Source organism: Cimex lectularius, unplaced genomic scaffold (assembly GCF_000648675.2).
Source record: "Cimex lectularius strain Harlan isolate CLEC.00 unplaced genomic scaffold, Clec_2.1 scaffold151, whole genome shotgun sequence".
Classification (NCBI taxonomy): domain Eukaryota; kingdom Metazoa; phylum Arthropoda; class Insecta; order Hemiptera; family Cimicidae; genus Cimex; species Cimex lectularius.
In genome coordinates, this window is record NW_019392786.1 from 140,475 (window position 1) to 212,563 (window position 72,089).

The 72,089-nt window shown below is 34.5% G+C and overlaps 3 protein-coding genes and 1 pseudogene across 3 annotated transcripts in view; 3 read left to right on the forward strand and 1 right to left on the reverse strand.

Moving 5' to 3' along the window:
* The first annotated feature begins 975 nt into the window (after window positions 1-975).
* LOC106662651 lies at window positions 976-2,572 on the forward strand (annotated as a pseudogene).
* An 11,283-nt stretch (window positions 2,573-13,855) lies between these two features.
* LOC106662550 (protein RRP5 homolog) lies at window positions 13,856-36,926 on the forward strand. Its single transcript, XM_014386727.2, has 24 exons — window positions 13,856-14,072; window positions 14,137-14,277; window positions 15,210-15,350; window positions 15,417-15,551; window positions 15,619-15,769; window positions 16,433-16,599; window positions 20,429-20,662; window positions 20,718-20,920; window positions 20,990-21,188; window positions 21,293-21,526; window positions 21,599-21,764; window positions 26,356-26,519; window positions 26,794-26,949; window positions 27,024-27,155; window positions 27,223-27,499; window positions 27,562-27,742; window positions 27,809-28,379; window positions 28,445-28,657; window positions 28,716-28,844; window positions 28,908-29,009; window positions 35,519-35,672; window positions 35,746-35,911; window positions 35,978-36,133; window positions 36,597-36,926. The coding sequence occupies exons 1-24, from the start codon at window positions 13,977-13,979 to the stop codon at window positions 36,745-36,747; spliced, it is 4,419 nt and encodes a 1,472-aa protein (XP_014242213.1). The 5' UTR covers window positions 13,856-13,976; the 3' UTR covers window positions 36,748-36,926.
* LOC112127235 lies at window positions 33,486-35,492 on the reverse strand. The gene has a single exon (XM_024227848.1). It carries the CDS (start codon window positions 34,530-34,532, stop codon window positions 33,993-33,995), a length of 540 nt encoding a protein of 179 aa, XP_024083616.1. The 5' UTR covers window positions 34,533-35,492; the 3' UTR covers window positions 33,486-33,992.
* Window positions 36,927-64,077: 27,151 nt separating the features above from the next.
* LOC106662604 (dopamine receptor 1-like) overlaps window positions 64,078-72,089 on the forward strand; it is a 408,947-nt gene continuing 400,935 nt past the window's right edge. Inside the window, exon 1 of the mRNA XM_014386805.2 lies at window positions 64,078-64,204. Within this exon, the coding sequence (XP_014242291.1) occupies window positions 64,181-64,204 (24 nt within the window). The 5' untranslated portion in view covers window positions 64,078-64,180. The remainder of the gene's footprint in view (window positions 64,205-72,089) is intronic.

Below are 72,089 nucleotides of genomic sequence, written 5' to 3' on the forward strand. Positions count from 1 at the left end.
TTTGTCGTTATATTAATTACAACATGTTATTTTAATGTAAACCAAATTAAACGAGATCAAAAATGCATAAGTTTTTATAAACATTGTTTAATTATGATGGTTAGGAGTAACTTTATTTAAAACAATTAAGTTTAACAAACAATTTATTAGATGGTTGTGCTCATAGAATTTAACTAACAATTTATTACAAGGTTTTGCTCAAAATTGTGCATTAAGAACAAAAGATGCGTTGCGATTGTGATAGTGATTATTGTGATCAACGCTGTGGACTGTACGCGACGTGTGCTTGCGTCGGATAGATGTGCACACCCCACCAAAACGTGGTGTGTGTTCCCGGCTTTATAGTTTGGAAAGTTAGGGCGTGAAATGACCTTAGCCGTTAAAACGCCCTTAAAAAATTAATAATAATAATAATAGATATGATAATAATAGGTCCGCCGTCCGCGTGGATAACTCTAACCTCTTATTGAACGTTTGAGATAATGAGATAGTCATCGGGACAAAAAAAACGATAAATCAGATGTAATGAATAGAATAAAAACTCCAACGAGGAAATATAAATTAATTATTGTATTAATAATAAACTTTAGGCAATATAAAATATGAACGTGTGTCTCGAAAACAATTTGAACTTTTAGCCATTCCTCCATTTTCTAGAGACGATACAGCTGTTTTAATGTTTTTAATAATTCACAATGTATATAATATTTTCTGGTGTATTTTAAAAGAAAAATATAAATAGTCCTTATTAATATTTTTTTATATTTATATGGTAAGTAAGTTTCTAATAAAACAACTTTTGTTTAAAATTGTTTACTTTGCCAATTTCAGCCTGAGAAATAACCCCGTAAATTACAGTTTATAATTGAATGGCTACATTTTCTATATAATCCGAAATTGAATTTGAACAATTATTCTTTAGTCGAAATAGTGTGTCTAGTGATGACAGATGACACGTGGAGGCATATTACTCATTTGTTATTTCAACGGTTGGAAAATCCAATTGGCTGTGCACTAACTCACGATTCCATGATTGTTTCTCTGTGTGCTTACATGATTTTAGCTCTTGACTTTTTATGTTGAGTTATTTTATTTTATAAAAATGGATCCTAAATATAAAAGTATTTAGGATAAGTTTCTGGGCAGGAAACTCGTTTGTTATTGAGACAGAGAGGGAATTGTTGGTCTTGTTATTCGCCGTTTTTCGGTCTGCCGGCCGGGTCATCAAGAAAAAATCGAGAATCGAATAAAACAGGAAAGAGCGTTTTCCACGGGATTTAGGCTACCGCCCTTAGGTAAGCTTCGTGTTTTTTGTTCGAGGGTTCCTGCGGCTTTATGTTCCGTAAGCAGTTTATGTGTTTCAATGAAAGTGTATTTTATTATTTCCATAAGAACTTTCGGCCCGGAGTGCTTATCACGTAGACAACTAGGTTGAAAAGCTTCAGGGTTAATTAAAAACGAGGTGCGTTAATTTTCTTTGGAACTTTGTTTTTTGAGAAATTTTTGTGTCTTTAACCTTAAAAAATGGGCAGAGAAGACAAAGAAGTTTGGAAAAGTAATTTTTTCACGAAATTAATTCAATTGTTAGAGGAGTATCCGAAATTGTTTATAGTCGGAGCCGATAATGTTGGTTCTAACCAGATGCAGCAGATAAGATTGGCCCTGAGGGGGCAGGCGATCATCCTAATGGGAAAGAAGACGATGATGAGGAAAGCTATCAGGAGTCACATCGAGAGGAATCCCGCATTGGAAAATCTCCTTCCTCACGTAAAAGGCAACGTGGGCTTCGTTTTCACAAAGGAAGAACTTTCGGATGTCAGGTCGAAAATACTTGAGAACAAAGTAAGGGCGCCGGCAAAAGCGGGTGCGCTAGCACCATGCGATGTTACTATTCCAGCGCAGAACACGGGGATAGGGCCGGAGAAAACGTCCTTTTTCCAAGCACTTTCGATAGCGACCAAAGTGTCTAAAGGGACCATCGAGATCATAAACAACGTACATATTCTAAAGGAAGGAGATAAAGTCGGGGCTTCGGAGGCTACTTTGCTCAACATGCTCAACATATCGCCGTTTTCATACGGCCTTTCCGTTGTCATGGTATACGACTCCGGCACGTGCTTCCTCCCCGGAATCCTCGACATAACTAAAGAAGACATCCACAAGGTCTTCGTATCGGGTGCTCGAAACGTGGCGTCCGTCTGCTTGGAGATCGGCTACCCGACCGTCGCGTCCACGCCGCACAGCATCGCCAACGGTTTCAAGAGAATTCTGGCCATCGCGGCCGAGACCGACATCGTGTTCGAGGAGGCGAGGACCATCAAGGAATTCCTGAAGGATCCTGGCAAATTCGCAGCGGCTCCTGCACCCGTCAAGGAGGAAAAAGGGAAACAGGAAACTTGCGCCAGCTCTCCCAATCCACCACCCAAAGAGGAATCTGAATCTTCCGACGACGATCTCGGTTTCGGCCTTTTTGATTGAGTAATCTCAAATCAACAATTAAAGAGAAGATATTAATTCAAATTGAATTGCTCAATTTACATGTTTTTTCTTCAATAAATGAGTTAACTTGTAATGATTTTATATAATTTTAGATGTGTTTTATAGCCATTTTAAAATCTCAAATTTTGGCCATTTCTTTTAAATATGAATTTTATTTTTACAAGTTTGATCTCTTAAAAACATATTGTAGTGCAAATTTCTTAGATTTACTTTTAATTAAAGAACAGCATTTTCACAAATTACATTTCAAATTATTTTGTTCTGAGAAAATATTAGAAAATTAGATATGTAATCGACAAATGTTTGTATCCACATCTTATAAATTGATTTTTCAATAAAACTTGAAGAAAAATGTAGTTTTTTTTGTATTGAGGATAATTCTCCCTTAATTTACCTTAACTATTTTGCCGATTATGAATTAAATTGTTCAGTAAAGCACAAATAGACTTATCTTGTGGGACAGTCAAAATTAAACTTAAAATCGGTATTGTTGAAAAACAGGATGGGCAGAGTTGATTATATTCAAAAATTTAGTAATGTACAATGTTTTAAAAACTTAACAATTATTACTTAATAACCTTCATTTATACAATAAACAAATCCTCGTATATCATTAATTATAACATATAATCTGCTTAAGAAATCCTTTCAATAAAAATGTCTTGGTTATAATTACAAAATGAATAAAAGGATTGAAAATTTCTACAGTGATTCATTTTGTTTTTCAAGGATAAAAAAAGGCTTAATTATATAATATTTGTACCTTACTGCAACGTTCATTATTAGTTTCATGAAAAGAATTCTCTTCAATGTTTATACAAGTGCAAAAGACTAAAAAAGTTCAAATATTTCCTATTCGATAAAATTTACAATTGAAAACATGTTTATGCCTCAGTTTCAGTTTTAACAACACCTGTGTCATATTTTTAATACCGAATCTTTCCAGGATGTTTAAGACAATGATAATTATTATCCTCACCCTTGCCATTATTAATGTAAGTGAATAAGTACAAAAAAATTATAACGCTGATATCACATATGGAAATATCAACACGCACAGAAAAATTTCACATTTTGATTAGAATTTTTTTTCTATCTTGACAATAGGTAGAATATGAAAATGTGTGATAAATAGATTAAATAAAACTAATGGAACACTTTAATGTGAAAGAAGTATTAATTAGGCAAAAACTATATTTTAACTAATATAATCAATTTGTGAGATTTTTTCTTGAGGTTTGTGGAGTGATGAACCTGTAGTTTTCTAATTTATAAAATAAATTCTAAATAAATAATCTACTAAACGTTTATTTTTTTATTTAAGGTTAGCAAGACAATCGATAATAAACTGGTTAGTGACATCAGTAAAGTAGTTGCCAAATACACTACCATCCTTGATGCCACTTTGCATAATATGGAACGCAAAATTAAGAGGAAAATCGTGGAAGCAAAAGCGTCAAAAAACCGAACCGTCATTAAATGCACAACCACCATGACGAACAATATTAGAAACGATTTCAAATTGTTTATTTACAACACTAAACTTTTCAACTACAAAAGGGAATTAATAATCTCTGTTGTACAACTTATTATACCATCATTTAGTGAAAATTATGAAAGTGCAAAGTTCACATATGAGAACATTGTTGCCCTTGGTGAGTTTTTCGACGCTCAAGAGAATGTCACATATAACACTGTCCTAGATGAATATTTGTCTCAAACAAAAATTTGTAATAAGTAATTTGTATACAATTTATTTATTTATTTATTTTCTTACACAGATCACCTTTCATCAGAATTTTACTGAACTGCCTCTATTTTCTGTCATTGTTAAATTTAAAAAAAAATGTATGAAAAAATGAAATAAAGTTAGCTTGAAAAGAGTTTTTATTTTATTGTTTGTCCTACACATTACTTAAAACTTTTCCTATTTCACAAAATGAATCAATTTCAAAACATGGTGACCCATAGATATTATTTAAATAAAGAAAACTATATATTAGAAAGTTAGACGGGTGTTGAAAGCTCGATTCTGGACATGTACCTACTCGGATTTCGGCAGACTGAGGTCAGACCTTGGTTTTATCCGTCTGCCGAAGTTAGGCTCCAGTGGCCAACATCTAGGTCATTTCATCGTCAGTTTTTAAATCTAATCCCACTCACTCTTAAATATATTATTTCATATTTACATACCTTTCACTCAATTTGGGTGTTGGAGTTGTTGGTATTTTTCTATCACTCTTATAAATAATTGAGGATTGATTGTATGATGACTATAACCCTTCCACACTACACACTCAAACTAAAAAACACATCCACTTTCAATAAACACCAAAGGGAACAAAATAAGATATCTCTTAGCACTAAATACACTAAATGCCCTGTTTACTTAAAAAATCAGAACAGAGGACCCAAATACTCTATGCTGTGCTCAAGCAAAATTCTCATATTGGGTGGCATTCTTACACACTCTATATGGAGCCAAGGAATGACACATTTCAATTAAATCAGACACATTGAGCAACATACGGCCAAGAATCAACTTTGACTGGCCAATTCTTAATCAAGTAATGGTGATCCTTCGTCTAAGATTCACATACTCTACGGGCTACCATCGATTTCTTGATAAAATCATATTCAATCATCCAAGTAAAAGCTGGATCTTGCCAATGCCAAATTATCCATAAGTCATGAACCATCATCATTGCCCGTACAGATTCAATCAATACTAACTGCGATTCTCTGCCAATCCAATATACCGACGCAGAAAAAAAAAAGTTTAAGAGTTAATTGATACAAGTGTTTCAGAATGCAAAGTAAACATTCCAATATTAAATAAAATTAACATTTCAAATAACGTTTTATTTACGAACCCACCTGTTGTAATGGTAAACACAGCACTACAGTACAACACGAAAGAAACTTTATATTAAAGAAGTACTCGGACAAAATGTTTAAAATTTTTATATTTTTGACATTCACCTTTGCTGTTGCTTTTGTAAGTTTTTCCATTTATAGTTTAACTGTATAATTAACCATAAGTGCATGTGCGTGCATGTGAGTGTGTCTGTGTCTGTGCCAAAGGGCATTTGTGTGTACAGTAAAGTTGACAAATTGAAAGTAGATTTGCCTCATTAAATTTTGACTCAGAGCAAAAATGTCAACTTTTTGTTATATCATAAAAACTTAACTGTTCATGAAGATTATGATTATAAATTATTGCTGCTTGTATCACTAATTGCTATTTACATCAGTTAACTCATATCTACCACCTTAATTTGATGTATTTTTAAGGCAGAGAATGAAGATTATGATGATTTGCTGAAGGATATTAGTCAAACAATTAACGATATTGAGACGGTCACAAATAAAGTTCTGAATTTTATGGAAGGCAATATTAAAAAAAAACTCGTGGATGTAAGGGAGACACGTTCTCAAAAAATCGGAAGATGCATCGTCCAGGCGACAAACCATATCAGGAATCACTTCAAACTGTTTGTCTATCACTCTAATGTTTTCACCTTGGAAAGGTCGTTAATTTTATCTATGCTACAATTGATACTGACACCATCTGAAGAAACTGCTAAGAAAGCGAAATTCGACTATGAAAACCTTAGCGCCATACTCGAAATGTTGGATTCTCATGATGGGTTTAATATGTTAGCGACTGGTGTTAAATATAGTTCTCTAATAAATAATTGTTATAAAAAAGGTGAAAATAACTAAGTAGTATGAAATGTGATTAAATAAATATTAATTTGAATTGGATCATTTTTAATGATTCTACCTGTCGTCATATTATTCACATACAGAGCATTACAATTTTCTGTCAATTATTGTTACGATGAAAAACAAAAATTATTAATACTTCATTAAATAAAAATATATATTTCAAATTTACAAACAAATAATTGTTAGGAAATTAAAAGACTATTCAATTAACTATATTTATCTCTTACCAATTTCCCTCATCTGTGTTATAAAAAAAAATTAGATAATTTAAATACCTAAACATTTTTTTAAAATCTTATGTGGAATGAATGTACAATTGCTACTCCTGCCAATTAATTGAACAATATCCATACAAAAGCTATCAGATGGTTTACAAGTTATTTTTTACATAAATTTTTGGCAAGGTAGAAACTTGATCATCATCTGGCAATGAGCCTCAAAAATAAATGTTTTAAAAATGAAGAGTAGAGTATCTGATTATTACGGTCTGAACATTTTTTTGCCATGGTCAAACATAGAATTATCTTTAAATAATGTCAGGGGACTGCGGTAGTTGAGAGGTCAGCGTGATAGACTCTTGGCTCTAGACCCTGCAGATGTGGGTTCGATTCACACCCCCTGGCAATTTTTTTCACACAACCCTTCCCCCCCCCCTAAAAAAAAAGAATATGCTTGGCATATGAGATATAACATTCCTTGGCTAATATGCAAAGTTCATATATTTAAAATGTAAATACATAAATAGAAGTATATTTTTGTTTCCCTAGTTGAGATATTTGAAGAACTTTTGGATTGTTTTGCTCCTGGTGAATTCATCATTGGTATGTTCATTCTTTCTTCATCCATCTGTTCAGTTCCACTTTTAACATGGTGGAATGATTTAATCATACATTTGACATAATCATGTTAGGTTTTTTTTTATTTATTTAATTATAAAGGCATACAACCACGATGGGTCAAAACTGCGTTGATGATGAATTAATCGATGAGAAAAGAAAACAGAGAGCGATAGGCCAGGAGGGCAGGGACATCAAGAGCGGGCGCACCCCCATAACGAACCGGACACCACAAGACCACGCAAGAACCAGACACCCAAACTGGCTCCTCTACACACAAGACCTTTTGTGGTGAGACAGTGGCAGACTTCTCAGAGGGCTGCACATGGTGTGCCAGCATCCGCAGCCCTCCCAAGTTCCGGGGTTCAAATTCAACCCAGAGGCCAACCCCACCCACCCCCGGCACCGGCCCCCCAGGAGCCGCGCCCGCTCCCAAGTCCACCCCGCCTTCCTACACATTGTTTGTCACAATTTATCGGTCAACCCAGTTTCAGTTAGGAACTCAAAAAGCTTTCTAATGTTAGCTGGGGAATCTTTTAAAATTTCGATCACATTGTTTCCAAGCTTATGTTTGACCCGAAGGTCTTCGTAGTTTCTGCATGTTGACAGATTATTTCACCACAAGTTGTGCATCTTGGGGGAGGTTCTCTGGCCATTAGGTAACCATGTGTTAGTCTTGTGTGGCCTATCCTGAGCCTGGCCAGCACGGTTTCTTCTTTTCAAGATCTTTGCATTGCCGTGTCCCACTGTCTGACACTTTCCTTAATTTCTGTGAGTTTGTTATCCTTGATATTTCGCCATTCTGATTGCCAGAGGTTCCAAATTTTTCCTTAAAGAAACACAGCAAACTCTTACATCAATGGTAAATACCATTCGATGCAGCACATTCTGCTCGGCCAGCCTCCTCGTTACCTTTTATACCACAGTGACCTGGGACGCATAAAAAACTAACTGCTGTACTCATACTACTTTTTATAGCAAGTTTAAAGATGAAATATGATCTTTTCTAAGTTTTACAAGTGGGGTGACCTTAGCAAAATTTTCAGGTATCAGGAAAGTGTGACCACATAAGTATATGGTTAATAATGTCAAATAGATCATTGACGAATCAATCATTACCAATAATTAAAATACTATAAATATAATGAGCGAGAAGAAAGTGAAAATAATTAGGTCTAATGTCGGTTTATGCGCAAAATTAAAAAGATTTAGCCAATTTTCTTTGGACTTTTTTTAAAATCTATTAATTTACTTATTTGATTAAAGTTGGTGGAACAATGTTAATTTATTAAACGTAGGATTACCAAATTTTTCAACAAAGATTTTATTTGCTTAAAAGAAAAATTAAATTGTAAAATGAAAATGCTTCTTTTTATTGTCTAAAATATAGGAAGAAACCCGTGCATTGTTTGGTTTTTGTTTTTTTTTTGTTAGTACAGGTGGTGATGAAAAAATTATGTTTTTCATCAGAGTTGACATTAGCATTTACAAAATAATCATTTTTAAATGACACATCAGATAGTGGAACCAACGCAGTAAAACAGTACATTAGGACTTGGAAGCTTTTTGATTTTACTTTTAATTGATTCGTTATATTCCCACAATGAACAGGATCGTATATATTTTGGCTCTAACCATTGCATCAGCATTTGTAAGTACAGTTCATAAAATAAAAATATTAACATCCATAATTTTCATTAATTAAATTGCACTTTAATAGTTGAATAACCATTTGCTTGGATGAAGGAAATCCATATCAGTTCAGCAATAATCCATTTAAAATATTTGCAAAATATACTGTTTATTCGTACCAAAGGATACAAAGTTTAAAAATTTGGTATCTAGAATTTTTTGGTGGTTTTAAATGAAATTAAGTAACTTATATAGTCTAGTCGCATGGTCTAACATGTGTGCTTATATGTCATCAATGTTTCTCATGAACAAATACATATTCATGCCAGTGAACAAATTTTTATTGTTTTCTTTAATATCATATTGTCTATTTTGTATTAAAGGCAGAGACCGATGAAGAAAAATTTAATACAATGCGGAAAGAAGTTAGCAAGATGATTTTGAACATTGAGATCACAACTACAGGCTTAATTTGGATCCTTGAGAGCAAGTTTCAGGAAAAACTCAATGCAGTAAAAAACGAGTCGTATACTTTATCAAACTGTACAACCATAACTACAACAGAAGCACGGAGAAATATGGTGCTGAACATTTACAACTCTAAACTGTTCAAAGTGGAAAAACTGTTGCTAGCATTTCTTCATTCGTTGAATATGAATGTGAAGCGTAAAATTTTCAACTATCAGAAAAAAGTATTTGAAGAAAGAAAGAAACTTCTTCCAGAAGCAACTGATAATTACAAAGTAATTATGGCAGGAGTTGGCTTAAAATATTATTATAACTTGAATAAGTGTTACAATAAAAAATTAAAAACGACAGAATTAGAAAAAGAAAAATTAGAGAAATGATTATTTACACAAAATTGAAATAAGTGTTCACTAGTTTGAATTTGTGTTATAAATTATTTTGTAAATATTTGAAGGATTTAATGTTGTGGAATGTAGTCAAATAAAAAGGACAAAAAATGGTAGAAAAACTCTTTTTAATATTATTTACTTTTATACATTTTTTTTATTTTGTTTATTTCTTTTTAATTGGAAGAGTTCCTTTCTAAGCACTACAGCTATAGCTTACTGCACTCCTTCTTGGCTCCATTTTTGGGGGCTTGCAATGTGTAAATTGAGCCCTTGGCGTGCTGGTGTTCTTCCATTGAAGAACTCATTTCCAAAGAGTATCAGGATCAAATTCAGGGTTGCTGAGATCCAATCCCACCCAGACCTTCCACTGGTCCGCTTAGGCATCAGAAAAAACTCCAGAACAACAATGGGAATCGAACCCAGAACCACGGGATCAACTAGCCGAGTGTCTGACACCTTAACCATTTCACTACCGCAGTCCCCAAAAAAGAAAAAATATTGTTAACAGAGTTAAAAAATGATCATACAGGTATCAACATTCTGGTAAACAAAAACTGAAAACGGTATTGTTGTATAGTATTGTTCTAAAAATTGAAGAAAAAATAAAAGCTATTCTCAAAAATGAATATTTTCCAAAACAAACCAAACTGTAGTTGAATGCTACATTAAAGCAGGACCTTTTAAAATAAAAACTGTGAATTTTAAAATATTAATTTCTGTGAGTAGAGGTAAAATATTAAAATCTAAATGCTATATAAATTACCTTAACTGTAACCTGCAGTTATTTTTGTAGCCCTGATGATTTAATAAATCAAATCTAATTGACAAAAAAGGAAGCTTCATTTAAAATTTCCTTTCTAACAAATTGTAGAAAAACAAGCCAAAATAAAAAACGACTATTTTGTACATCTCGCATTCTCTGAATGAACTTGTATGTAAAAGTTCTAAATATTATCGATAAATAATGTCAAACTATCTCTCTTGTTAAATAAAATAAATGAAAACTTGTTGAACAGTTTGATTTTTCATACTACATAAAAGTCCAAGGGGAACATGAAATTATAGACTTGGCTAGTTCTACTCGAGTGAAGACTAGGCCAAAGGGTGACAAAATTTGTCTAAATTCTTTCTTCTGGACTGAGGAGTCAGACCAGACTATCTAAATTAAATAGGGCAGTGAAATAGTTGTTTTATACATACAATAATAAATTACCAGCATATCTCAAGAATCACTCCATCCCTGGTGCTGGTGATCCGTAGTCAGACTTTGGTCTTATTCGTCCAGCTGATGGTTGGGCTCCAGGGGCTATCAACAGCTAGATCTTTTCAGCCGCCAATACAATCAATTCCTAAATCCAAACTCACTCATTCTTAAATACATTCTAATTTTCACACCATTCACTCAATTAGGGTGGTGGAGTACTCCATATTCCTCCCTTTACACCTTTTCTATAATGTGTAACCTAATTGAGGGTTTATTTATTTATTTACGGATCGAAATCCACTATAAAAAAAGACATTTTACAATAACAAAAAATATAAATGATATATGTAAAAATACAAATAATATATATAAAAAGATAAGGACGTATATACATGGTAATAATATAAATGGTAAATATAAATGATAAATATAAAAATACAATTAAAGAGTAAAAAACTGAACAACAAAAATGAAAGACATAATTACTAACCAAATAAGGCAGAGGAAACAAAATAAAGCTGAAAGACAATTGAAACTTCAATAACTAGGTACATATTTAATGAAAATAACGCTCTTTGTAAATATATAATAAGACTAGAGTGCGAGAATTAGTTGAACCAGTAAATGAAATAAATTGTAATAATTTTGTACAGTATGAATATAAAAGCATTCAACTAAAGTTGTAGGATATGGTTTTTCACAGATTGCACAGAACTATTGAAGAAGTCAATGCTATTGCAGATGTTGTTACTCTTGATCATCATTCTGTGTAGAGGAGAAGAGAGCATGTAGTTAGAGCTTTGAAATTCAATATAAAATAATTTATAGGTTTTAAGAGAGTGCGAATGGACATGTAGCTGTAGTTGAGAGAGGAGAGAANTTTTTAAGTTTATTACAAATAATAGAATCAAATCTTTTGGAGAACATGGATTGAATAGATATTGGTCTGTAATTGAAAACATTAGATCTATCGACAGCTTTATGTAGAGGAATGACAAAAGTGCTTTTCCACGCATTGGGGAAAATACCTGTTTTTAACGACTGGTTCAGAATATAGTGTATAGTGTTGATGGGGTATTCAATATTTCACAGGAAGCAGGAAAGTATTCATGCTATTAAATACATTCACACATAACACATGTTAGGGACACAAAACTATCAGTAATATATATAATAAAACATACCTCTAAAAACCAAAACTGGAGGCCCAAATACTCACTGCTGTGCTCAAGCACAATTCTCATATCAGGTGGCATTCCTATGCATTCTCTATATGGAGCCAAGAAATTTTAACTTTTGGCAGTTCATAATCAAATTTATTCCAATCTAATGGAGACAATAATGAGGTAAGCCTAATGTGAACAAGATATTGGTAAACATGTTTTATATCTCTTTGTCTATATAATTTATATAATTCATTATTTAATATGGTTTTTGGGCATTTCAGTTGAACAGTTTTTTAAATTTAATATAGCAACAACAAATGGGGTTGTCAGTGGCCGCAACGGTTTAGATGTTGACACTGTAATGTAAAGGTCCTGGGTTCGAATCCAATGGCCGGCTTGCATCCAAACCCGGAATACCTACAATTTTCTTTTTTAAACACCGGCACACTGAGGGTTGATATGACCTTTGCTGTTGCAAACCGTTGAAAAAAAAAATTGGGGGGTTAAGTTTAATTTCAAGCATTGGAAATTGAACCAGATTGAATTGATCATTTTCGAGCATGAAAGTCTTAATTTAAAATGAAGATTTAAAAGTTCGCCTTTACTGGCTAATTTTAGATGAGTGGAGGTAGTGTTATTATTTTATTTATAAAAGTATATTTAGAAAAGAAAACAAAATATTACATTTTTTTTACAAAATAACAAAATAATACTTGTAATGGCATGATCTAGTCGTCTGCCAAGGTAGTGTTATTAATTGTGTTGTAATCCATTAAATGCTTTGAATTTGACTAGCAAATTAATAGAAATGATGAAGCCAGGGTAAGTATGGTATATCATCATATCAATATATCATAATAATCATCTAATCTATCATACTCACCCCACCTACATAATTTCTAACCTTTTGCTATTTTCTTTTTAATCCAATGTACTAACAAAAAATAAAACAAACGAAGGTTTGATGTTAATGTAGTTATAACTACACAAATTTTGTATTTTGAAACTTTTTGATTATAAAATGAAATAGATAGTTTGTTCTTAATCAAACCGAAGATGTATTACAATTTTGAAAGCACCATTATTTCCCTCTTGCTGAGAATACCAGTGGCAAAATAAAATCAAAACATTCATACCATTTCATAGCTTGCTATAAGGTACAGTCAAAGTTTTTTTTTTTTTCTTCCTTTGTCCTTCCAACTTGTCCTCGATGTATGCGAAGTGGAGAACATATCATTTTTTTATATAGAAATATATTTATTTGGTATGGTCTTAGTAAAAAAAATAATAGAAAAAGAAAAGGAAAAAAATTGCACAGTTCGAGGATTCAAAAAAGATTTACCATTTTTTTTACATATATTGTAATCTTTAATTTGTGAGTCGTATTGTATAAATCAATATTATAAGTTTTCATTGCAAAGCTGGATCAATGGATTTTTGAGAAAATAGTATAGATGCTTAGTACTCATACAGGATAATAGCTGAAGATTTTTGGAACATTAAAATTTATATTATATTAAGGAAAATGATATTGATTGTTCTTATGGAGTCAAGGAATGATAAATTTAAGTCTTTCAGTACTGACTCAGGATTGAAAAGAAATTAAAAATGAATTAGCTTAGCACATAACTTATGTTTTTTTAAATTTTAGCCTTAAGCTTTTTGAAATAATTAATAATAAACAGTGTTACAAAGAAAATACATGTAAAAAATATAAATAGTAAAATATTGAATGGGTCTATGGTCAACCATGGTCAATGGTGGACATAGGCATAAAAAAAAGCTCCAGTCTTTCTAATGTAATCTTAATTTAAGTGTATTATTAACAAAATTGAGTTTTAGTAAAAGTTAAAGTTATAATTTTTATGTAGAGGAGACATAAATTATTGGTGGCGACATGAGGAACTATGGTGCGAAGGCCCATGGCCAAGTGCAAATGTATGCAACCTTCCAGAACCACGTGCTGTTTGTTTATAAGTTGTTTCTTAGGGTGTATTATATTATATCGTGTTAAAGGTCGATATTTTATATTTTAATTAAATTTGATAAAATGGTATCAATTCAAGACGACGATGATGTTTATTTTCCACGTGGAGGAAACGATGAGGGGAAGGAAAGATCTTTGAAACGCAAAGGAACATTTATTGTAAGTCGATTTTAAGCTTAGATCTTTTTGGTTTTTTCACTTTTGTTAAATTATTTTGTTAAAGTTTGACAAACGAGTGCCGAAGAAGAAGTTAAAAGCACAGCCTGGGAAAAGGGAGAGAGAGCGCATGAAAAAATCAAAGGTGCAAAATTATGCATCGTTGCCTTCGATTGGTCATAAAAATGTGGAATTTCTCAAATATCCGGTAAGTTTTTTCTAGCTTGTTTATTCTAATATAAGTTTTTTCAGTTTTGATGACACAGGTTTGTCACTTGGGAAAACCGTATTCGCATCTGTTATAAATGTCATCACATATATTTTCAGTTACGTATTGAATAAACACTCAAGAAGATAAAATAAACTTGACAACGAATATACTATGAAGAAAGTCATATAGATTTAACTCCATCATATTAGCATTGTAATTTTTTTAAATAAAAGGATCGCAACATAAGGAATTATGGAACATTTGTTTAAGGAATAAAACGCATAAGTATGGCACAAACATTGCCAAAAATTAATACATAGAAATTAATGTAGGGTTCCAAATCTTCATAGAGGTCATTAGATGCATAAAGAATAAAGAACCTTTTTTTCACCTGTCTAATAACCTCTACTTAAATTGGAACCCTACATTAATTTCTATGTATTAATTTTTGGCAATGTGCCATACATATGCTTTTTATTAATTATTGAAAAAAAGGTATTTAAAAAAAACACCTTTCTTTCCTTTTTTTGTTAAAAAATATAAAAAAAATGAAAAAAGGTTCTTTTTTCACCTGTCCAATGACTTCTGTGAAGATTGGCACCCTAATAGATTATCTGCAGGTCGATCAACAAACATCATATCTGCATAGAAATTAACCTAATTAACAGGAATCGTATGCATAAACTTAATAATGTATTTGTTTATTGTGTTTGCCCAAAACTGAGAGTTGTCCTTTGGTCTGCAGGATTATAAACCTGAATTTGGTCAAAATTGTAAAGGTATCTTCTCAAACCAGTGAAGAAAACTTACATACTTGTTAATCCTAGCTTTTTATTAATTAATTTTATGATTTATATTCTTAAATTATTTGATAATAAAAACACAATTTTAGTTTTTTTTCTATATAATAATAACTTGTTTTTGTTTAGGTTCCAGAGGGCACATTGCTAATGTGCTGTGTAGTAGAGATTCATCCAAACTCACTATCTGTCAAACTTCCAAATAGGATTTCTGCTAAAATTCATGTGAAGGACATTTCTCAGCCACTTAACAATGTACTAAATGAAAAGGTATTTTGTTATAATACCACAATTGTAAAAACCAATAGCTAATTGTTACAATTTTTTTTTTTAAAGAAAAAAATTAATCTCCATAAAATGTTCACGGTCGGGAATTGTTACCCCTGTAAGAGAATTAGTAGTCCAGATTCTCGTGACATATGTGTAACAATGAATCCTGCAGCAATCAATTCAGAACTCAATTTTACACAGGTGTGTAATTCGGTTGATTTTACATGCACTTTCCTAGGTTAAATTTTGAACGGTCACTTTTTTTCAGGTATTTAAAGGAATGCTAATTATTGGAGCTGTATCGAGTGAAACTGACCATGGTTATACCATTTTCACTGGCATACCAGGTGTTATTGCATTTCTTAGCAATGAAAATGCTAGTGTTTTTATAGAGCAGATGAATAAGAAACGACCATTATGTAGGTTATTTTATTTTATTTTATTTATTTATTTTTTTTAAATTAAGTATAATATTATTTTAATAATTATTTGGAGATCGTGAGATGCGGTCTGGTGTGATGTAGATTTAGAAACACATTTTTTTTGTGCCAACATTTCAATCTTTATTAAGATCATCTTCAGGGTCTGGGATTTATAAGTGTTGTTTAAATTATGCAACTACATGTAGGACGATAAAGAAAATGTTTTTCTAAAACCTATGTCACACCAGACCGCTTCTCATGATCTGCAAATAATCATTAACTAATTAACAGTCACTAAACACCTCACATTTATTTTAATAGCTTGTTTTAGGTAAACAAAAATAAAATTTAAATATTAAATATTTTTTAAAGAAATAATATGGACATGGCAAGACTTTAGTGTAGAGTACTTTGTTTGCTTGAATAACAAAAATATACATTATTTTATAAACAATTTCAACATACCTCATACAGAAGTTTATATTTTAATTAATATTTAAAACAAGTGACATTTCCGTACAAACACATTGGCAGCCAGGGTGTTAAAAGTTGGCTTCACATGTACTGCTTTTGAAATAAGAAGTTGGAATTTAATAAAATAATTTTATTATGTTTATTCAGAAATATTTGAAAAATTAAACATTTTTTCATGTCATTTAGGCACTGGTCAGTTAGTATGGTGTAAGGTGGTTAAGTGTAAACTAAGTGAGCAGACAAATATAATTGAAGTTTCTGCACATCCTGATGCAGTTGGTGAAGAAGTGACATCAAGAGTTATTCCTGAAATGCTCATTCCTGGTGCAACATTTAATGCCACTGTTGACGAAGTAAGTGACTTGATTTATTTAGACTTTAAAAAAGTAAATTAATTAAGAAAAAATACCGGACATTGTATATTGTTGTTTATTTCAAACTATATCTATTTTTAATTACAACATACTTTAATGTACACCAAAATAATGAATATCAGAAATTCACGAGTTTTAGTAAATTTTTTAAAAATTACTTAATTATGATGGTCTGAAAGAAAATGCATCAAAACAATATAAAATCATTTAGTGATAGATTAAAATTAAAATAACAATTTACTATCTGGTGTTGCTCTTAATTACCCATTGTTTGGGCTGAATACTAAAACAAAAATTTAAAATTAAGGAAAGAAAAGAAAAAAATACAATTTGGATGGATTGTATTAAAAAAAAAAAATCACTCCCTGAAGGTCATTATGAGGTTGGGGCCCAATGCTGTAGATTGTCCTCTAGCTCAGGAAGTGAAAAATAGGATGGGAAATTTGGGAAAATGTTAAAGGAAAATTGAAGGGGAAAGTGAGAGATGCTCATATCGGGACACATATAAATCGGAACTGCTGGAAAATGACGAAGGGAGAGGTTGAGGACAGGACTCAAAGGGTCAAGGTGCAGACCCTATTTTGCTCTGGCCAAAATTGTAGACTCTTCGTAGACTTAAGACTTTTAATTTTAAAACTTTTGAAGAGACTTTTTTTTTAAACAATGGATACCAGGAACTGGAGGCTGTACAGCTTATTGTACTTTATCCCTGGCTCCATTTTTTGGGGGCTCGCAACACAAGAGTGAATTTGAGCCCCTGGTGTGGTGGTGTCTTCCATCGAAGAAACTCATTTTTGAAGGGGGTTGGGACCAAATTCAGGGTCACTGAGATCTGATCCCGCTCCTTCCATTGATGAGTGCCGTGTCAATTTCTTTCAATTGCGGCCACAGGTCCCCTTAGGTGTCAGAAAAAGTCCAGAGGCGACGGTGGGGATCGAACTCACGACCGCGGGATCTACTAGCTGAGAGTCTGACACCTTAACCACTTGGCTACCGTGGCCCCCCTTAAGACTCTTAGACATCGTACAAATAAGTGATCGGATTTTCTTTGGTGAAAGAGAATCCCATTCCTCAACAAGAGCGGTTTGAAACTTTTCAATGATTGTTGGACCTGTCACTGTCATGTCCCATAAGTGTTCTATAGGATCCATGTCAGTAGACCATGCTGGCCAATTCATTGTGGTATTCCCTGCATCTTCCAAGTAATCGGTGACAATCTGCCATTATACATTGACACGAAGTTGACCCTAATAAATGGAGCAAATGGGTTGACAACTTCAAGAAAAACTTCCTCAATGTACTTTATTGCAGTCAAAAATTCATTCTGTTCGATAATCAGTTTGGTTCGATCATGGATGTTGATTCCACCCCACACCAGACTGTCTTTAGTTATGTTTGGAACACCAGAGGTCGTTTAAAAAAAATTATTTGCTTTAAAACATACAGAGACGATTATAGCACAGAAAAGGCGAGAGATTCGTCAGAAGGATGTTGTGCGTCCGGAGAACGGGGAGAAATACGCGCTGTTGAAGATAAGCGCCAGGTTTATATGAAGTCGTAATGCAGAGTCAGCTGGGCAGTTCCTTCAACTCTTAACTTTTGACAAGGCTGTGATTGACGTAATGTAGATGAAGCAAAGTGTTCTTCATGTCCGGTCCTGGTCATTTGATTGCCATATACCAAAATGGTACTCATCTCTGGAGAGAGAGCAGTCTCCCATTGTTCAAGAGACGAAGCGAGATGTTGATTTGCGAAGTCACCTTTCTACTCTAGTAGTAGAGAACCTGATGTGGGACATTAAGGCTATACTCATGAAGCCTTCTGATGACTTTAAGGCTGCTCGTCCATTGGAACCGAACTACGACGGCCGTTCAACAGCCGAACTATTTGACCAAACGGACGACCGGCAATATAGCCAAACGCCGTCGTCCACTGTAGCCGATTTTCGTCAGTTCACGACACAGCCCAAATGGATGTAGAAGATTTGTTGCTTTTCGAAAATTCTTAGTTTACATACAAATGGAATGAAAGAAATAAACAAAAATATTGGAAGTTCCATTTCTAAAGCTATCCTTGACCACAGCTTACGCTAGACATCTCTCCGATGATACAGTGGATCACGTATGTCCCAAGAGCCTGCTCCTCAACCACACATCAGTTTTTCGCAATCCATCGAAATGAAGCAAAGAACGGCGTTAAACAATGGTGAGCGTTTGATGTCACGTGGTTGACAGTTGAAGTCGAAGTAACCATTCCAAGAATAGGACTGGAAAATCCAACTTTATTTGGATCGGAAAGTGCTTCGGCCGTACACGGCCCAACACGACCGAACGAATTGGTTCTAATGGACGCGTGCTCATTTGTTTCTTCATTTTTGGATCATCCGGCCCTATTCGGCCGAAAACGGCTCCAGTGGACGGCCTACCTTAGAGCTCACTCTTACATTACGGAACGTTTATAGTTGAGTACCTCTCTGGAGTTAAATGACGGTTCCATAGAGCGGTAAGAGGAGTACATTGATCAATTCTAGCCCTCGTACATCGCAGTCGACCGCTATCTTCTTGTCGATTGAAACTTCCGTTGGACGAGACCGCAGTTGACCATTGTGGATGGTGGACCATAGCACATGTATGACTTGGGCTATGAAACGGATGCGTTGTTGGCCAAAGCATCTGCTTGGATGAGACTTTTAACTTTTTAAGAAAAAACTTTTTTTGTTTTGTCGAAAAACACTTTAAAAAAACCAATTAACTCACTTGACAAGTTGGCTCTGGAAAGGATGAAATTGAACTGATTTTCTTTATTTTTAATCGTCAGAGTGTAAAATGATTAGTAACACTTTATAAAGGTAAACAACAAGTTATTAATGTTGTATTTATGTTTTAAGTCAACTATCAATATTTATTCCCTAATTTTGTGGTCCGCTTGACCAATTTGTGAGCGGGATTCGAACCCACGATCTTCGGCTAGATACGCCGCTGCTCTACCACTTGATCTATCGTGACCTCGAACCACTCGGACACTAACTTCCCAGCTCAACCCCACCTTTTGAATTTTCCCTCCTTTTTGCCATTTTGTCAAGCGAACCACGAAATTAGTGAATTTAATGATTTAAAATGAAGTATACTTTACTAAAGCTCTCCGTGGCCATTTCATTTGTCGTCGAGAATCCAACCCGATTACACGGCATTTGAAAAATGGCAAAAAGGAGGGAAAATTCAAAAAGGTGCGGTTGAGACGGGAAGTTGGTGTCCGAGTGGATCGAGTCACGATAGCTCAAGTGGTAGAGCAGTGGCGTATCTAGCCGAAGATCGTGGGTTCGAATCCCGCTTGTGCCATTGACTTTTTTATCTCAACTGAAAACCTTAATTAATTGTAATTAATATTTATATTTTGCTGAAGTCATGAGCTGTCAAGAATGAGGTAGTTTAGAAAAACAACTTTTTCACCTTTTTCATTTTTTGCCTATATTTCAACTGTTATTAGGGTCATCTTCAGTTTTTTGTTGAGTTTTTGTATAAAACCCAATATGATACCACCAAGAATAGAACCACACTTTATGCCCTGAATATGACCCGAATAAAGGTTGAAATGTCGGCAAAAAATGAAAAAGGTGTTTTTCTTAACTACCTCATTCTTGACTGCTCATCACTACTACAAAAGTATGAAACTACAGGCCATTAAGAAACACTTAATCTTTATATTTAGTTATTATGAAAAATAAGGCAATAAATACAAGTGTCCGGTTTCTTTTGTCTTTGTGTGTATGTATATATATATATTTTTTTATGTTAAAATTATTTATTAGGTTAAAAAAAATGCTGTGTATATCACGTTGAACAATTCTTGTCTTGGTGGATTCATATTGCATAGTCATTTGCTTTCCCCAAAACTAAGCGATTATAAGGCTGGGACTGATGTGTCAGTGGGAGTGCTTTACAAATATCCTTTTAGCGAGTTAACAGCTTTCAGTATGACTATCAAACCTCATTCGGTATTGAAGAAGGAAATCAAGGATGGTACTTTATTGGAAAGAGCTAAGGTCAGTACAGTGTGACAGTTTTATAATTTTTTATTATTACCAAATTGTGTTTTAGATTTTAGAAGTAAATGCACGAGGAGTGATGTTACAACTGAACCACAATGAGAAAATTTACAGAGGAATGATAACACATCGTAGATTGTCAAATATGACAAGTTTTGAAGAAAAAGTCGATCGTTTTCCAGTCGGAAACCACATTTCAGTCAGGGTCTTAGGATATGATTATATAGAGCCGATGTATTCTTGTTCAAATGAAGAGTAAGTTTTTTTCCCAAGTTGACATACTTTTTTTTTTCATTTTTTTTTCAACTTACTTTCTGAATTTAGTGATATACTCCATGAAAAGATAATAACGACTGGGAATATTAAAGTTGGACAGATCGTTAATGTTGTTATAGTTGAAAAGCAACATAACGGCTATGTGGGTACGATTGGGAAGCTCAGAGCTTTTATTCCTTCCGAACATGTATCTGATGATCCTGGAAGCGCTCATTTCCTTAAAATTGGCTCAAAGAAAGAAGGAAGGGTAAGGAAATTTACTATTAGAGTTCTAATAAAATAAATGTGAACTTTAATATATTCTACTGGTTAATAAAATTTCTCATGCTAAAACAATTACTTTTTTCTTAGGTGTTGAAAATTCAAGATAATTACAATACTGCGATAATAACGCTTAATCCGTTGCTACTGTCAGGTCCTGCGTTAAAATCCTTGAAAAAAGTTTCACAAGGGGAAGCTTATTACGGTACAATAACGGGTAAAGAAGAAGAAGATATCAAAGTAACATTTTTCAAAGGAATCACTGTGAATATAAATAGTACAAATTTAATCAAAGACATTAAACAATATACACTCGGCGAAACTGTAAGTTTTTAAAAGTGTTTACATTTTATTTCAACTGTTTGTGTCTTAAATGTCGTATTTTATCTTTATCAGGTTAAGTGTTATGTGTTTGGTTTTAAAAAAGGTTATCCTGAATTTTCCTTATTGAAATCAGTGGATCAGTCCAATCTTTCAATTGGAAAACAGTACACTTTGATTATAACGGAAATTAAAAAAGAAGGGATTATTTGTCTTGGCAAAGAAAAGAATGAAATATTCAGTAAGTAGTTATATATTTATTTTTATTAATGATTTAACTTTTTAAGTTTATTTATTTATTATAAGTAATACGCCTTTGGTGTTCTTTCAAATGTAATTAAGAATTACAATTAATTAAGGGTTTTAGTTGAGATAAAAAAGTCAATGGCACGAGCGGGATTCGAACCCACGATCAAAAGGCAAAAAGGAGGGAAAATTCAAAAGGTGTGGTTGAGATGGGAAGTTGGGGTCCGAGTGGATCGAGGTCACGATAGCTCAAGTGGTAGAGCAGCGGCCTATTAAGCCGAAGATCGTGGGTTGACTTTTTTATCTCAACTAAAAACCTTAATTAATTGTAATATATTAATTGGTCAAGCAGACCACGAAATTATTGAAATTAGTAATTAAAAATGAATAAATGAAAAAGTACTTTTTTTGTCAATGAATGTAAGAATAATATTTTACAATATAATTATAATATAAAAAAGTACACTATGGCTATGGTTTACAACTGTCTGCCAGAGAGCAGGCAATATGTACTAAAATAAAACAAATAAAATTAACCTCATTGTAAGTACGCCAGGTTCAAACCGAGCCTTTTGTCAATGACTAAATTATTGAGGACGCCATGACATTTATAGGTTGTAATTAAGGGGGAAGCATTTTATTTAAAAATAAAGTAAAAAAATTCAATGAGCAAATGGATCGGAAGGATCAGAGGAAATTTTAGTATTTTCAGACATATTAAAGAAGTTTTGATAAAAACGAGATCTTTATGCAGTAAGAATCGACGAAATCGAGAAAAATGCCATTAGGATAACTGTAAAATTGTAAGGTTTCAAAATTAATTAATGCATACATTTTGCTTGTTTGGTATACAAACAACCCTGGTGGGGACCTTCTTCCCCGAGGAGTGGTAAGAAAAGTGGGGAGAAAGGCATTAAGTGGCTGGAGACACTGGAGTCAACACTAGTGAGCCTATTCCTTTATTTTCATTAATTCCTGGATCCTTGTTCCTTTCTTGAGTCGTCCTCGTCCAATTAAGTGTATTTGCGATAGTATTTGTATTGAAGTGATTTATGTATTAGTGTTTTTCTGTAAAGAATTTTTTGATAGTTCTAAAGTTTTTGGCAGGCTTCTGTGATCTCATTCCTTTCCTGATCAATAAGCTGATCTTGGATCAGATTCGGACTTTCCCTTTGGCTTACATGTGGAAACGGCCATATTTGCCACAGGAATACTGAGTTTTTCAGCTATTTTTTAAATCCTCAGCTGGCAAACTTCAAAAACCAAGCTCTGCTACCAATAATTTTGTTAGTCTTCCCAATGAACCCTTCGGTCCTTGACCAAACAACTCTGAGATTTTCCAAACAGAAACAATAAATATAACAAGAAATATAAAACAACACACATACATAAAAGTCTTAGAAAAAAAATCCTCTTTACAGAAAAAAATCAAAATTTCAACTTAGTTAAATCATTCAATACAAATACTATTGCAAATACACTTAATTGAACGAGGAGTGGGCACACTCCCAAAAGGAGAACAAGGATCCAGGAATTAACAAAAATAAAGGAATAGGAATTTTTCAAATGTCGTGTAATTGGATTGGATTCTCGACGACAAATAACATGGCAAAAAGGAGGGTAAATTCAAAAAGGTGCGGTTGAGATGGGAGATTGGTGTCCAAGTGGATCGAGGTCACGATAGCTCAAGTGGTAGAACAGCGGCATATCAAGCCGAAGATCGTGGGTTCAAATCCCGTTCATGCCATTGACTTTTTTATCTCAACTAAAAACCTTAATTAATTGTAATATATTAATTGGTCAAGCAGACCATGAAATTAGTGAATTTAATGATTTAAAAGTATACTTCACTAAAGCTCTCCGTGGCCATTTTATTTGTCATCGAGAATCCAATCCGATTACACGACATTTGAAAAATGGCAAAAAGGAGGGAAAATTCAAAAGGTGCGGTTGAGCGGCGTATCAAGCCGAAGATCGTGGGTTTGAATCCCGCTCGTACCATTGACTTTTTTATCTCAACTAAAAACCTTAATTAATTGTAATATATTCATAAACTTTTTCTTATCCCCTGAGTCCATATGTTGTAACTTCTCGTCCTTTCCTTTCGTTTTCTGCACTTTTGTGGTATGTAGACTCTGTCCTTCCTCTTTTATAACATGGACGTTCCTGGTGTTCGCAACTTCAATGAACCCCGATCTAATTCAATTCTGTAGCCCCTGCGACTCGAAACCCAAGTTAATTACTTGAACCCAGTTTCTCCCTTGTTCATTTATCATATCGACGTACTAGTCGGGCCGTCGTTCCTTCTAGGTCCAGTCAAAAAATACTTTGGTGCTTTCTGGTATCGCGACCGTTGCTACTACCAACCCCTCTTACTACGGGAGTAGGGTGACTTCTGTTACGAGGTATGCCCATAAAATTATTTTCTTTCTCATCATATCTGTTCTCCACACCTGCCATCATATGGTCTCTTCCTTTCTCTGTGTCTTCCTTCCTACCTTCGTATTTCCCTTTGGCTCTAAACGTCCTTGTGATTTCCTTTTCTGGCTATGTTACTTGCAGTATGTGAAGTATGCCTGCCTTGGCGGATATTACTACATCCATAGCGCTCAGGGCGTCCATGTCTTAAATCCTATCGTGGACGATCATCTCGGCTACATGAAAGTTCACCTCATTGTAGAAAATGACTCTCAACTTCTCTCTTCTTTGGCCCATCAGTGCGCCTTTATTTACCCCTTGACTTTTTTCTGACTTGGTGAGAGGAACGCCTCAAATGGGCCTTCTAAGGAGTGAAACCTCCACCATTGTCTATTAGATGTTTACATTTTCCTGAGTTACATCAACTGCTAATGGTTCCCTTTGTTTAACTGTATCCCCGGAATGATTGTAATTGGATCATCACTGGGGTTTCGTTCCCTGTTTTGAATTCCACCCTTCCTTGAGCTAAATCCACCTGTGATCTGTCATGTGGAGGCTGTCTTTTGGTACTTATATTGCCTTAACATCCGAAATCTCTCTCCCTGAGCGGTCATGAGCAAATGACCCTGTTTATAGCAAGCATAACACCTAGTTATAGATGCGAGCCTGTGACTCCCATATGCCTCTCCACGATTATCATCGAGGCTCAGGCCAAACATCAGATTTACACCCCTCTACTCATTGCGGGAGCATTAAAAAAAAAATCTGACCTTTGTAAAAAAACATAATTCACTAATTTTCGTGGTCCACTTGACCAGTTAATATCTTTCAATTAATTAAGGTTTTTTAGTTGAGATAAAAAAGTCAGTGTCACGATAGCTCAAGTGGTAGAGCAACGGCGTATCTAGCCGAAGGTCGTGGGTTCGAATCCCGCTCGTGACACTGACTTGTTTATCTCAACTAAAAAACCTTAATTAATTGAAAGAGAAAACATAATTTTGTTATTACCAATTTTTGAATGCGTTTTTTGGTTTTCCAAGTGTCTTTAGCTTATTTTACCTGTTTTTTTTTTTCGCTCTTTAGATATTTTTTGACCAGGGGCTTGTGCTTCGATTTTATGAACTAATGTTTTATTTCTACCACCTTCCTCAGAGGTTGTGTCATATGAATAAATTTACATTTTTTTTTTTTTTTTTTTTTTTTTTTTTTTTTTAAGTCAGAGGTTGTCCTTATCCACATTGAACTCATTGGTCAGATTGATTGAAGTTTCCCCTTGTCAGGCGAAGATAAAACTAACATTTGTCACTTAGAGAGAGAATTTTATTTCCTTTTTGCAGTAATTTTTTATGAAGTATGTACGATCTTAACACATGGGGACGCGGTGGTCGAGTGTTTAGGGCGTCAGATTCATATTTGACCCACTAGCGGTTCTAGTTTTGAATCTCGGTAGAGCTCATGGTTTTTTAATTGACTATAGTGTGAAGAATGCATTGATCACCCCCTCTACAACACCAAACAGGTTGTTGGATGCCATTCACATTCCTCTATGACAGCAATTTGACTTATTTAAAATTTTATTTATACTTAACACGAGGAAAATGTATTGATCATTGTACTAGTGGAGAAGGGAAAATAAGTATAATCTCAGCTAGGTTTTTTTTTGCTGTTCCAATTACTGGATTGTTTGGAGTACTGAGGGAGCACAATAAAGTACATAAATGGAACACCGAGGAAAATAAAATTGTCCAGTCATGAGGGATGACGGTTATTAGAAATGTACGTTTAGGGATGTAAGACAGCAATAGGATGATCCAACAACCCTCGCATACACCCTATTTTTGTTTTCGCTTTAGTTACCAAATACCTTACAGACTTGAAAAAACTTACAAAAATAATATTATTAACACATCTGCTATTAAATTATACAATTGTTTTATATTTAAAAAAAAAAATTTACTTACTCAATTATGTCAAATTGTTCAAAAAGAAAATTAACAAACTGTATTTTAAATTAAGTGTGTTAATAACATAAAAATTAAATAAGTGAGGCTAAGAATAGTGCTTGAAAATCATTTTCCACAGAAATAAAAAAAGAAGAAAACTAAAAACAAAAACTTAAAAAATATGACAAAAAAAGTTTAATATAATTTTTTCTTTGTGCACTTTAGAAGCTGATCTTCCTCTTCATCATCTTAGCGATCATCCAGAACTTTGGAATCTTCTTTTAAGCAAATATAAGTTGGGTGATACAGTAAGCGATGCTTTCTTGTTCAATTATCGTAACGGAAGAGCCGTCTTTAGCCTGAGAGAGTCAGTCTGCTATTTCTTTAAGGTAGTGTTTTACCTTTGTGTATACCAACATTTTTTCAGTTTTTATTACAATAATTAGCCGGTGTCTCGAGGGCAGAAGACACGATGGCTCGAGTGGTCGGGGTATTGACCTGGATGTCGTGGGTTCGAGTTATGCTTGTGACATTAATTTTTCAACACAGCCATTCTTTGAATTAAAAAATAATAAATACATTAAAATAAATACCTTGGTTAATAGGACCAACTGAAATAGATTAGCATTAATTTTGTTACAATTTCGAATTTTAAATTTTCAGAAAAAGAAAAACATTGTATCCAAAGGGGTGAAGGCACTTGAGACAGACATGATTTTGCCTTGTACCATTAGTATCAACAATTCAGTCATGAAGGTTTCTGTGCCTGTGCCAATGTTCAATAAAGAAATATATTTTAATTTAGAAGATCATACGAATGTAAGTTTGTTTATTTTGTATAATAAATTTTTAATTATTTTGGGTTTAAGCAATAAACTCAATCATCGTTTCAGGATTTGAATTCGCAATACACAACTGTGTATTATTATAACAATCAGCCTGCTTCGCTACAAGTAAAACAGTATAATAAGAATAATGGTAACATAGAACTTTATCGAAACAAGAGCACTTATCCAGATGAAAAAGTATACCTTTTTGTCATTAATTTTTGAGGAAAAAGACAAGGCTAACATGATACTTTTCATGTTTCAGTGGGCAGTTAACAATCTAAAGAGTTTTTTGGGGTCGATTTCACAATTTCAACAATTCCAGCTTGGCGACACTTTAAATGTCATTGTTCAAAGTGTTGACAAGAGTTCGAAAGCGACTGTAGGAATTACGGAATCTGGGAAGAAAGTCTGTATCTATTCAGACAAAAATCTACAGCCCAAATCCAAATTAAATGTTGTCGTTTTATTCGATGATGTACTGAACAATGTAATTCATACAGTTCCTTCTTCTCAAATAGAAAAAGACGAGGAAAACATAGGTTTGTCATTCACCTTCACAATCACTGAACAATTTAATAATATATGTTTATTTAATATTTAGAAACAAGCCAGGATAAACATCCAAAAATCCAGGAAGTACGGATTATATTTGGTAATTCATTATTAATGATTGGGTGGATTAAAACAATAAACAAATTTGCTTATATACCAAGCAAAGGGGTACTCAACAGTTTGAAAGTAAATTTCTTTGCCAAGGGCTTTCAGGAAATTAAAATCCTATGGTAAAAATTCGATTTAATTGAAATATTTAATTTTTCAATTTAATTTTTGTTTAAATTTGTTTGCAGCCATTGGAAATCATATTGTATTGGATACCCATGTAAAAAAGAAAAATTTACCTCTTTTGTTCCAAAACACATTACTACTGAAAATGCAAAGTTGTTACCATTTAAAAATACTCCATTTCTAAAACTTCTTGCCAGCAAAGCTGAAAGTACGTCTAATGATGTTGAAGATTCTACATTACAGTGTGATGTTAAAGGAAGTTTGCCCAAACAAGAAAAGGCCAATTTGTCAAAACGCAAGAAAGCCAGTGTAGATTGTGGTTTTCTTCAACAAGAAGAAATGGAAGTAGATAGTGGAGAAGAAAATTCTAAAAAGAGACAACAAAAGAGGAAAAGGAAAGAAAAAAATGTTGACGAGTTTTCAGAATACTTAAGTCAAGATGAACAAGAAATCAATTTATTACAAATGAAAAGGTATTTGACTGAACCCGATTTAGCCCAACAAATCAAACAACAAAAATGGAAGGTATTAGATGAACTATCTCTAATGGATGTCGGCGGCTTTGATTTCAATGCGACACCATCAGATCTAACAAAAGTTGTTGCTGGGGATTTAGAAGAATCTGCTGATGAGGTAGGCTTTTATAGAAAATTTAAAATTTCGGTCTTATCTTTTACTTACAAAAAATAAATAAATAGGAATCTGAAGAAGAAAAGTTGCCAAAAAAGAAATTAACACCGGCTGAAAGGAAAGCAGCAATGCTTGAAGCAGAAAAGCTTATGAGGGAAAAAGAAGAAGAACTGCTCAGAGCAGATTCAAATCCACAATCAGCAGATCATTTTGATAGGATCTTACTTGGTGAACCTAACAATTCTAAAAGGTGGATTCAGTACATGGCATTCCATTTACAGGTAACCAACACTTCAATTACTTATAAATCAACAAAATTATTAAATTTATAAATTTTAGACTGCAGATTTTGACAAGGCTCGCTCTGTTGCTAAAAGAGCACTGAAAACTATTAATATGAGGGAAGAACAAGAGAAACAAAATGTCTGGATTGCATTGCTCAATTTAGATCACACGTACAGTCCACCTGTATGCAATTCATATTTGATAAACCGCCAATATAAAGAAAAAAATAAATAATGCTTTTTTTAGGAAGTCTTCCAAGAGACGCTGACTGAAGCATTGAAATTTAATGATGACTATGCCATTAATTCTAGGGTTTTGGATATGTATGCTGAATCTGGCAAAACTGTTGTAAGTTTTAAACATAATTTTTTTTTTTCATTTTACAAGGAAGCTACATAGATGGTAAACTAACTTGATAAAACTGCTATTTTGCTGAGTACTTTCATCGCACATCCTGAGAACTTGACCTGTCCAACTCTTGTTTCAAACATCTTCCTGCTAGAAAAGTGGCTCGATTCGACCGTAATAATTTAATTCACAAATTGCTTCCCAAAAATGCTCTACTCATTTACGATTTCACAATTTTTGAAAAATGATGTGCCAAGAAGTGCAATGTAGTAATTTATATAGATCACTATTCCTGCATGTTGGATTTGGTTTTGAATTTATAAAGGCTCATATCCGCACATGTAGGTACACTGACAATTCCAGCTTTTGCTATTTACAGTAATTTGCCAACAGACTCAAGAATGACCCACCGCTATTGTTGGCAGTCCGGTGGCAGACCTCAATCTTATCGGTCCAGCCACTGGAGGTTGGGCTCCAGTAAGGGGTGGTGCTGTCTGCACAACAGCTAGGTCAAGTCAACACTCAATGCATGCAGTTCCAAACCCATTTATACTCATGTTCATTTTTAAATATTCACTTCTATTTACATACTATTCATTAGGGTGGTGGAGTACTTGATATTCTCCTTCACCCTTTACACATGTTATACAACAAAACCTGAATGAGTTGTATAACTTGATATTCTAACATCAGTCTTCTCACAAGCATGTTCACACTTTTTTCTTTGCAAAAGGTAGAATGGGGATGAGGCCATGAAGTCAGAAACAACATTTATTTTTTTGTCGAGCTTTCGGCAGAATATATCGCCTTCATCAGGACACTGTATTAACAAATTAACATAAGTAAATTAACAAATATACAATTTTTAAATTTTCCTTAATTACTAACTCGAAAAAAATCATTATATTATATGAACAGGTACATATGAGGATAACGGATAGCCGGTAGAGCCCACCTTTGGTAAACAAAGGTAATAAATATTCCTAACGCGACAATATTGCCAACTGGCTCAATCTTCAATCTATAAAAAATAAAAAAAATAAAATAAAAAAATTCCCTAACATTTTGGTATCAAATATCACAAATTATACAATTAAAAGAAGCTATAAATTAATTTGAAACAATTCTAAAAAAATTAATTATCACTTATAAACATTCAGGTACATATTATACTGTTAAAGCTATTGGTTAAGGATATAACTATAAATTACACTTAGGTTTGATATATCTGTTCTAAGGTTACACAAATTACCATCTTTATGAATGTATAGCATCTCTTTAATCAATCTTCTACCTAAAAATTTTTCTTTATCCATAACAGAAACATTGTTAAAATCAAACGTGTGGTTATATTTTTGACTGTGTTGGGAAAGCGCAGTCCCTTGCTTATTTACATCTCTAACGTTGTAGGCGTGTTGTCTACATCTATTTTTCAATAATTGTTTAGTTTGACCATAATACACAGAACTACATTCGTTACAATACAATTTATACACAACATTGCTACACAGTTGTGTTGGCACTTTTGATTTCAATTTTGAAAAAATTATATTTCCCAAATTGTTCTTATATTTTAAGGCTATCACAGTCGGTATATCACAGTTTGCAGTTCTATTTCTGACCATGGCAGAGAGCTTGTTATTAATGCCCTTCACATATGTGATACCTCTGTATAATTTAATGGTATTGTTAACAGGTACTACAATTTCTTTACTCATATTCTTATATGTTAAAATTCTATCATTAATTTATTTATTTACAAGAGAGGTAGGATATTGATGTTTAACTAAAATATCTTTAACTAATGCTTTACATTCATAGTACAATTGAGGGGATCTAAGTTTAAAAATTCTATCTGTTAGGCTGTATATTACTTTTATTTTCAATTTAAAAGAGTGGAGGGAGTTATAATTTAGGATCCTGTCTGATGATTGTTTTTTATACCATTTTGTAAGTATAGTGTTATTATCCCTGAGTAACAAAACATCAAGGTATGGTAATTTTCCATCACATTCCTTTTCACACGTGAAGTCCAAATTTGGATGGTAAGCATTAAACTTGTCCACAACGAGCCCCAAGAAAGTCCTCGGTATAATTAAAATTAAGTCATCCACGTATTTTTTAATATATTTAATTTTAAAAGGTAGATGGCTAAAAAAAAAACACTCAACTAGTAAGTACATTGATGTTAATAAGTACATTCACGCTAATAAATACATTCACTTTCAGCTAGGAATACACTACTATTATTACTAAATAGTTTCCTCCAAGAATTGAATAAAACAGGGGACCCAAATACTAGTTGCCATGCTCAAGCATGACTCTCAAATCGGATGGCATTCCTGCATGCTTTCTGTACAGAGCAAAAGAATTATACACTTCAACTAGGTGGTTCACATAGAACAGCATGGTGGGTTTTGGCTCAAAAGTTAGTGTCCGTGTGTCAACCTTGCATGGCCTATTCTTAATCAGGTGAGGATGACCCTTCTTCTAAGGGTCACATCCGCCAAGGGGCAACCCATCAACAGTGCTTTTGATACGTGAGAGCTTCTCTGCTGACTTGGCCCATTGACACTGCTATCTTCTTTTAATAACATTTTTTATTGCATTCTTAGTGCCAGAGGGCTGGATCGCAGTGGTTAAGTTCGGAGTCTGCCTTGCCTGCATTTTGATTACTCTCCAGACCTATGTATGTGTAGGTACCCACACACCTAGGTACCCAGACAACCATTTTGCCGAGATGCTTCAGTTCTAGGTATCTCTCTAACAAAAGCACTATGAAAGGGCTGATGGAAAACCTGTCACAGTAACCGTACTGAGGGAGCTGGTACAGAGGAGGAAGGCAGAGCCACTATTTTTTTTAATCATCCCAAGTGCATGCCAAATTGCATACAGTTTTGCTATATAAATGCTACAGTGTGGAACCATGAAGTGGACCCACCCTCACGATACATGTCACATGTCACACCATCATCACTCTTAGACCCGTCTGTAAAGACGAGTCAAAACCAATGTTCCTTGATCTAAGCTACAAGAACTTAGCTCGGTAAAGGTATGGCATAGTAGATTATGGCATAGAGATTTAACACAGTGAGACTTTCCCAGACCAGTATGTCTACTGGCAAGGCCTGGGGCGGATTCAGCTGGTTGCCCAGCTACACGTGTCACCCCTAGTCTCCCAGTAGAAGAGTCTATCTACTATTTTTAGTCACTGTGTTTCTTTTTCTTCTGTGAGGATAAGGCAAATGCTAGAGTGGGCAGTGTATGCTCCACCGCAGTTAATGCAGGGTGCAGGTTGCTGCACACCAACTCTTTCGGGTTAGCTTCCCTCCATTTGCACCTGCAGTGCACAAAGATATGCCCAAGTCGTTGGCATTTGTAGCAACGTAGTGGGGCTGGTATGTGAGGGTGGCCTTTAACCCTCCATTGGGCGCACCTCTGAATGAAACAAAACCAGGCACACCCGGCCTGAGAGGCCACCTACCTGTTTTACCCTCCCCCTTCCCCTCTAATCAATTTAATCAAAACACCGTTAAGGTAGCCTTTGCTTGGATTTACGGAAATCAAATACACCAAATTGGATGGAAACAAACGAGTTTATTGAATATAATGAAGCTTAAACTAAAACAACCAAAATTATGAATTTTGTACAACAAGTTTTCAAAAATTAATCAAACCAAGTATCATATTATCACAAAATACTGGAAAAAAATGTAGTATATAGTCTGATGTGGTGCAACCATTCTTTGCCGCTGTAGTGGGCAGAAACCTATGCTGAATCTTCGAAATCTGCAGCTGAATAACAGGCTTGGCACAGTGGATTTACCTGGCTAAGGCAGATCGGTTGATGACAATTTTTACATTTGTAATTTGTCATCCTTCTAAATCCTGTTTCAGCCATGCACATGCCACATTTGCGTCTTTTTGGAGGTAAGGTGGACGTATTTTCAGGTTTTTCTTGTGGTTAAAACCTTTTCAAGCAGGATTGTAGGTGAGTCGGCATTCCACTTGTATTTAGACTTCGTCGGGCTAGTTGTCCAATCGTAAGTTGATGAGACAAAGTTTTGAGTAAGATTCTCTTTTTTAGCGGTTCAAGTTTATTTGCAATCGAAATCACTTGAGAATTTATGCTGGCTACGTTCAGACATGCAAAGAAGATGACCATCGGCCAGTGTCTTGTGTTCCGGCTCACACTGAACGTTGCACACATTTGATCAGCAGTGTCAACTCCACCTTTGGTGGTATTGTAAAACGTAATCACTTCTGGCTTTGCTGCTCTCCGGTATTTTGATCAATGGCATTATTTTTGTGGAGTGATGAAACGAGAATCACATTTTTCCCTTTCTTTGGAACGTATGAAACCAAAGTGTTACCGTTGTTGAAGCCGAACAAGCTGCTGTGTTGAGTCCTCCCTCTGATATTGACAAAATAGTCTGGTATCTGTCTTTTATTTATTTTTTTTAATTGTGCCAACATAAGAAAACCTCTTTTTTTTTTTTTTCAAATCATTAACAAGATCTATGTCTGTGAACCAATTATCAGTGGTTATGTTGCGCCCTGTGTCAAAAAGGGGTTCGGCGATTCGTTTCACCTCTTTACTTTGCTTGTTGCTGACAAAAAATGGCCCTTCAGGCTGTTTTCTTGCGTATATCTCCATGTTGTAGGTGTATATCATTTTGGTATCAACAAGGGCAAATACCTTTATGCCATATTTGTTTGGGGAGGGAATGTATTGCCTGAATGCACACCTCCCACGGAACCCTGGCAGCATTTCATCAATTGTAACATTTTCTCCGGGGAGGTAGTTTTTTTGGCAGTTTTGAACAAAACAATCGAACATTTCACGAATTGGGCAAAGTCGATCATATTCTTTCCGTTCTTCCGGCTCGTACGATCATCAAAACGAATACAATGTATGAGGAACTTGAATCTTTTTATGCTCATCACCAGGCCAAATTTCTCAATCCTATCTCCTTCTGTACCCTATAGCTCCTCCAGACTATGACGATTTCCTCTGTATGCTCCAGCAAGGTATAATAAACCAATGAATGCCTTGATTTCAATGATGTCTGTTTCCTTGGCATCCCTCTCTCTGGCAAATTTGGATTTGACTGAATCTATGTATTGATTGGTATATTTTACAATCAATTCCAAAATTTCTGTAGTGGACAAACATTCCCAACATTGCAATACTGTTTTTGCATTTCTAGCATCTCCCTTTACCCCTGGAAGGTGTGTAATGATATTGTGACCTTGTACCTGACGAAAAGAAGCTGGAGATGCCTTCTTGGTCCACTTTGTCTGCTTATCTTTTCCAAGAAAAAAATCATCTTCCACCTTCTCAGATGTCCCTTCATCTTCTGGTTCCGTTTCTGAGTCCTCGTCACATTGCTCTACTTCGTCCAGAGAATCTATATCACTTTCTTTGCCAAAATCCTCAACCAGTGCTGGATCATCAGAAGCATCATCCTCGAGGAGTTTTCTAATTTCGGCAACATCATTAGGGTTGGAAAAATCATACATTTTTTTGTCAATTTCAGCAGGAAATCTAGAATAAAAGTCAGGAAAACTGAATTGAAAAGTAAAACGAACGATTACAACAAAAATATCGTGAAACAACTTATCTTTTAATTTATGATGCAGTCAGGCGCAGTTGGCTCGACAATCCAGGATGGGTCTAGGCTAGCAGAATGAAGGTTGACGACAGAATGAATTAGGGATTCCTATGCACCACCCCTAAATAGGAAATTACTAGGAGGGGCGTCCCGTTAGGCCGCCAGGTAAAAGAATGGCAGGGAAAAAGGTGTTTAGCTGGCCTCTTAGGCCAGCTGCGCCCGGCGGAGGGTTAATCTACAGGAGGCCGCCCTTATTTTGACCAGGCATTTAGGGGTGTAAAAAGTGAGGACCAAACTTGCTGAAGGAACAAGTTGCCCATTCCTTTGGGTGTTCATCCTCCTCACTTTCATCACCCCTGGCCTACAAGACTTCCTTATTGGTCTTGACGCTGCTGTTCAGGAGGTCACGGCATTTCATGACATTATGAGAGGTAGTTATTGAAAATGGAGTAGATTTGATCCCGTCTCGAGGAATATGGAGTACTCAGGGGGAGTGAACGTGACCAGAGTTCCACATTTGTTTCCTGTCATCCTGATCTGCCTATCCTCGGTGATTTTTGTTAATTTAGATGCATTTCGTCATCTTTAGTGTTTGAGTGATTGTGACCAAACTTCTGTTTGTGGTGATGTATTGTATGCTTTATATCTGTTCTATAGTTGACAGCCTAAGGTACAAATGGGAGGCTAGCATTTTAGTATATCGACTTAGTTTTCATAAAAGCAGAGAGTCATTGAGATTGCTCAAATGGTTGCAGACTGAAAAATATGCGGAAAAGACCTGAAAAGGAGTAAAAACACACAAAGGGCTGGGGCTTACTCAGCTGTTTGTTGGTCCCTAAACTTCCCACATTATTATTATTATTATTATATGTTTTTACAGTTGTAATTTTACAGGAAGTAGAACAGCTTGCCAATCAGCTAGTAAGGAAATACAGGGACAGGATGGATTGTTGGCTTCATTGCCAAGGCGCTCTCATGACAGTTGGACTTTTTGAAAAAGCCAGAGCATTTCTTCAAAGGTCCCTCTTGTCCCTTCAAAGAAAAGACCGTATGTTAAAACATAGCCAACACTAATTTGTAACAATTAAATAAGTAATAAAAAAAACAACATTGTTTTACAGATGTGACCCTCATTTCAAGGTTTGCACTTTTGGAGAATAAGCACGGTTTTCCAGAGCAGGCCCATTCCCTTTTTGAAAACCTTTTGACGTCGTACCCACAACGGGTCGACTTATGGAATGTATATGTCGATATGCTTGTTAAGTCCAATAGAATTGACTTAGCAAGGTAATTTTAAGAAAAAGAAAGTAACTTGTTTTATAAATATAAATTATTTTGTTTATTTATCCCTAGAAATGTACTTGAACGGATTAAGAGTCATAAATTGCCAGTTAGAAAAATGAAATCACTCTACAATAAATGGGTGAGCTTTGAGGAAACCTATGGCACGCCGAAATTGGTGCTGGCGGTAAAAGCAGCTGCTGAACAATATGTCAATAACGTTACATCGTAAGTATGACTAAAATTGTTTATCTTAGCCGAATTTTATCCTATTATTAGACACTGCAGATTGCAAAGACATTTATATAGAATCTGAGTGGCAGAAACAAGCCAAGAAAACGAAACAGTGGAACATGTCTTATGTCCTCTGTTGTTGCGAAGGCCTATGTAGGCTGAGATTTCTAATCCTGGCAGAGGAAAAGCCAGGGCCTGTAGGATGCACATAGGAGCCCTTGAAAAAGCTTTGGGGTCTCGTGGAAAGCCTTAAGCTTAATGAGGAGCTCTAGATAAAAAAGAGTGATGCTTTATAGACCTGGTCGAGGAGCACAGGTTGTAAAGGCCGGCTCCTACATAATCTAATCTTATTAGTATTTGTTATGGTTTTAAATAAAAATATATTAGTACAATTATTTGAAATGCAAGCACATTTTCTGCTGAATATAGTTTAACCAATGGGCTGATATTATTACAGATCTGGCCCTCAAGACATAAAAGAAGAGAGCAACCAAGATGGTGTAAAAGAAGAGGATGATGAAGAAGAGGCTGATGTAGATGATGGAAAAGAAGAAGGCAATGATGACGATTTTATTGATGATGATTTATCCTCGGATGGTGAAGATTAGCCTTGATCCCCTATAAGCATATAAACGTTGTATATAAACGATTATTTTATTGTATACAAAACATCTATTGTATATTTTTTTAAAAAGAATTTTATTGTGATAATAAAATTTTTTTGTTTAATTGGTCCCATGTTATTCTCAGACCAGTATTCAATTTTAAGTAAAAATTATTGATTATTTATTGTTGTTAAATATCATTATTGTTTGCCACCCCAAAGCCCAACACTGTTTTTTGTTCCCATTGTTTCACATGGTTTTTAGTACCATTTTTGAAGTGGACCATTGTGTGTTCATGCCTTCGTACACAAAACATTATTCGTTATGCTTCTGAATCGCTTCCACAACATAGAGTGCTCATTTTGTCTCTGATCAGACCATACAGTTCTTGTGTCTCTGACGTATTTCCTTCCAACATAAAATTTGTTTTGCTTTGAAATGTTCTTCCATGTCTTAACTACTAGTTTTCCTTGCTTCCATTTCTATTGTGTTATTTGCATCCTTTTACTTACGCGAATAACTCGCCAAACAATATTTGTGAGAAAGTTACATGAGTGCCGTGTCAAGATCGCCGTTCAACTCATATCATGCCAGGCTCAGACTAAACTCTCAAAGTAGGCAGGTCTGGTTAAATTTACATCTTTCCTTTGACCAAAGCATAGGGTGCATTTTAACCGGCCACAGCTCCTCATGCCAGTCGCTTGGGACGATCAAAGTGGGAGAGAGCGCAGCCTCTCAACTTGGAGAGTACTCTATTTTAAACTATTGCTTTTTTTTTAAAATTTCAATTAGCTTGTGCAACCGACCAGCGTGCATATACACTTATTGTTTTAATAAATTACCACCATAATTCTGAATTATTATGCTTTGCTTTAATTACTTTTTAAACTATATTTTGGGTGAACAAGGTATCAAATAATAATAAAAATAATAAAACAGGAAAATTGACAACAAATATTTAATAAACAATAGGCTGGGCTATGTAATGAAAATTATGATCTTTTCACAGACAAATAAATTTTATTGGATATCATACTCTCAATTGATATTCTAGAATACATTTCAATTTGTTACGACCACTTTCTTACATAGAAGTCCAAATTACAGATTCTTTACCTTACACGATTATAATTTTTCCTAGAAATGGAAACGCTGTATTTAATTTATACTATGACTTAATTAGTATATATATTTTTTTACATCAGGTGAAAATTTTACAACTTAATCCAATATTCGAAATATATGGAGGTGCATCTGAGGGTTAGGATCAGGTTAGAGTTAGGTTTAGGTTCAGTCGTATTGAGGTGAGGCAATAAAAACGTTTTTCACGTTTCAGTTTATTTTTCAAACAGTAGAGTTAGGATCGGGATAGGGTTAGGTTTACGTTCAGTCCTTTATATTGAGGTGTCAACAAAAATGAGTGTTTTTCACTTTTAAATTCTGAGGGTTATGTTTGGTTTAGGTTAGGCCAAGGTTTAAAGGTTGGTTAGCTTTAGGTACGGATTAGAGTTAAAGCTAGGTTTAGGTTCAATTCAATATAGTGAGTAACAGAATAAAAATAACCGTTTTTCACTTTCCGATTTATTCTTAAAAGCCTAGGGTTAGCGGTATGTTGCGGTATGCTATGTTGTGATGACCTTAGTGACGCCAAGGTCAGATTTAGGGTTAGGAGTTGGATTTGGCCAACACACTGAACTATTACAATTAATTAAGGTTTTTAGTTGAGATAAAAAAGTCAATGGCACAAGTGGGATTCGAACCCACGATCTTCGGCTAGATACGCCGCTGCTCTACCACTTGAGCTATCGTGACCTCGATCCACTCAGACACTAACTTCCCATCTCAACCTCACCTTTTGAATTTTACCTCCTTTTTGCCATTTTTCACACACACTTTCAATACACTGAACTATTTTAAATAGCTCTTATTGAGTCAATACGATAATAAAATTGGAAAGCATAAAATGCTTTTTTAATTAAAACCATTTTTATTGGCTCACTTATATACTACCTAAATACTGGACCATCTTTTCGGCCAAAAATTGTTAAAAAGCTGGATTTAAATTAAAAGTTGACATTTTTTCTTGCTTAAATTGCTATTTGAGTTTTACCGATGTGAAAAGTTATAAATCCATCTACAATAATCAACTAACCCAAAGCCCGCGCAGGTGCCCTTTATGCAGAGAAAGGTTGCTCGATGTGTCCCACATAATAGAGGCGTGTCATGCCTTGGCTCCATACAGAGAGCGTGTAGGCATGCCGCCGGATTTAAGAAGAGTCCTTGGGGGTGAGTGTGTGTTCGGGGTCGATGGCGGAATATTTATAAAAGTACCCCATCGACCCCAATCTAGTTTAGTTTAAGTGTAGGTCGGTGGAGGAATATCAAGTACTCCACCGACCAAACGGAATGAGTGTACTGTATGGATGTATTTAAGTGTATAAATGTATTTATTTGTATGAACGTGTATAGAATATAGACTTAGTGGGGGCTGAAATGACCTAGATGTCGGAAGCCCCGGAAAAAAAAAAATCAACTAAACGTTCAAACAATCAAGATTAAACATTATTTCCTTTGAAACTGTATATGGTTACGAAAAATTGAAAGTGTAACGAGAATACAGCTGAAAACTCATAGAGAAGAAAATCTGATGGACAAAAACACCGAGAATATGCAGACCAGGATGAAGGGACAATCAATTATTCATCATGTTTTCTGTTTATTTCGTTTATGTCACCACAATGGTTCAAAATTAAACACATGTGTGTTGTTTTGATTAAATGATTTAATAGATTAAAATTATTTTCGGACGGTTAACTTGCTAAAGAGGTTCCTTAGAAAATTCCGACAGGCTGAATCAAGGCTTTTGAAATTCAAATCGGTAAAGTGATTTTTCCCACCTGTTACACTAAATGTTGATAGATCAGAATCGAGGAGATACCAAGAAAAGCTTAAAGCCATTGATAGAATAGAACAATTTATAAAAATATACCGATTCATTAATTTTTTTTTACCGTTAGCTCATTATAACAAAAAAGGCATATTAGCTAAATCACAATGACCCTTTGAGCCGTTTTCATCCCAGCTAGAAGTTCCTCCACGGGCGGAGAACATAAATTATGCATGATCCTCCAGTTCCACTATCAATCCAATAGACTCTCCAATATCCGTTCGAGAATGCTGTGCATTAAGGAAATTTTATTTCACGATGACAAAAGCCTTTTCTTCTAGCTCGAATATTGAGGATTTGAAATATTCCAAACTCGTTTTACTTAAATTTCTAAATAGAAAGATTATGTTTAGTATTTATTTTTGTATATTATATGTAGAATCGATTTAATTTTATTATTGTACAACCTGCCTGTTCTGTACTATTGAATCTTAATTTTCCTTAGCTAACGATTTCAAAATCAACACGGGGTTTTCAAACTACGCGTTGTTTTGTTTGTCCGTTTCAACTCACGGCTACCTTAAAGACGGTAATTTGAAAGGGAGTTTGAGATTCGATTAGTTTCCTTCCCATCTCAACGAACTTCATCACCCGTTAACAAGTTGTTCATCCTCTAAGTTTAAATTTGTGGCTAGGCCGAGGAGAGCCATTTCGAACCCCTGGGTACTAAATGGCCACCAACTTTTCCAAAGTAGCCGGGCATGCTTTACGTATGAAATAGGCACAAGTTGGACAACCGAGGAAATATCAGAAAAATATTTTTACTTTTAAATTTTAAAATTCAAATATTGACGTTGAATTCTCGTAACTTGAATAATCGAGAAGTTTCAATTATTTTTATAAGAGGTAAATGAATTATTTTATTAAGAGTTTACAAACTTATAACTAAAGACCGGATTCTTGTGCAATGAACTTTGTTAACTTTGATTATTTAGAGATTGTGAGATGGTGTGACGTAGGTTTTAGAAAAACATTTTCTTTATCGTGCAACGTTTCGAAATTTATTGAGATCATCTTCAGGGCTCAGTTTTTGTTTTCCGTGTTGATGTGTCATTATTCTGTGTCGTGTTGAGAGTGTCCACTGGAATGCAGCCAAATTCTTGCAAAATGTAGTATCCAAAGAAACGACTTTGAGCCCTGAAGATGATCTCAATAAAGATCGAAACGTTGGCACGATAAAGAAAATGTTTTTCTAAAACCTACGTCACACCAGACCGCATCTCACGATCTCAAAATAATCATTTTGCAAGAAATAGCACTTTTTCACTTTTACTGCATAAAATTGCAATTTTTTAAAATTTTTCATGTATTTTTGTTTATGCATGAAAACAACATGTAAACACATAATTTTAACGAATTAACAGTGTTGACTACCGCACTGGAACAAAAAAATTGCTGCCCCAGTGCCCTTCCTAGATGTGAAGATCCCTTCAATCGAGTATGACACTAGGAGCTGCTCTGGAATTTAAGATACTCCTCCCGTTTACATACTACCTGATCGTAAAATCTACTTAACCGACAGATACTTTCATCAGCAGCCCCTTTATCATCTATCGCACAGATGCAGGGGTACCACAAGGAAGTATCTTAGGACCCATCCAATAGTATACTCCGCAGACATTCCTACCCTTCCCGAAACGATCCTCACCACTTATACGGATGATGCCTGTCATCTCAACCAGAAACCTGCAGACCCACGTCACATCCGTCGAGAAATGGTTCAAGCGGCGGAAGATGACAATAAACATACCAAAAGGTGAATATGTCACTTTCATCCTTCAGAGAATAAACACTACAATTGTATCCCTCTCCCACCAGCTAATGTAATCTGCTATCTTGGGCTATACGTTGACAAAGGACTTAATGGAACTCAGACGCGCAATTCAAAAGACAAGAATAAAGAGACGTTTCAGACTTCTTAAATTATTGCTGGTCAAAGGATCCAAACTGACTCTGCAAAACAAACGACTCATTTATACTACTATTTTGAGACCCATATGGACAAAGATACGTTGGGGTTCAATAAAACGTTCCAACCTCCAACTTATCCAATCCCTATAATCCAAAATTCTCGGAACCGTTGTCAATACTCCTTTTTATGTATACAATCTTACCATTCACAACGACTTTAATATCCAATATGTCCTTGAAGTATAAGCCGTCCTTACAGCCTAGACCATAGAACCCTTGTTGTTCCAATGTTTGTAGGAGTTGTTCTACCAGCGTACCAGTCGTCTTCATGGGGCTCCTGAGGCCATCATCTGGCTGCCCAGATGGCGGATGGTCGCTCCGCCCAACGTGGATGTAATTATCCTGTTCCTTAGGCCGCCTTCCATCCATTGGGAGATCCTTTCCGACACCCCCTTTTTTGAATGCTTTATATTGAGGCTGTGGTTAGGTTGGTAAAAGCTCTCTCTACATTCATGAAGTAGTGAACTGCTATCTCCTTGTCGTTTAGAGATTTGGTTATTCATTCACGCTAATAAATACATTCACACACTAAAGTTCATTTACAGTATTTACACTAACGCAGTACTCGATATTCCTTGGGGTAATTGGGATAAGCACTTATTCACGTTAGTAAATTACATTCACATATTCTACACTATCTCAGAGTACTATAGAGATTTTTTACTGCACGAAAGTTAGTCTTTGTTCATAACTTCACTAGTTTTCGCGGACCGCTTGAGCAATTAATATCTTTCAATTAATTAAGGTTTTTTGTTGAGATAAAAAAGTCAGTGTCACGAGCGGGATTCGAACCCACGATCTTCGGCTAGATACGCCGCTACTCTACCACTTGAGCTATCGTGACTTCGATCCACTCGGACACTAACTTCCCATCCCAACTTCCCATCGAGAATCAAATAGATTATACGACATTCGAAAAATGGCAAAAAGGAGGGAAAATTCGATAGGTGGGGTTGAGATGGGGAGTTGATGTCCGAGTGGATCGAGGTCACGATAGCTCAAGTGGTAGAGCAGCGGCGTATCTAGCCGAAGGTCGTGGGTTCGAATCCGCTCGAGACACTGGCTTTTTTATCTCAACTAAAAACCTTAATTTGTTCATAACAATGAGTTCATAAATACATTCACATACTACAGTTCATTTACACTATCTCAGGGGGTGTTTTTTTCAATGAGTTCTTCAATACTAGAAAGAGTTACAATTACACTGTATATAAAAATGCCGCACTTGGGCCAAAATCATGACGTGTACGTTAAATTTTACAATATTTATTTAAGCATTAAACTATTATTATTATTAACGATTATTAAAAATTGTTATTCAAAAAACTAAAACAACTATATATAATTGTTTGATTTACATGTTAAAATAATGTTGTTATCAAACAAAACACTTTAATACGAACTGATTATACATTCTGATCAACCCGATGTAAAATCAATAAGTGTAGTATTTTTAGAGCAACTAACCGATTGATTTTTACTATTCTTATTTAGTCTCTGGTTTAGAAATCGACAGTGGTTTTTCATCAGAAAAATATAACAGAAAAAGAGCAAAAAGTTCAAATAAATTCTTGTTTATTACGTGAAAAGCATTTTTAAGTTGAAGTTCATTCTCTCGACCACATTTTTCAAATCAACTTCAAAACATTACAACATATCCCTTCATTTTTGGCAGCTTTTCTTTGAATTGTTTTGAAGTAGTTACCGGTTACCTGTTTATCTAAACTTCTTTGCAAACGACAAAAAAAAACAGTTGAGGGATAATCCGGATCAAATATCAGCAAGGGTAATTTTCACCTAGTTAAAAATGTTGCGTGAGCAGGGGTGATTTAGAAATACATAAACGGGCGCTAGAAGCCCATTGATTTCACTAAGCGATAACCTTTTAGCAAATACTCAACTGGAAATTTATCAAAAATAAACAGTCCATTGAATACAATTTCTAGATATAGAGAAATGCTGGCGTTTCTTTTTCAAACATTTCAACTTTAAGCGTTAAGCTCAGACTGTTTAACGTGTTAATCTATTTATCCAGGATTTGTTTATTACTTTAACTAAAGGATTTTACAATGTTGTAAAAAACAACAATGTTGTTACAACATTTTATTATTAAATTTTAGTAATTTTTTGTCTTAATGTATTGAAATCTTATTAATGAATGAATTATGAATGGTAATTAAAAGTTTTAGTTATTCAAGAATAAATTTGGCGGACACGCAGTGTGAATCATTTCAACTAAAATTAGTTAAAAATAATAATTAAAACATGCACTTAGATTTAAGTATGTTCCAAACCGCGATGACAGTTCGTGAGACTCAACTCCCCAAGGAATATCAACCCTTCGGGGTTTTGTTTCAAGGATGGGGGTTATCTATGGTAGGTTGAGGGTGCGAAGGCAAATTCATTGTGACTTCCTTCATTTTGTGGGAGGATATATCGACCGGAAACGCTTGTTGCTCCCCATGGAGAATAACTGCGTGAAATACTATTCCAATAGGAATACGAGCCTCTTTGAATTGTGAATTATTCACTTCTTTCTTGCAATTCTATTATAACCGCTTGGGAATTATGCTTTTGAAAGGGATGAATGATTAAATAATCCCATGTGTCCGAGTTAATTAGGAATTCATAAAACTATTAAATTTTTTATATATTTTTTAAAAGTAAACACTAAATGATTGGTAGACAAAAACTGTTTTTGTTTAAAGTTATGTAAATTGGTTATAAATAATTAATATAACATATTTTATGTATTACATAGATGTTAGAAAAAATATCAAACGTGAATAATACGTGTACTTACTACTTTTTTCATAGAGGCTACCGACATCGAGTCATATCAGCCCCCAATGCCCTGTGGGCCCTATGGGGAACTCGATATTCCACCATCTTACTCAATCTCACAAACGCACAACCTCAATCATACAATATTTACGGAATAAATATGGCGGAACACCCACGTTAATGTTAAAAAACCGGGAGACCCAACAACCCAGTCTCATATCCAAAGACTGTTTTTATACCCGGTATCATGTGTAGTTGCTGCAATTTTAGTATATGTACCGCAAAGACAAAAGATGGGTAAAAGAAAACCGATCAAATTTCTCCAAAGTGGCCTAAGCATAGTGGCGGAGTACTGTCTCTTGGCTCTGGGGGCGGCGGTTGGCTCTATATTCTAGGGTCCCCGTCGCTCACCAAAGGGCAACCAACGAGGAGATTGAATTGATTAACTATCCTCAAAGTCACCGAACTCGTGTGGGAGAAGACTCTAACAAGCTCCGGAGTGGGTGTAGGAACAACCCTTGAGTAGTAACAGGCACGTGCGGGAGCCTGCGAGAGCTCGTCTGGGCTTCCGAACCCATGAAGGACTATTGCGAAGAAAGGGAGCCTATGACGGCGGGTAGTATCGGCGGGTGCCCCGCGCCCGGTTGGCTATCCGACCGCTCTGGGTCTCAAGAGAGGCAGCGGAAGGCGTAGCCCACGTTATCTGGGCTCGACTGTTCCCATTTCTGACGCTGGGGGAGCCTGACCACCTCCCCCTTGCCACCATGTGCGATTCAGAGGGTAGAATCGCTGAGGAAGAGTCTCTCAAGCCCAGGTGTGAGCGACATTCGGCCTTCGGGGAGTAGCAGGGAACCTGAACGGAAACTGCGAAAGCCTGAGGAACCGGTCGCCCACCGCGAGCGCACTGATTGCGAAGAGTGAGTGTTTGTGATTGAGGATCCCAATCCGACCTGCGGAATTTATTTTCTGCGGACTCGGATTCAACCCCCCGAGGCGACTGGCTGGGATACGGTCGACTAGTTCGGCTTTTGAACGGCCATATCGCCTCACACACCCTGGGAGTCATGGCCCACTCTATGTGGAACCACGGCGACAACGGGTGGTATAATGTGGTTGAGACTCGAGACCCCGAAACGGCTCACCTCGNACACCACTACACCAAAGCTGCGGCGGTAACACCATTCCGTCGTATGTGGAGGTGCGTCAGCTCTCATCTTGAGAATCAAAACGTCCGATAAGGCCGTATAGGCTAGGTGCGGACGTTAAAGATCCTCTTGTCTTGTTGACGATGAATAATCGGGAACCCAATGTAGTTGCTGCAAGCCATTCTCCAACGACCCACCCTAAGAATCCTCGACGCCGGCTAAAAGACAGTGGCCTCGTTACCTCTTAACCCCTAAACCAGCACCCCTAAATCAATCAACCAAAAATCCAAAATACTGAGAGTTCCTGCAATAAGCGGCTATGGGGTGGACCCATCCCCGTGGTGTGACAAGTTCCTGCCAGATATTTTATCGTCCACTCCATGATATTATTAAACGTATAAATTTTGTACAGAAAGCAATAAAAAATCTTGATTATTCGAGGTATATTACTTACTAATTACTTGTGAATTACTTATCAAAATTCAAATGGTAAAGTTATTAAAATAGGGTTACTTGTACATTAAGTAGGAAATTTTACATAAATGAAAGTTTATATACATGATTATTACATATTATACAAGTTGTTCGGCTATTCGTGTTACGAACTTCGCCAGTAGATTCTACATTCAAAATGGAACCAAAAAGTCCTAATTAACTATGGTCCGAATCTCAGCAGTTTCGGTGTTATTTCACTTTTACTGATTTTTTAAGATTTCACGGCATTGCTTCAAATAAACATTGATAACTCCAAAACAGAAAGGTTTTCGATAAATCCGTTGATACCATTGCAAACTCCATTAAATTTCCAATAAGATGTGATCAATATTAAAGTTGTAAACGTTGGTGAAATAAACATTTTAGTAGCCAGAACTTTGAAAAAATTTTTTTTTTCAAAGTTGAAAACCTTACTATGGTTATTCTAAACTACTGTTTCTAAATCTAGGGACCAGCGAATTTCAGAAAACATACTCCATTTAATATCGATTTTAGTGGCGTACTTTCTTTTTTAATTACTTTTTTCAAAGATGAAGAAATTGATGGTGGAAGGGAAAAACACCGTGGTTGACAGATTGGTAAGGTGGAAAATTAAAAAAAACAAGGACATTTTGAATGAATTTGTTAAACTTTTTTAAATTTGGGTTCGAAACCGAAATAGTGCAAGTGTTTACTTACTTACCAACACGACTGCAACTTTGATTAAAAAATTATTGTATTATTATTCTCCAGAATTAAAGAGTTTTAAGATTCCAAACGTTTTTATTTATCTATGTGATATCTTGTTAACGCTATGGCTACTTTTTCTAATGAAGAATACGCTGATATACGTTTTATGTACGGGTTTTGCAGGTTTAATGAGACGGCAGCACGTCGAAAATACTTTGCGGTGGGTGTAGAGCATTTCGAATCAAAATTTAAAAAAATTTCATTAATTCATTCAAATTTGTTTATTTTTTATTATTATTAATCTTTTCACCTCACCAGTCTTTCAACCACGGTGTTTTTCTTTCCCTTCATGAATTTCTTTATTTTTGAGGAAAGTAATTAAAAAAGCAATTGCTCCACTAAAAGAGATATTAAATGGACTACCTTTTTCTGAAATTTGCTGGCCTCTAGGTTTGGATATAGTGGATTAGAATCACCATAGTAAGTTTTTCAACTTTGAAAAAAAAAAATGTTCAAAGTTCTAGGTTCTAAAACGCTTATTTCACGAATGTTTATAAGTTTAGTACTGATCAAATCTCATTGGAAATTTAACTTAATTTTCAATAGTATCAAAAAATTTGTCCAAAACCTTTTTGTTTTGGAGTTATAATCGTTTATTTTAAGCAAGGTCGTGAAATCTTAAAAAACATAAAAAGTGAAATAACTTCGAAACTGTTGAGATTCAAACCACAGTTAATTAGTACATTTGGGTTCCATTTTGAATGTAGAATCTACTGAAAAAAGTTTGTAACACGAGTAGCCGAACACCCTGTATAGTAAAGTTAGATAAAGTTATTTTTCATTTTTTGATTAAAAAAATTAAATATTCGGTTGTAATTGCTCTTGTCTGGATTTGCAAAACTCTTTGAAAATTTATTTAGCAATAGTCTTGATTCCTCTCAATAACCTAACTCTTGTTGTGTTTGTTTTAGTATTTAACTCATAAACAGACCAATCGGGTCGTGAAATCCTTTGACTTCTCATTAGTCTGTTATACAAGATGCTGATGGGTTTGGATGGGCCATTGTGGCCAGAAGGGCCATCCATAATACATGAATCTTCTGTGCGTAGCAGTCTAATGGTTAATGTCTAGAACGGCTTAGTCCGAACATGCAATTTCGATTAATCAGTCTGGATCCCCTCATGAAGGTCGTTTATGCTGAAATACGATTACGATAGTTTTTCTTTTCCTCACAGAAAGAATAATTCTAAAATACTGAGAAGAAACACTAAAAGAACAAACATAAAACGAAACAGTTTACTAAAAGAGTAGTTCACATTTGATTAAAATTATTTAATTAATTAAGGTTTTTAGTTGAGATAAAAAAGTCAGTGTCACGACCGGGATTCGAACCCACGACCTTCGGCTCAATACGCTGCTGCTCTCACCACTTGAGCAGCGGCGTATTCAGCCGAAGGTCGTGGGTTCAAGTCCCGCTCGTGACACTGATTTTTTTATCTCAACTAAAAACGTTAATTAATTGAAAGATATTAATTGGGCAAGCGGACCACGAAAACTAATGGATTTAATTATTTAATTAGGTGAATCATCTTATTTGGTATAAATTAAAAAATCGTGTTAATTTAGACTGTACAGTTAGACTTTTTTTTTCCAAACTATGAATATTTTTTCCAAGCATGGTTCTTAGAACTAACGAAGTAATGTAACATTACAAACAAGTACATTATCGTGGTCCGATTGACCAAATAAGTTCTTTCAATTATTTAATCTTTATGCAAGGTATTTATATATACAGGGTGAATTGCTACTCGTGCTACAAACTTCTCCAGTAGATTCTTCACCCTAAAATGAACAAAAAAGTTCATATTGTCCATGGTCCGATTCTCAACCATTTCAGAGTAATTTCGCTTTTTATCGATTTTGAAAGATATCACGTCCTGGCGTCGGAAAATCGTGATATCTTTTAATCTAAACATTTCTCTTAAAATCTATAAGCACCGTTGAAATCCCCGTTAATTTTTAGAGAGAATCAAAATCATAATTCCATTGAAATTTTTTAATTTAATTTAATGCCCATTTAGTATGTAATGCTTAAGAAGTTTACAAACAGCTAGAAGGTCAAGGAAGAAAGACCCAAACGTTTTGCCACCTTCATCTTCTTATTGAAAAATTAACGGGGATTTCAACGGTGCTTATAGATTTTAAGAGAAATGTTTAGATTAAAAGATATCACGATTTTCCGACGCCAGGACGTGATATCTTTCAAAATCGATAAAAAGCGAAATTACTCTGAAATGGTTGAGAATCGGACCATGGTCAATATGAACTTTTTTGTTCATTTTAGGGTCAAGAATCTACTGGTGAAGTTTGTAGCACGAGTAGCAAGTCACTCTCAAACATTAGCAATCCTTGAACCACCATTTTTTCTCTTTTTGTCATCAACATCTTGGTCTCACAACCACTAAATAAGAAAATGACGAGTGCGTTGGAAGCGTTATTAAATCAGGTAGTTTTCCTCAAATTTGCTGCCTTCTGAGACTAAAATTAGAAACTCTGGATTACTTTATACACTTTCCGATTTACACAATTTTCCACTCTTTTTGTAGTTCTGGCTGAAATAAAACACAAAAAATTAGCCCAAACATTTTGCCACCGTCATCTTCTTATTGAAAAATTAACGGGAATTTCAACGGTGCTATTAGATTTTCAGAGAAATGTTTAGATTAAAAGATATCACGATTTTCCGACGCCAGGACGTGATATCTTTCAAAATCGATAAAAAGCGAAATTACTCTGAAATGGTTGAGAATCGGACCATGGACAATATGAACTTTTTTGTTCATTTTAGGGTGAAGAATCTACTGGAGAAGTTTGTAGCACGAGTAGCAATTCACCCTGTATATAAAATACGCGGCGTATTGAGCCGAAGGTCGTGGGTTCGAATCCCGCTTGTGGCACTGACTTTTTCATTTCAACCAATACCTTACATAAAGATTAATTAATTGAAATTACAACAAGGTTGAACAAGTGATGTAAAAGATATAAGATAATACGCCTAGTTATAAGCGGTTCATATTAAGTTAAGTGAATTAGAAATTAAGTGTAATTTCTAATTATAATATCAAGTGTGCTGGAGTGCAAAGTAAAAGAAAAAGATTCACGTTGAGAAAAAAGGAACAAAGCATCTATGGCTGCAATAATAACTGTAAGTTGAATTTATCTTTAAGCATAAAACTGATAAAGAAACGTGAATACTTATGAACAGGAAATCCGAAAAAACGACACAAAAAAACATAAAAAATGTGACCACTCTTGTCTTCTTTTCCATAGGTCTGACGCTTATCCGTTTATCAGGAGGGATGGGTTGGGATAAAAACTTTTTTTTTCAGCCCAGGGGATAATCGATTAGCCGCTTAGTGACCGGAAGTGTAGACAAAGGCACGGAGACTCGCCTACTCGGGCTTCGAGAGCGGCACCACGCCGGATATATTCCGTTCTTGAAAAAGAACGTAACACTAAATTAATAAAAAGATTTTAATTTAAAAAAAATCGACGGACTGGTTCGATTTTTGTTTTCGTCATCGTAAAGTCATTTGAATGATTTCTCTGTCTGTCGGTATTTATTTCATCCAACAATATATATAAACAAGAAAAAAGTAGGAAATATTTAATCCTGAATGTTGGCTTTAATCAATCCCAATGTCGTTTAAGAGGACGCCAGGCCAGTGACGTTTCAATCACCGGGAATGAAATGATTCTGAAATGAGGGTTTGTGTGACTGTTGTAGTAGAGAAACTTCATATAGCTGCTTTTATAATACAACTGATATTAAGATAAGAGTTAATGGTAAGAATGAATAGATTAGCATATAGAAAGGAACATGGACGATGGTCCGGAGGATTTTGGACTATAAGAATTGGCTACGATGGAGGTTAGACCATTTGGTTGAACCTCAAAGTTCACGTATTGCCAAAAAGGTATCAAAATGGTAAATGAGTTGTTTGGTTGAAGAGTCAGTTTTGATCGTTTCTCCAATAATCTTGTAAGAAATCAGAAGTGTCTATTGAGTTCTTCTCTTTTAAGTCGTGTGTTTGTATTCCAATTACTGCAGACTTTGATTTATTGTACTTCTTTAGTTCCTAGACTGTCATTGCTGCAATTCTTTTCCCTGGGCCTTCTTGATATCCTGGGTCATGTCGCTTTAGAGCGGTTGTTTTGCGTTAGAAGATAATATGCGTGGTAGTTTCTTCCTTCTCATTCATAACCTACAAATGGGGTCATCATTGAATATGCCTATAGGATTTTTCTCAGATACCAGTGACCGATGTTATAGTCGTATCACTCCCCTCAGGTTAACCTATATGTATGTGTGGAACAATGTGTTTGCTAGTTTTGGTTAAGGTTCTTTAATCGTAAGTTTACTGTGTATAGCATATTTTGGAGTTCGTCCACTTGCTTTTTGTTTTTTCGTGAACCCATTCTGAGATAGGGATTCTGTATCAGTCATTGTTATCTCAAGTATAGGTTTAGGGCCTATATTTGGTCTTGTAGATCCTCCTCTGTCATGAAACCTGTAGAATTGTCAGGTTGTTAGGTTTACTCAGTTTTTGGAGTTTTGGGAATATATTATATGCGACCTTTTTACGTCCTGATGTTACGCTGCTTGGCCTTTTCCACTTTCCACCACCCGCCGTATCTGAGGAAGACCCCACAACGGCGGAAAATGTGGATATGGCTGCTTGGCTGTCTGATCTTATGGTTAGGGATGGTTAACGACGACGGTTGGTATAATGTGGTTAAGGCTCGGGGCCATGAAAAGGGCACTTCGTGTTCTCATCCACGTCGCGCTCTCGATCCAGGTTCCTTCACTCTTTCCTGTGACCCCTCCCAATCTTTGGTTACAAGGTGCCCGGGCGCAAAATAAAGGTGTAGCCCTGAGGGCGTGGCAACCTCTCTAAAGCACAAGCTGTACTCGTGTCGGCCTCGGGTCGGCATGGGGCGGCGGGTGCCTTATCAGAGGCACACGAGGGTTAGGGTACCAGATCCTGTCTAGACGGGGGAAGGTGCATAGCCATCTGTACTACGGGGTAACAGAAATGTTCCAAGGTTCAGCCCCTTTTACACTGGGAATGGACTCGTAGTTGGCCGTGGTGAGACCCCTGGCGGGAACTTAGAGAAGAGGCTGTCTTCTATCTGTGACCTCCGCACCTAACTTGCGCATGACCATCGTTATACACCCGGCCACACGGGATACGGCGGATCGGACGGCAGCGTATAAGCGTTGAGGACGCTATGATTATGTTGAAAAGTCCCTCGAATGTGTGACTAGTGAATCGGTTGCTCCTACTCGAGTATGCTTTGCATGTAGGTGTTGCTGAGCTCGATTGGAGGCTTTTAGCGTAGGCGGTACTCCTCTTGGGGGTGGTTAGCAATTCCACTTTAAACAAAACCGCGGCCGGAGCGGATCCGGTCGTTTCTACCCTCGGGAAGCCTCACTATTCTAGGAGGTAGAGTGGCCTTCTCTACCTAGGGAGTGTGCGGAAAACCAGGCTGATGTATTTCGGCTTAGGTAGCCCTTTGCGCGCGGCATACGGTCTGATGCTTAATGCGGACCCGACCACTCGGAATGGTCAAGCGGGGAGCAAGGTTGTCTTGGGCATTCGGGGCTGAGCTGCCTCTACACCAATGCTGCGGCAGTAATACCATTCTGTCGTTCGCGGAGGTGCGTCAGCTCTCAACTTGAGAATCAAAATGTCCGATAAGGCCGAATAGGCCAGGTAAAGGTAGGGATATTTCTAGTGTATATTATGTATGTAGAGGATGGATTCTAAGATACTTCCTTGCGTAAGTTTAAGGCTAATAAGAGGCCTCTGCCGACCTTACATACTGATTGGTCTATGCAATCTTCTTTATCATTGAGCTCTTCGATCTCTTGGCGATTTGGTATGACGTAAAAGATTTTAGGGCCAATACGTGTCTTCATCGAACTTTCCTTGGCCAATCTATCGACATTCGCAACAAATGTTTCTAGATTTTACTACCGATTAGGTGATGCGAGACATTCCGAGTAGATGGTAGTTCGTTGGTAATCCCAGCCTTTTGTTCTTCTTGGCACAATGTCTAATAACAGCTGTGTTTAACTATAAGAACACCTTCGGCTTAGTCCCCAGCTTGTCTCACTTTCTACCTATGACAATTTACGCTCACAGGGTGATTTTATTTAGTTAATAATTTAAAAAAAAGACACTCTTCTGATACATATGTTGTGCAATAACAAGCTGATAGAGAATAGCGACTAATAACTTGAAAGTATCTATCGGTTTAGTATAATTTGAGTATCGGGTGGTAGTTAAAAGGGAGGACTCTCTGAAGATTCCAGAGTAGACACGATTTCATATTAAATATGCAATATAGAGCTTGTGATGGTGAAATTAATTTTCAGTTTTTCATAAACCCAAACTCTTCATAAACGAACTTTCTTTTTTATTATATTTCTTTGGGACGATCTAATTTTGTTTTCTTAGTTTCATTGAATTTTCAATAAATGATCTATTACAATGTGTCTTTGATGATATTTCTTTTAAACAAACCGCCCGTTTTTGTATTATTTAATGAGAAATGTATTATTCATTTATTATGAGGATTATTATTACAGTTTTTTAGGTTTTCAAAAGAGGTATGTAATAAACATATCTGCGAGCAATTAACAAAATATTATTACAAGGTTTTAGCCTTTAACGCTTTATGGCAAAAAATCACTTTTTATTTTATTTTTACTTTTTGTTTTATTTAGCTACTTATTCGTTAGAAATATGTGTGTTTGGTGACCGTTAATAAATAATTATTTTGAGATCGTGATATGCAGTCTGGTGTGACGTAGGTTTAAAAAAACATTTTCTTTAGCGTTCCAACGTTTCGATTTTTATTAAGATCATCTTCAGGGCCTGGGATTTATAAACATGTATTTGTATAATTTAAACAATGTTTATAAATCCCAGGCCCTGAAGATGATCTTAATAAAGATCGAAACGTTGGAACGATAAAGAAAATGTTTTTCTAAAATCTACGTCACACCAGACCGCATATCACGATCTCAAAAAAAAAAAAAATTGTTTTTAGAATAATGTCGTCAGTTACTTTCAATAGGATGTTGTGTATAACTTTAAGAAGTCGATTAATTTCCTTTCTCGGCTGATAAAAACTATTAAGGGAATGAAGCCAAACTGAAAAATGTCACGTATCAACTGTCAGAATGATAAAGTCGGCTTAACAAGGGTCACGACACCCTGTCAACCCCTGTAGGAGCCCAGGCCGGTTAGTAATACTAATAAAGTAGCTGTCATCTGGAAAAAATGGGGTAGAAACTAAAAAAAAATTACATTTCGAAAATAATCCCGCTCGTCATGAATTGTAAATTCGAGTCGTTATTTTGCTCTTGGAATTTGAAAACACATGCACGAACCCCCAGAGGAGATATTAGAAATGACAAGTTGCAAATTGGCTAATTTGCAGTAATGTGTACGTATTATGTTATTTTATTTTTTTCGGGGTTACTAGGGACTGTATTTTCAATTTCTTTCATTGCGACCTAAAAGAATTATTGTGGAATTGTGCCTTTTTTATTTCCAAACACTAGGATTCCCTCTTTGCTAATTCCTCCCTCTAGGAGTTAGTGCTGCCTTTTCGATGCGGCTTATCCGTTTCCGGACTAATGCTTCGCAGTCACTTGGGATATGTTCCGATCGCTGCTGTTTCATGTCAGAGTCGGCAGGTTTACCCAAGCAGGCTGCCTCAATTTTTCCAATTTTTAAAAGTGATAATTGAATGTGCAGCTAGGGTAAAGGTCTAGTATTTTCCTCCTTCTAGTTTGCTGAAAGAGAGGTAATTTTTCGTTTACCAGGATTAGATGTTGGGGAACTTTTTAAATAATATTGTCGACTTTTTTTTAGCCAATTTGCGATTTGGTCCAAAGGACTCCTCCTCATTTTGCTAGTTAGCCTGTTTGTTTCTTAATCTTCTCGTGTTCAGCTCGCATCACAATTACATGATTTTATTTTCTTAGCAGTTGGAGATATGAGATATTTGACTCCTCCTGCCTCAATCACATATGTTTTTGTAGAAAAAAAATCAGTTCATATATCAGTATATTCATTTATGTACATTTTCATTTTGTTTATTATTATATTATATTTTTATATTCTTATTTTCTAATTTGTATGCTTTTGTTACAAACTTTAGAAATTGCTACAGGTCCTTATTTGTCCATTCGGATCATGTGTGTTGATGTAGATCGTGATGATAAATAAAATAAAAATATGTGTCATTGTTTGTACGAAATGTTGCCTTAAGATTTAATCATATAAACTGTGTACAGTTGTTCTTTTTTGGCCAAATTTCTTCAACTTCTCCTAAGCGCTTTTCTTCGGATTCGGCCGTGTCGTTAAAAGATTAGAAAAACGTACGATTTAAATAAAACATTAAGATTTGTTTTAGGGGTCAGGAGAAAGTACGTGATCGACATCGTAAAATCCCATACGGTAGCGGACTGGAATAAAACATAACCCATTCCAGGAAAATTGGGCCATGGTCACCCGAAACATGCGACTACATGTCCAAAGATTTTAAATTGCTTCTTTTCGCTTCTGTTATGCACTTCTGCGACACACTAGATTACACTGTGTACATGTTAAATGTGCGAAGAAAAACGCAAATTTACCTTTTGAAAAAAGTACTAACTCTATCTACAGTACTTCTTTCTCCATTACATCTTGATTTGTTTTTTAAATAGTTCTTATCGGTCAATAAATCCATCTATTCATCTATCCACAAAATTTAATTAATTGATCTTCTTGTACTTATCCATCTTTCTTTTGATGTATGTCTGTTTTTATCTGTCTTTCTATTTATCATAAATTAGGTTACTCTCACAATTTCTCATCCCTCCAACACATGCCAGTTTTAACTACATTTGACATTTACTCTAATTACGAAGTAATTTCTATCTGTATTCCTTTACCTGTATATTTGTTTATCAGATACTTTGCAACCAATATTGAAACTTTTTTCAACCAATACTTCATGATCTTCTATGATCTATCTATCTTTGAGATATCCAAGAACAATCCTATGTCTTTATTTTTATGGTAAAGAGCACTTGGTATAAAATCGGAACCCTCAAAAAGTGCATTTTCTGCAGACTTGATTGAAATCCATATTGGTTTGGGGCAATTATTTTGTTATCAGAAAGAAAATCAACAATTCTTTTTTTAAAAACATTTTTCCAAATTACAATTAATTAAGGTTTTTAGTTGAGATAAAAAAGTCAATGGCACGAGCGGGATTCGAACCCACGATCTTCGGCAAGATACGCCGTTGCTCTACCACTCGGACACTAACTTCCCATCTCAACTCCACCTTTTTAATCTTCCCTCCTTTTTGCCATTTTTCAAATGTCTTGTAATCGGTTTGGATTCTCGACGACAAATGAAATGGTCACGGAGAGCTTTAGTGAAGTGTACTTCATTTCAAATAATTAAATTCACTAATTTCGTGGTCCGCTTGACCAATTAATATATTACAATTAATTAAGATTTTTAGTTGAGATTTAAATGAAGTATACTTCACTAAAGCTCTCCGTGGCCATTTCATTTGTCGTCGAGGATCCAATCCGATTACACGACATTTGAAAAATGGCAAAAAGGAGGGAAAATTCAAAAGGTGGGGTTGAGATAGGAAGTTGGTGTCCGAGTGGATCGAGGTCACGGTAGCTCAAGTGGTAGAGCAGCGGCGTATCAAGCCGATGATCGTGGGTTCGATTCCCGCTCGTCCCATTGACTTTTTTATCTCAACTAAAAACCTTAATTAATTGTAATATATTAATTGATCAAGCGGACCACGAAATTAGTGAATTTTTCTTAGTTTTACTTAGTGATAGTGTAAGGAAAACAGGTACCTGTAATTGTTCGTATCACTATTTATGTAGTAGGATCACTGTAGATTTTTTAAATTCAGTAAGGAAATGTCCAAGTTTAAAAGTTTAATTATAAATATGAATTAGAGGAAGACACGCAAGAAAATGTTTTTAATACAAAATTTGATAAATTGTATTCGAAGAAAGTGCCTTTATCTTTTAGTCCATTTAACATAGGTAGAAGGTCTTCATGGGATATTGGTTTTAGCCAAGAAAAATTTATTATAGAAGAGGTTGAACAAGATAGTCTATTGATTACATTATTTGGTTTTAGGTGAGTTAATTTAGAAGTAATGCTATGTTTTATATTTGGACCAATATTGGCAAACAAATTAATTAAGTGTTTTTAATTAATTAAAGAACAATCTTTTCTGTTATAATTTTCTGATTTATTAGATCAGCAAATTATTAGTGTTTTTAATTAATTAAAAAACAATCTTTTCTGTTATAATTTTTGGATTTATTAGATCAGCAATATTAATAGTTTGCCCATTGAATTTTCTTTTGTCATTAGTTACTTCTCTAATTAATTCCTAGACATTTTTAGGATTAAGGCTATTCGATTCAATTTTGCTTTTATAGTAGTTATTCTTTGCCTTTTTTATTATTTTATTTAAGTCCACTAGTTTTCGTGATCCGCTTGACCAATTAATATCTTTCAATTAATTAAGGTTTTTAGTGGAGATAAAAAAGTCAGTGTGACGAGCGGGATTCGAACCCACGATCTTCGGCTAGATACGCCGCTGCTCTACTACTTGAGCTATCGTGACCTCGATCCACTCGGACACTAACTTCCCATCTCAACCCCACATTTTGAATTTGAAAAATGAAAAAAAGGGGGAAAATTCAAAAGGTGGGGTTGAGAAAGGAAGTTAGTGTCCGAGTGGATCGAGGTCACGATAGCTCAAGTAGTAGAGCAGCGGCGTATCTAGCCGAAGATCGTGGGTTCGAATCCCGCTCGTCACATTGACTTTTTATCTCAATTAAAAACCTTAATTAATTGAATTTTATTTAATGTAATTCTATATTTGGAGTAAAATAAGTTAATTGTTTTATTTTTGTGGTTAGGGTGTTTCATTAACTTTCGATGTAATGAGTCTCGTTTTCTAATAGAAGTGATAATTCCTTTTGTGATCCATTCCTTAATTACAAATATCAGAAAATTTTAGAAGAAAATATCTGTTTTAAAAGATTGTGTTACTCATAAAAGTAGGGGGTGAAGTGAGGTTGGCTACAATGTAGATATCACTAAGTTGATAGGCTTTTTAATTTTTTTGGAAGGAAGTCTGGAGCTTTATCTTTCCTTTTGAGTTCTCTCTGGTTATGGACTAACAAAAGTACGGACTTGGCTACAGTGTAGATATAATTACATCGATAGGCTAATTTTTTTGGATGGGGTCTGGAATCTTTTTTTTTACGGTTAGGTTTTTGTTGAGATATTTATTACAAGGGAGAATGTTTCTTTCAGTATGAAAACTGAGGAAAGGGAAATGTGATCAGCAACTTGTCCGGCCAAGACTACGCAGCTGGACGAACAGTCCAACATCAAACTAAGAAAATTTGATCAAGCCAATTTATCGCCCGAGCCGATTGGTCGATTTGGTACGTCGCCCACGCCTCTACGCAAACCAAACTTTGTGAAACACTATTTTTGTTTGTTTTCCTGTTGATATTATTTATCCATTTCGCTAGCTTTCAGATCAGACTACAAAATAAATCAGGCCAATGGTACATTGAATTATTAATAATAATAACAACACAAAAGGCTTGTAACAGAGAGTTCTTTTAAATAAAAAATCTGCCCTAGATTTATTCTTGTTGCAAGATTATCAGTTAGAGATGTTCAGATTGTCTATTATTAATTTGAGATAATTAAATAAATATCAATGTATCAACATGTCAGCATTTTGTCTATCATTTAAAATATACATTTCATCAGGCGTTCTTAGATATAAAGTAATTTTTTTTTTTTGACTGGGGCTTCCGACATCTAGGTCATTTCAGCCCCTAACTAAGTCTATATTTTATTTACCCTTTCAAACACTACATTCATACAAATAAATACATTCATACGTATAAATACCTCCATACAGTACACTCATTCCGTTTGGTCGGTGGAGTACTTGATATTTTTCCACGTAGACCTTAAACTAATCCAGATTGGGGTCGATGGAGTACTTTTTTCGAGGGGCGATGATGACGTTATATTTCACCGTCACCCCTTGCCATTCACGCTAATACATACATGCACTCAGACAAAACTAGACACAACACATAAGACATATTATATACAATAAAAAAATCCAATTTCCCCTAAAAAGCGGAACAGGGGACTCTGAAATTCGCTACCGTGTTCGAGAACTCTTCTGAAGTCCGGCGGCATGCCTACACGCTCTCTGTATGGAGCCAAGGCATGGCATGTTTCCAGTATGTGGGACACATCGAGCAACCTTTCTCTGCATATGGGGTACCTGCGCGGGCCTTGGCCCAAAAGCAGGTGCCCATATGCCAACCGCGTATGGCCAATCCTCAGCCGGGTGAGGACGATCCCTCGTCTCCTGCTCAGGTTCTCTGAGGGCCATCTACCGGTCGTACTCTTCACTCGCAAGAGCCTCTCCGACGACCCCGCCCACAGACGCTGCCATCATTCTTTCATCAAGTAAGTGAAAGTAAATATTGTTTTGCAAAAAGAGAAAGGTTTTCTAAATTTAATAAGACAATAATAATAAATGCACGAAAAAATAATTATACTAGCTAAAAATGTTTAACTTTTAAAGGTAAACGTGTTTTACATCTTATTAAAAGATTACAAGAATAAATTTGAATTATTTTTCGAATATTATTTCAAAAACCCATCATAAATAAACTTTTAATAGTTATGCAGGGTTAATCTTTTATATCGAAAGGTGAGATTTAATTCTGGGAAGGAAGCTCTGGCCGGTCCTTGGGAAGGAAACAGTCCGTCTCAATGTCAATTATTGACCCCTGCGAAACCCCCTTGGGCCTCCGCGGCTGTTCCTTTGATAAATCTACGCGCTCCTCTAGCCCATGAGCCGGCCCTCAAAAATGCATTTGCCGTTACTTTATTCCTGATCATTTTTCCTTTACATAATATGGGATTTTACCATTTTAAAACTGCGTACGCGTACCTGGCGGTTAAAATTTAATTTGTAAATGTTAAAACAAACTAATTTCGTTGAAAGCTGTTTACGTTTGAGGATTTTAACATGCAAATTGTTTGGAGAGGGTAAATTTAATACAGTCCCTCAATCTGGTTATGCCTAGTAATGAAACGTTCGGTTCTTCAAACCTAACGTATATCAAATACCATGTTAAACATGCCTTTTCACTGTAAATAAATCCATCCGTTTAAAGAGACTCCTGAACATAGCTGTTTAAATTCTTTATCTTTTGATTTGATTTTGTAGGCGAACCAAGTTAATTATATAATAATTTGATTGACTTCAAATCTAAATAAATATGAAAAGGATCAATCAACAACTTTAGTTTTTTCTTAACTTTATACTTTAACGGAAATTTGAGACAAAGGTACTCCTTTGATCCAGCGAAAATCAGTGTTTTAGCTAAAACATTTTTGAATAAATATTTCAGTCTACATTGCATAATTTTTTTAGTAGAACAGCCAGTTTAAATTCTAAGAAAAATATGTTTTTGCTAAATGTTGGTTTAAATAATAAACACATTAAACACACACTCAGTGCATATGCGAATATTTATTTTTTGATCTATTTAATTTTATAGTTTATTTCTCTCTAACTCTATACTCTTGTAACTTACAAAAAATAAGTTTTATAGGTGGTTTGTTATCATTCTTGACATTCTTGACTTGGTCATTAACTGGAAATTTCATTCGCTTCCATGCAATGCGTTATCCGAAATTATAAATAGCAATTTAACAGATCCCACCATTGACCATATCTTCATTTTTGAATTTGTAGTATAGAAACACATTCCGAAATGAGTTATGATCTCTCCTGTGTGATGGGGTTTCTCGGAGTTTTTTGGTTACCACAAGTTTACCGATCACTATATTCCCCTTGAAAATAACTGTCCTTGATTGACAACATGTACTTATTTTTTATGGCAAACAAGTGTTATCGACTTGTAAAGATTCTTTTTTCTCTCTCACATACTATTATCTTTATCAACTATCTATCATCTGTCTCTGTTGGCGTTGGATGGTCCATTTGTTAGACCAAATTCTGTATCTTCTTGTTCTTCGTTCATTCATTTGTAAGGGTGCAAAGTTGCAATAAAAACAACCCTGGTGGGGACCTTCTTCCCCGGGAGAAGGATAAGAAAAGCGGGGAAAAGGTCATTGTATGGCTGGAAACGAGCGAGTCGACAACGGTGAGCCAAATCCTTTATTTTTCTGTAAATTCCTGGATCCTTGCTCCCTCAGGGAGTATGCCCGCTCCTTCTTTTAATTAAGCGTAATTGTAAATAGTATTTCTTTAAAATTGATCGAATGTTAAAATTGTGTTGTTTTTTCTTAAGAAGAATTTTGTTTATTTTTTTGTTAACAAGACATTTTTTTAGTTTGTTTCAATCACACGGCATTTTTTGTAAATATAGTTTTTATCTGATTTCGTAAGGTCAAATATACGTTTTTATTTTACGTGTGTAGTTGGATAATTCCTTTTTCCCGGCTCTTGTTTTCCTTTTGGAAAAACTTGGAAAAGAATTGTTCTGTCGGGGACCGACGGTCCATTGAGTCGACTGACATATTTTTTCATTTTCACTTTCTCTCCTCTCTTTCTCTTATTTTCTCTTCCTAACGCCCTTTATGTTTATATCAAAATCTTAAATTTTCTCTCTTTAACTCTTTTTATTTTTATATCCATTTTTCATCTATGTACATTATACTTTCTTTTCTTTTTTTTAAATCACTCTATCACTCTTCTCTCTCTCTCTTTCTGTCTCCTCTCCTTTCTCTTTTCATTCACCCTCTCTCTCACTCACTTATTCTCTCTCTCTCGAAAAAGATTAAATATTAATTAATAAAAATTTTTAAATAATAAAATTTTTTTGGTATTACATTGCTATTATTATATTATTACGTTATATATATATTGTTGTTTTAATATATGTACAATGTGTATGTTTTATGTTGTATATTATATATATGTATATATACATATATATGTATATATATTTTCCTATATGTATATGTACGACTATGCATGGGTATATGTTGTGTATATTATATGCATCTGCTGTATATATTATTATTGTATTATTACGTTATATATATTGTTGTTTTAATATATGTACTATATGTATGTTTTATGTTGTATATTGTATATATATATATATGTGTATACATATATATGTATATATTCCTATATGTACGAGTATGCATGGATATATGTTGTGTATATTATGTGTATCTGTTGTATATATTATTATATTATTACATTGTTAATATGACATTGTTCTACCATTCTATTTTGAAGTATTGTTCTAACTTTCAGAGAGCTGTTTTATGTAGTTGTATTGTTTATGGTGTTGTCCTTAAAGGAATCTCTTCCCAGGACATAATAAAGTTTTTTTCTCTCTCTCTTTCTTTCTCTTTCAGTTGTCGTTGGAAGTTCATGTGATCAAATTAGACAAAATTCCAAAAGAAAAGATTTTACCTAAGAACACTTATTTCCGTAATTGAGATCTGTACGTCGTTCAAAAAAAGGAAGAGACGCTACATTGAGTGTATGTAAAAGTGGTCAGATTTTATACCGATTTCTGCGGCTGTAAATAAAATGTTATTTTAACTTCTCTGTATTTGTCTATCCCACCACAGGGGTGTGTTGTCAAATATTTAAACAATATAATTATTTGTACCATTTTTTCTCGCTATTTTTGTAAATTCATTTCTTTTCACCATTTAACACTATTCATATATTTTATTAGGTTTCGTGGTCCATTTGATCAAATGAATTCTTTTCAATTAATTAAGATGTTGGTTGAGATAAAAATGAAAATGGCAAAAAGGAGAGAAAATGTGACCTCACAAAAGGTGAGGTCGAGATGGGAAGTTAGTGTCCGAGTGGATCGAGGTCACGATAGCTCAACTGGTAGAGCAGCGGCGTATCTAGCCGAAGGTTTTGGGTTCGAATCCCGCTTTTGATACTGACTTTTTTATATAAACAAAAATCTTAATTAATTGAAAACTATTCATATATTTAGTTTTCTATGCCCAAACATTTAAACCCACGACTTAACTCACTCACACCTACCCCATGCATGCTTAGTTTTCATTTTTCAATGATATTGATTTAACGAAAATATATTAGTGTTCTTATCGATAATCTTTTTTGTACACAGAGACACAGACACACACATACACAGAGATTTAAAAAAATCCGACATTTTTTCGACATATTTACTCTTATTTTCAACGGTAACGACCATGCTGAATCGATTGGCGCAATAATTAAAGACAACTGCGATTCACAGTTTTCTTTTTGCAGAGTATTAAATCATTCATAGAACGTGTGATAGAAAAACTGGGCCTGTAGTTTTCAAATACGTTTCTTCCTTTTTAAAGGATATACATATCTTTGATGACTAGAAATAAATGTTCTTACGTTAAATCTTTTATGCATACATACATATTCTGATCCTAGATTACACACCACAACAGCCAAGAAAAGAAAGATAAATGAGAAAGAGATAGAAAATGATAAATAAAGAGATAGATAAATAAATAGATAGAGATAGAGTGATAGATAAATAGATAGATAGACAGACAGACAGATAGATAGACAGACAGACAGACAGATAGATAGATAGATAGATAGATAGATAGATAGATAGATAGATAGATAGATAGATATACAGAGAGAGAGAGAGAGTGTGTGAGTGATAGATAGAGAAATAATTCGATATATATATATATATATATATATATATATATGAGAGAGAGAGAGAATGAGAGAGAGAGAAAGAGAGAATGAGAGGACGATGAAATACGAGAAAAAAGAAAAGGGGATTCCAAAAGAAAAAACCTTTGGCTTGTACTGTGAAAACATTTGTTTAACGACTTTTCTAAAAATTGATCGTTTTCAGAAAGAAGAATATTGAGTGAGTTGACTGAATGCGAGAAAATAAAACAACGTATAGAAATAAACATACAAGGACTTTGTAATTATTGTTATATATACGTTCCACTTTCAACGAAATGAGGTAATTACAAAAAAAAAAAATTAAAATTCAACTTGTTTACAAACGCAGCCGCGGGTTGATAAGGAAGAATGGGTTTAGCGGCGGGGGTGGCCGTGGCCGGGGGATGCCTGTCGGAGGCTACGAGCCCTTTTCAGTCCACCCCCAGCATTCGGAGAGCTTACAACTCTCAGTTGGTGAACCAACCCCTTCCCCGATAAAAAAAAAACTTAAGTGACGCAGCATGAAGTTCACGTCGGAGCAATAGCAGGAAAATGGAGACCACCGAAGTATATCAGGTCAGGTCAAACCAAAAAAACAAAGAATATTAAACAAGAAATAAATAAATGAAACTACAAAAGACTCCTGACAGTTGAAAAAATCTTGAACGTTGATTTTTCAGAGAAACACACTTTTCTCTTTCGTAGTGTATAGGTTGAAGGAAAAATTATTTTTAAAAATTTGCAGGAACTCGTCTTGCAAAAAAAAAGGGTCATGATAATAACATAATTTTTTTTATAGATTATTACTTTAAAAATATCAACCTTGCTTTCAAAAAACAACAATAAATATATAATCCTTTTAAAAGTATGGACTAAATTACTAATGGCATAAACAAAATACATTTTTATGTTGATATGAATAAAAGGCTTAAAACAGAAAAGGTCACCTTCAAAAATGAAACTTTACTAGCTGACATACTTAACAAGAATGTACGTTAAATATTTTGTAATAAAATGTATTTGATAAACTAACAGCAAAATCAGTTTAAATTAATAATGAAAGTAAGAAAATCAGAATATTTTTTAGTCCTATTATAGAATTACACATAAAATTTTGAAAATGAATAAAACAACATACCCTTGTCAAACAAAAATGGACAACAAATAAGAAATTTTGCGTTATATTTGGTAATGTTTGATCAAGGGGCAAAAAACAAAATATTTTATGATATTCTTATGACGCGAAATTACCTCACAGTTACTAACAAAGGTATACATTTCTTGAAAGTAGTACAAATTGGATTTGAGAAACGTTAGTTTTATTCAATTAAAACAGTCAAAAAATTTTCTAAATAATTATTGGTTTTTTATGAGTAAAGCGTTTACACAAATATTTTCTTCTTATAAAAGAGTGTAGACAAAACAAGAAGAATTCATTTTTTCTTTTAATTTGAACGTAGGTGTTGTCCCAACATGCCGCATGTAGGGTTTTTATGAAAAAAAAAAAAAAAAATCATCTATTCAATTAAATGCATTTTTTTTTAAGCCTAAGGAACTTCCAATTCAGGACTATAAACATTATTTCATAGTAACGTTATAATCAATAAAATATTTTATACAAAACAGAGAACAAAACAACCTAAATAATAAAGGTCCAGAAATGACCAAAATAATGTAAAATTTATAAGCGAATGGTCTTATTCTAAAATAATATTTTTTATATGAAGTAAGCTTACACAGTTCAAATTAGCCAAATTTTCTAACTATTTTAAAATCATTAATCAATAATTATATTGAAAATTGTTGTCACTATGTATGTGCATACATATAGAAAATAAATAAAATAAACATTTAAGTACAGTTGTTAATTAATGTTTTAGCTGAGTAACCTTCTCATATAGATATTTTTAACCGTACAACATATGAGAAATGTTTACAAATGTTACATTTTTTGAGCCATTTATGTACCCCTAATATGTATTGTCTTCACTGAATTTTATTAATCATAACTTTACTTTGAGATAATGTTTCTAGTTTTGAAGAGTAAGCCCGTAGGAAATGCATTCAATTGAATAATGAGCCTGGAGTTTTGTTGTGAAATCTATACCCTGTAAACAATTTGGTTTAATTATAAAAAAGGACAGTTTACATAAAAATAAAAGTATTTTCTTGACTTTGCTAATTATACATCATATGTTGAGTAGCATATTTTATTTTTAAATAAAAACATTCAAATTTTTCACAAGGAAGTTAGAAAATGTCAGTAAAATATACAAATTTAAAAATTTTACTTAATCAGTTCTAAACCGTCGTTAAATCAGCTAAATCAAGTATTACAAAAACAATAATTTAATATTTCAATTAGAAATAATTCTATATCAATAAAAATTGCGTGCAGTTTGCTAATACAATACAATAAATTGACATTTATTTTCAAAACAGGTGGTTTAATTCGTTATTACCACAAATTAAGAAAGGTATCTTATTATCGAATTAAGAAACCATTAAGTCTTTAGTCAAAAACGGAGATAATTGATTTTTAAACGGCATTATAAAATTTAACTTTTCAAAATATATTTTTAGATTTGTGTAATTACATACACAATTATTTTTACTATTTGGATGAATTTTGTCATAATGAATTTTTAGTTCTTTAAAAAAATTTAAGAATATAATGTATGCATAATTTGTGTACAATCATCTTCAAACTTTTGAAGTGGAAAATTGATGTTTTTCACGTGTGCAAAAAAAATTTATTAGTTAATCCAAAATCTGCGCTTTGCCACAACGACAAGTTTATATTTATTGTAGGCAGTTTTTAAGTTTAATAGGGTTGTATTAAGAATTGTATGTTTGCTATCTGTTTCTTACTAAAAAAATCACATTTTTCACTGCGCATCAGAGCGCTAGCCAGTGATTTTTCCTGTTTCTTTGTTTCAAAAATTCCAAATTTCACATCGTTTTGACACTTTCATATTCACCGTTGAAAAAAGAAGAAATAAATTTAATTACATAGTCGTCATTTTTTTTTGTTACGTCGTTATCTTTTTGTTTAGGGCAATAATATTTTTTTTTTTTTTTTTTTTTGCTTTGCTTGACAGTCTGTATAAATATTATTCGTACAAACTAACAAATATGACAAATTATGCAATATTATTCAAATAACTTGAATGTAACATATAAAAATGTTAACGTTCTGTACTTCAAAAGCTTTTTTAGCATATTTAAAGGGGCTGGAGATTCGAGATTTTGCCACAACGTCTATCATTTCCAACGTAATGGGAAAGTATCACATTTGAAAAAAAAGGATTTTTTCACATTCGATAATTTGACGTGTTAGTGAGCACAGAGACACACAAATGAGTGTGTTTTACACTACTGGGTTGTTAAGTATGTTATTGAAATGTAGTTATAAGCCACTATTAATAAATAAGTTTTTATTTACTTAAATTTTTACAACAATCTAGTCTCTAACTTGAACGTTTAGCCTAATATCAAGATGTTATCTTTTGCATTAAAATAATTTAAATTTACAAAAGTTTACCTCAAAATACAAAATCAATTTTTAGAAGGGTGGTAGTACAAATATTGTAGTTAAAGTCTGATGTAGAAAATAAAAAACTAATTTGTATAACATCAGTTTTGCGTAAAATTCCGAAACACCTTTTTAATTGTCTATGATGTTGGATTCGGTTTTCAGTTTCGCTCGTCGGATCCCAGTAAATTTCAAATAGTTTAGCTCTTTTTGTCATCCTAACAGCAGTTCTTCGTTCAATGTTAAATCAATGTGAAATAATTTTTTATTTACAAAAAAAAAATTAGGTCGATAGTTTAAAAAAATGTCCATTAACAGTGATTCACAAATTTAAACCAAAATGACATTATTGATCATCATTCCCGGCAGAATTATCTGGGTTTTCCTGGATTCCTGTCATTTTCCGTTAATTATATCAAATAAATTAAATTAAACAGCCGTTTTCCATTAGATAACTAATGTAATTTAAGTCTGTCTAAAAGTTAATCTACTAATGAAAAATATATATTTGTGTATATTTTAAATAAATTCATACTTAGTTATAAAATTATCTAACCAAGTAATAACTAGAAAAAAAGAGTGTTTGGAAACCTGCAATATAACAGAAAACAACGTATTTGTTAAGAGTTCAATAAGTAATTGTTATCGATATTTTGAGTTTTAAAAAACTCGATTGATGTTGATGTTGTGGTAAACCGTCTTCGGAATTGGGAAGGGTGTGTTAAAAAGTTTATCGCTATTTTTGGAGAGTTCGAGGTTTTACAACTGAACCTTGACCTAATGCGGGTGTTTATAATACCATTTCTTGGCACCGAACTTCGGGAGGAGTTTAAAAAGGCGGAGAAGTGAAAAGTAGAATAGGGCGAGAAGTGTCGTACTTCCCTTGATAACGAAGAGCTTCCTGCGTTTGGAAGAAAAAAAACCAACAATCCTTAAAACATGTTCATTAAAAAGATATTTATGTGTTTAAAACTTGAAAAACAGTAATTCACAAAGCGATTGGTGTTTGTGGGATAAAATGTTGGGTTGTTGAAGAGTTATGAAGGAAGTCGATAAAAGTTATTGACTCAAGAAAACAAAAAGTATTAAAAACAAACATTATTTAAAAAATACATTAATTTATATTCAATCATTTGTTCATATCTTTTAACCTTGCCCTAAAGAGCCAGGTTGGAAAATAAAGGCGGCGACTATAAATTTGCCTACTTCAGGAACAGAGCCATTCGTCTTTTCATCTCTATTATCTAAAGTTAAGCGCGTGCTTTAGCAATATTCCAAGGAAGGATATCTTCCAAAAACACGCATCTGCACTTCTTAAGGTAGGCGAGACCGTTATTATGTATTTTAAGGGTTAAGACTAAATCAAAACTGAGAAAAAATTCTACCTTCGATAATCCCTTTTACATAGTACAAATTTCCCAAAACATGCTGTACCTTAAGGGCTTATTTGTCATGTTTAATGAAAAAATGTATGATGAGTAAATACATAAAAAGCCTACTGTTCATAATTACACTTTCGCGATGTAAGTACAGGTTAGATAAAAATAAAAACCTATCATATTATGCTTTTCAAATAAAATATTAAAATTTATTCAGATTAGGTTAGATACATTTATGATTGTTCATAAAACCGCCAATAAAACTTGACGACGTTATCGCACAGAATATAAGAAATGTGTTATTTTTGATTTTATTATTATGTCTTACCATTTTTTTCCTTGAAATTGAATATTTTTAGTTTCTCTCCTTATGGATTTTTGTAAATGTTATTCTGAAAATATTTATTTATGAATATAAATTTAATATGAGGTTTTAGTATTAATTTGGATTACATATGAGGTACTAAAATTTCTCTTGTATATGTGTGGAAAATTGTAGAGGCTTACTTGCTGTTTAGGCCATTGCTGGCCCTTTGCCTGTTATTGCTTCTTTTCTATCTAAACTGCTCAAAACTAACTAGCCATATTGCCAATTTTGTCGTATTTACTGTCAGCAGCATTTATATTTTAGTATTATAACAGATTTCATTAAAACTGATTAGAAATTATTATATTTTTTGCTGAAGGAAAGTTGAATTAAGTGAGTTTGAACAATAACGAAATAAAAGTTTATGAAAGATATTGGTTGAGATAAAAAGTCAGCGTCACGAGGGGGATTCGAACCCACGACCTTCGGTTAAATACGCTGCTTATTTATTGAGCTATCGTGATTTCGATCTGCTCGGACGCTAACTTCCCATCCCAACCTCACCTCTCGAATTTTCCCTCCTTTTCGCCATTTCATCTCAACTAAAAACCTAAATTAATTGTAATGTATTAATTGGTCAAGCGGACCACGAAATTAGTGAATTTAACTGTAATTTATGTTTATATCGGGCCATAAAATTAGTCCGTAAATTAATGGTAACTATATGAAAATGTCAAGTAATTTAAAACAAATTTATTTAACAATACATAAACTATTCTGTTCCATTACTCGTTGCATCTTCTATTTAGTTTTGTAATGTGTTTAGTTGTAATCTGGATTTGAAGTCTATAACAGTGGGTCGCTGTGTTTTCCTTAGGGTTTTCCGGTCTGAAAATTGTTGTAACGGACCTTCTTTTCATTCCGGGCTTTCAGTTTTTATAAACTGGGTCGTTACATTGCGCTTTAGAAGGGAATCTCAGATCGAGATTTACGTTGGCATATTTTCTTCTTTTTTACATAATTTGCTTCGTTGTCTTCCTGTAGAATTGTCTCTAGTTATTTTCTGTCTCTTTCGTTTTATTGTTAATCCCCTAGCACTACTGTATTAAAAAAATATAAACACCCAAAATACAGGTGGCCTTAACATCCAAATACCCACCAGTCGGGCCTCGCTGATCAGGGGTTAAACAACTTTACAATTACTTTTTTCAAATTGATGGTGATGATGGTAGATACTAGTAAGCGAGGTTTGTGTTCCCCAGGTACTGCAGCCTTCTAGCTTATTGTACCGTATTTGTTCCCTCGTTCAGCGCAATCGACTCAATTGTTTTTCTCAGAAGTACTAGGCCATTGACTGTCATTGCTACAATTTCATTCCATAGGGGTTTTTAATCCAAAGTTATGTCTACATTGAGCCGTTGCTTCGCGTTTAAAGATGATATGGATTGCTGTTTCTTCCTCCTCATTGCATAATCTGAAAAGGGGATCATTGTGGGATATGAACATATGAAGCTGTTTACTCAGATGTGAGTGACCGTTAATAGTCTACCATTCATATGAAGTTTCCATTTCCTCTGTTTGCTCGTCTTGGTGAAGGTTGTTTTAGCAAAAATTTACTAAACACCCCTAGAGTTTATCCACTTCTCTTTTTGTTTTATTTAGATCCATTCTGTGTTGGAGGATTTTGTATTTGTTTTGTTACCCCAAGTATGGTTTCAGGTAGGTTCAGGGCCTATATATGGCCTTGCAGATCCTCATCTGGCCAGTGTCTCCGCTTTTTCGTTATTCAAAATTCCTTTGTGTCCACCCAAGATATCATCAGGTTGTTGTGTTTGCACAGCTATAGGAGATACTGGATCAATTTAGTGACTAGTTTAGATGCGATTTTGTTTTACACGCTAATGCTTTAATATCTGCTTGGCTATCCGATCTTAGGAGGATTTTTTGCCAGTGTAACCTATTTTAAGATTTTCCAGAGCCCGATCATTGATGGCATGTATTTTTACGTGAATTTATTACACCATTTATAATTTTATCACGGTATTAAAAAATATACAACTGTTTGTAAAAGATACAAGAATGTAGAAGGTAAAAAAAATTCTAGATGAACAACAGCATACATAAAGTTATGAAATTGGAATGTGGCTAATATTTAAAACTATTCTTCGTATATATATTATATTATAATAACTCTATTATAACGCCCATAAGTTCTTTTGGTGTAACAATCTTGGCAAAACCGTTTCAACCAAAAATATGTTGAGCATTTAAAATTTGACCAACTGGAACTTCGTCTAATGGCTATTTGGAAAAAAAACTATTTGATCTTTTCTAATAATAATTTCATTTGTGGTATATTTCTTGTTTATCGACTAACCGGTCAGATAAATTTCACTTTGAAGCAATTTTCCAATTTACCAAGTTAGAAGGAAAAAAAATTATATAAATGTTATTACCAAAAAAAAAGAAAGATCGAAGTGTACTTCCCTAATCAATTGATTGCTCATATTTTCAGCTTGTACAAAAAAAATCCCGATCCGGTTTCTTTGTTTATTTTCGAGCCATCTGCATACCATTGAATCTGATGTTCTCGTGAATTCTTCTTCTCCTTTATAGACTGTTGAGTCTTCGTGAGCTGTTGTAAGGAATGTTTCCGGGATGTCTGATTTTAATAATTATGGCCTTATGGTCGAATTGTTTAGTTCTCATCCAATTTGATTGTTTTTGGAGTCTAAATGAGTTTTTCCTAGCCTCTCCTTGCATAAATGTTTCCATTGTTGGTAGTTTTATCAGAAGTTCTAGTGTAGGAGTTGTTCTCACATAGGTTTGCTAATCTTTGTACGCTGCCTAGTGTTTGTCTAGATAGTTTTTGTTGAGCTTTATCCTCCAGATTAGTGATCCATAGGTTATTTTGGTTTTTTTTACTGCCGTGTATAGCCAGTGAGCCATTTTCAGTTTTAGCACTCAATGGTTCAAATTAAATTCAAATAAAATTTCAAGGGTTGTACAGGGATTAGCAGAACCGCTACGGTGGCAAGTACGAATCGGACGACGTAACCACAAGGCCACCGCTGTCCCCTACAAATCAACATACCTAATTTTATCGTATTACCCAAATTTATGCAATCATATTATGCAATTGATGCAAAATGAGGTGCATGTTTAATAATGAATAAATGATGTATACAGCTAGTCTGTTTATTAAGTGGTAATATTCAATAACATTTTGACTTTTATAGA

Bases quoted from the DNA above. Each gene is read 5' to 3' on its own strand.
- LOC106662550 (XM_014386727.2), top strand. From the start codon at position 13,977: ATGGTATCAATTCAAGACGACGATGATGTTTATTTTCCACGTGGAGGA. The intron at 27,500-27,561 runs GTTTGTCATTCA...TTTAATATTTAG, and splicing joins AAAAGACGAGGAAAACATAG to AAACAAGCCAGGATAAACAT. The intron at 28,845-28,907 runs GTATGCAATTCA...TGCTTTTTTTAG, and splicing joins ATCACACGTACAGTCCACCT to GAAGTCTTCCAAGAGACGCT.
- LOC112127235 (XM_024227848.1), bottom strand. From the start codon at position 34,532: ATGTATGATTTTTCCAACCCTAATGATGTTGCCGAAATTAGAAAACTC.